This window comes from Tinamus guttatus, unplaced genomic scaffold (assembly GCF_059628265.1).
Source record: "Tinamus guttatus ecotype Peru unplaced genomic scaffold, ASM5962826v1 Tinamus_guttatus_pri_ptg000383l, whole genome shotgun sequence".
NCBI lineage: Eukaryota > Metazoa > Chordata > Aves > Tinamiformes > Tinamidae > Tinamus > Tinamus guttatus.
Genome location: NW_028288917.1, coordinates 4,135,052 through 4,207,140, shown reverse-complemented (window position 1 = coordinate 4,207,140; position 72,089 = coordinate 4,135,052). Strand labels below are relative to the sequence as shown.

The 72,089-nt window shown below is 35.7% G+C and overlaps 1 pseudogene; it reads right to left on the bottom strand.

The window, feature by feature from the left end:
• Positions 1 to 45,133: 45,133 nt before the first annotated feature.
• Positions 45,134 to 47,202, bottom strand: LOC148593550 (uncharacterized; annotated as a pseudogene).
• Positions 47,203 to 72,089: the final 24,887 nt, after the last annotated feature.

Below are 72,089 nucleotides of genomic sequence, written 5' to 3'. Positions count from 1 at the left end.
TGTCAAATTTAGTTTTGATGTGGACATTTCATAGCTTCTCTCACTATTAGCAAAATATGTTTTATGAAGGAAAAGATTTGAGGGGAAAATCATTCCTCACTGTAAACAGAACTTCAAGTATGTTTTATTAGTTTTGATAAATTTGAAGAATGCAGCTACTTACACTAGAAACTCAGTAAAAGAAGCTATGTGAAAGACTTGAACCAATATAATGCTGATCTTTAGACACATCTAATGTGCACGTATCCTTTTGAAGATAATAACTGCAGTTGTGCTAAATACTGCTGTGGATAAAGAACAGAACATCATACCATGGCAGAAAGAAAGACAAACTATTTTTCAGTCTAGAGAAAAGTCAAGTAAATCCATTAAAGACTTTAGAGGTTCAAAAGTATTTTTGAAACCTCAAAAGTGTGGTAATATAATGTTTGCCTTTCAGTCCAATCTATATTTTCCTGAAAGCATCATTAGAGACAAATAAAAAATAGAATTTAAATATTATGAAAAAATTAATCTCAGAATAAAAATATTATTTAATTTTTCTTTCTCAAACATCACCAATAATGTCATTTTTTTAATAAAAATGAGCTTGACATTTCAATGGAATATATTTGACTGATGTATTATTTCATTTGTTGAATACAGAAATCAGAGTGAGCCTGTTAAAAGTTCTCAACAAAGCAGTTTTTGGCAGCAACTCTTCTGTCATCCTAAATTATAAAAATGGCTCATTGGGATAATTACAAGTGAAGAGTTAAGAATAATTTCTTCTGTGATATTGAGACTGACGAAATTTTAGTATCGGGTCACTGAGAGGCCTCCCAAGCCTGTTAAAAGCTTACTTCCATAATCCCTCCTGGACCGTGGCAGAAGCACACCATGACTTGAAAGTTGCAGGGCTATCTTGTAAGAGGAAAATAACTTCAGTGTACTGCAAGTTCTTATTCTCTCTTCGTTTACAGCTATAAGCAAAACAATTAATGAAATAAATGAAAACAACTTCAAGAGGAACTTAGTATGTATAAAAAGAATCAGAGGATATAAAGAAAATGTGTTGATTTAGCTAGTCAATTAAAATCCATATTTCCTATGAATGCTGAAGAGAGAAAATGATCACTCTATGAAGTGAATCAAAAGTTAGCTTCCATAAAGTTCATCTCCAAGTTGAATATTTCCACTCTTCCAACAGCAAAAACAAACATGAAGATGATAAAGGAGGATAAGCAGTTCTTGTATGCTTAGCTATCGAAACAAATTTGACTGAATCTCTGTTTGGAGAAGAAAATTGTATTTCAGATAACTGTAAAGCAAAAATAGAAGTCTTCCTACTTACAAGAAGTCTTTATGCAGAGATTCGTATTTAATTAGCAATAAGCTTATTATATAGTGATCCAGTTTTAAACAGACATTATTAATTAAAATATGATACAGATTTTTATAAAGAATATTAGAAGCAGGTGATGCTAATACTAGAGAAGAAATTGTAGCGTTGCCAGGCAAACCCCTGCAGACATCCAGAACTGGAAGAGAACACAGAGGTGCATATCTAGGTGCAGCTACAGTTCGAGGAGTTAAGGAGCCTTCTGAGAAAGAATAAAAAGCAAAGGTCAAAACCAGAAAGTACTTGTACTGAACATCCAGAAAGCAAACAAATTTGTAGGAAAGAACAGGAAAACTGAATTACATTGAGGCATGTTTTAAGAGTGAAATTAGTCACTAGATACCTGAACATATAAGAATAAAGGTGGTCATTTATTCCTTGACCAAGTTACAGATACTTGGCTATTTATATTTATAGTTTATAGTTATATTAAACACAAACATTATTTCATTTGTAAAATCCAAAGAAATAGGAGTTTCACCTCAAGAAAGCCACAGATTACCAGAGTAACATGATCGGTCTGATTTGTTTTAAGGTGAAAAGCACAAAATTTTTGTCTGTTCTTATAAAGAGAGAATATGGAAACTCAAAATGTATTAGAAAATACTGATTTCAGAAGCTTTGCCAATTGACTGGATTTTGTAAACAATATTGTTAAACATGTTCTCTGTAAGGCTAGAGGAACTTGGAATAGATCCCAAAACCTCAGAAAGAATTTAGGAGAGAGATGCTGTCTGATTCATAGGTTCATGTGTACCGGGCTAAGAGCTCATGAGACTCTAGTAGTGCAGATCACTGCGCACTGATGATAAAGCAAACTGGGAAAGAAATACAACAGAAATTTATTTATTTCAGGTAGTGAGACTCTGTGTTTATTTTCAACAGATTATAATACTGATTATATTAACCAAAAAAAATGAAGAAAAACAATAAATTTATAACTCATAAACTGTCTCTGAAGGCCAACAATAATATCCATTGCTGAAAGCCAGACTAAAGGGAGTGGATTACAATCAGCCACTAGTCTTGTTAAAATTCAAAACAAACACTGTGACAGGCACATGATCTCAATCACCTAGTCAACTCATTGGAATGCTAGCAAAATATCCGCAGGGAAAATATTGTCATCAGCTACTGAAAAGACTTCTCAGCCAAAAGGGAATGCATCATCATACTCCAAGCCCTGTTCCATGACATTTAATAGAAAGTCTGCCCTCCTCCCCATCACAAGATCAGATACACTATATTTAGCAATTGATAAAATTATCATCAGTTATCATCAGCTATTTCCCTCAGAACAGTCTATCAAATAAGAGATTAACTAACTTCTTTCTTTTAAAGAAAAACAAAATAAAGCTCCTTTTAACCCTGAAAAGCAAAGATTTTCTTTTCTTTTCTTGTTTTTCAGAGTGATTGGTTGTCAAGAAGTAGAGGTGATGATGCCAACACTGTTGTTCATGTCTATCATGGATATCTGATATGATATCTGAACTAACAATTGAAACCTCATTCACCATCAATACTACGATCAAGCTTGAGCTCTAGGAAATTAATCTTCAACTACTTTTATACTCAATAGTGGTATACATCAGATTTTGTGTGGCACATAGATGAAAATGAAGTGTTTTCTTTATGACAACAAGATTTAAAGGGTATTTGTGCATTTAATTTGAAACCCTTAATAATATGTTATATCATCCTGATAGAACCTGTGACAGAGAGAACATAGTTGCACGATTTTTTCAAACGCTGTTGCAGAAAAAGGTAAAATAAATAATTTTTATCTTGGTGAAAGTTTTGTCTTGGTGAAAGTTGGAGGAAAAAATTTAAAAAAAATAAATAAAGGACTAGCTATCTGTGATGGAAATAACAAAGAAAGTACAGACAAACAGCAAGGGGATTTTTTTCTCAAGTGAGAAAACCGATAGAATCCATTTTGGCCTACCATAAACTCCAATCCAGTGTGTTTTACAGCAAAACAGAAATTGCTCCAAATGATGCCTTACTTTGGAAAAAAAAAAAAAAAAAAAAGAGAGAGACATTTATGGGTATGATTGCTGTGATATATCCTAATAATCCCCTAAATAAATTATTAAATATCTCCAGTCAAAAGCCTGAATTACAAATATTTTGCTTTGTTAAACCAAAGTAAGTAATGAGTAAAACAGATATTTGCTTATTCACAGCAAAGCAAGGAAGTAAAGGGAACAGAATAAACAAAGTCATTGACTTGATTGTTCAACTGCTGTAAATAGTGGAACCCCTACTGGTGAGCTGTGTATATGAATGCTTATGTGATGCTGAGCAACAGATGTTGAAGAACTAGTGATATGTACATATCGTTCCTGACAAATCAATGACCTGTAAAACATCACAATTTAATTCTGGCTTACATGAACCAAATATTGCAGAAATATAAGTATTGAGCATATGAAGCCTAGGCTTAGCAATCAATCAATCAGAAAGGATTCTTACAACCTTGAAATTAAACTTGAGTTTGATGTATGTGAATCAACATACCTCCAAATTAAAGTAAAAAGAAAGAAAAGGAAAACATTTTGTGAATAGCTGGAAATGGAACTAGCTAGGCTTTGTATAGCTCTAATATTAATGAACTCACAGGCTAGAATATATTTCTTGAAGTTACTTATTCAACTGAGCTTAAATCTCTAGAGACTATTTTTATCTAGCTACTATTTCCACATACTAAGAATTGTATGACACAAAGAACTGTCACTTTCAGGTCTAGTTTACACTGGATTTTGTATGGAACGTGATAAATATTGATTTTCTTCCTGAAGTATGAGAAGAACCGACTAGGGAAGGGTGAATAGTATAGTCTAATAGTAAGACAAGGACTTTGTCATCTATCATATTGGTTCTAATAGGATTTCAAGTATATTTAGAGGTTATCAGCCTGTAACATTCTATCAATTATTCTCACAGACCTTTTAAAAAATGTACAAGAGTAACACTGTTACTTTGTAAGTGACAGCAAGATTATACCATCATTACTTTCTGATGACCATTTACATTTGACTAGATAACAGAATAAATGCCTTCTTAAGAGGGGATTTTTTTCTTTTAACGTAGTATTTTTTTTTCTCCTCACAAAATACTTAGGTAGAAATATGACATGGTTGGACCAAAAACATGTTAGGTAGAGGAATCTGCTGTAAAGGACATTTGAAAATGCTGGTCAAACTGCATTTGGTTCATGAAGATAAACATCTTCACTTTTTAAATTCACATTTTATCTTCTAAAATCAATAATTTTATTAAGCATATATTTTAAGTTAGCTTCAGCTTGAGTTTTCATATAAATCTATTTTTAAATGTCAAAGGAATAAATTATAGCTCAGGTGATTTTAGAAAATTCAAAAGGGTGAGGAAGGTTAGATGTGTGTAAAGCAGTAGTGGCTGTTCATTTAAATAGTATAGTTGTCAGCTTCCCATGCTGTATGCAGCACATGCTGCCTTGGTGGGATGTCACACAGTCTGGTATGTGGCTTCAGTGCTGTTCCAGTGAGTCTTGTGAAAGAAGTGAGCCTGTTCTCATTTTAGATTGAGAATTTGGGCAGAGATGAATCTTGCAGTTTCTCCCATGCCAATGTACAAACTGGTTTCTGAGATGTCTTTGCCGCCAGTGTGTCTTCACCCAAGAAGTGCGTCATGCGATCTGCAGACGAGTAATTCTTCTAGATCCATTCTTCCACTTTTATCCTAAATACAATTTTGTTTATGGAAAAAAAAAAGTTGAAAATTGTAGCGAAATTAGAAATAACAAGGAAAATTTTAGCCATAACCTTTTTGATAGCTTACCAAAAATAACATAACATTCAAAAACATATTTAGTCTTTAATGGAATATTTCACTGTTAAAAATTAGTATGGTGTTATGGGTTCTTTTGCTTGTATATTTTTGTGTTTTGGTTTGGTTGGCTTTCAAAATAGCATTCACATAATAAAAAACTTGTGGTCAGAATCAATTTATATGATCACAATGGCGACATTTGCTCTCACGACCTTTGAAGACAGCATATATCCTAATATAACCATTTAACAAGCAGGAAGACTGAATTTGTCTGCATTCACCATTTGGGTACAAGTCTTGATTCCTTTTTGAACTGTTTGACATCTGGAACAGCTGGAGGGCTAGAGGCAGTTTAAGGATGAGTGGCTTTTCTGAGTCAAGTATGAATTCGTCACCCCTTGAGATTTATGAAGATGTGGAGGAGTTAGTGTCCTTCTAACAGTTGATTTATCTCAAAATTTGTGAAAATTCAACCTCTTCTCCCAAAATAAAGAGTAAGAATAGTCATACATAATCTTTTTTGTTATATAATTTTTAAAGTTTTTGTTTAAAAAATAAGTATTTTGCAGCTCTCATTGGACTGTACAGTTCAAGAAGCTGCAACCACATTCTCTACTTTTCTATGGGAACCACATCTGCTCTGAAGCAGCAACCACACTCTGCACCTGTAGCTTCAAGGCACAATTTCCTTGACTGTCTCTTCAACACTTCTGTCAAATTCTCACATGTTAATTCCACCATCTTAAAAGTAGACAAAATCATTTTTATTCTCTTTTTGCAGAAGTATACTAATGTGTTGTCTTCCCTCACAGGAAAGTTTCCCTGTATAACCAGTTAGATGTCATTTCCGAGATCTGATGGACCTACTTCAGTTCTGTACAACACAGATTCTTGCTAAAATGATATTCTCATGAGCAAAGAATGTTATTTTCTGATGTGACATTTCTGCACAAGGAAATATTACCTTGATATCATGAAATATTTAAATAGGAAAATGGCAACTTCCATTTTTAATCTCTTAATGCCATAGCTTCTCTTACTGACATTTAACTCTTTCATTAACAGCTCAGGTCTGAGTAAAAGATTTTTTTCATAGCCCAGTAAAGAATCCCAGCATACAAAAAGCATGTGAACACTGCTACTTTCTGAAAGCCATATTAGTCTTGAAAAAGTACAAGTTTCAGGAACTGATTTATATAAAAAGATACAGCTCACACAAAATAACTTTAAATATTAGGTACTTGTTTATTTATTTATTTTTCCTCAGCAGTTTGATAGAAGAATTAAAGAGTATTGTCATACTAGGGAGTAAGCAATTTTATGTTTCTTTTATTACTCTGTCTTGTAGTACTCAAAGTCTGTGATAATAGAAAGTCACTAGCAGGCAGAGCATAAGTTTCTTTGGTAAAAATTATTATTATGATTTTGTTTACTGAAATTCCTATGAGTTAATTGTCTGCTTTTCCTTTTCTATTGTCCTACTAAAAATGAATGATCTTCTTTACCCAAAGGTATCAAAAAAGTTTTTTTTTTTTTTTTTCTGTTTTGGGAGGTGTTTTAATAATGTGTTAGGGTATCAATCAGTTTCAAAAATAATTGCCAAATAGTGAACTTTCCCATATATTTTTGGACTAACCTGAGTTTGTGATTCAGCAGTAGGTTAAAATATATCATTAAACATCTTCAGACAATCTCACACAACATATGCATTCCCAAAAGTTGAGATCTCTTTATGGACAGGATGATAGTTTATATGTTCAAAATAAAAAGCTTCATTATAAATAATGCATCTAGCACTAAAAAAGATAAATGTAGCAGTGAGGCTACTCCAGATGGTCTTTTTCCAGTCCAAAAGTTTTGTATATTCTTATGTGCTATCTCAAGAAAGAGGCATCTATAGAGTTTAATTTCCCTAGGGTGAAGCACATGGTGTATGGTATGTCTTCTCAGTGGTCAGTACCGTGCTTTGCTGCTCAAGAACATCTTCCTTTTATATACGGCACTAGAGATTAACTGTACAAGTGCTTCTTATGTAATACAAATGCTCCTATCTGGATTATAAATAACAGGAACAGGAAGCTGCTTAAAATAAAGATGCATAACCGTTACTATTGAAAAAAGTAATTAAAATATCACATACTAGAATAAGTGTGAGTTGTCAAAATATATGCCTTGTTAGCAATAACAACAATTTAAGGAAATGCTTAATTCTTTTTAGAAAAATGTGATGAATTCTGTTTTTATGTAAATATTTCGTTGACAATTATTATAGAATGTTAATGGAAATAAGTTATCCATCAAGAAGAAAAAATAAAAACTCAATGTATCCTCTTTCTCTCTGCCTTCCTACCTCCTTTTCCCTTTCTTCTTCCTTCCTCCTCTCTCTTTTTCATCTTTCTTTCTCTCTCTCTCTCTCTTTTTTTTTTTTTTTCAAACAAAAATAATATGTGCTTCTTTATCACTTCTGGAAAATCTTATTGTTCAGTTTTTGTAATTCTCATTAAAATCATAGTGATCATTTTACATAAAGATCATATTTTGGGGGAGTGATGATACTCGTTTTTACCTTTTCACTGTAAGGAGGCTGAAGAGTAAAACCTTCCAGGATTTGAAAGAAAACTGTCTCTCTGGAGAAAATCTGTATTAAATTTGCATCTACATGACAGTAGGGAAATACTTAAATATGGTATCATCAAGGTCTTTAAAACAAAATTTGAACTTAAATCTATAATTAAAAATGCAATGAAAAATTGACGGAGAAAAATGTCAGAAAAGAGAATTATTTTATCCATGACCTGTACCATCTATCAGTTTATGAGAAACTATTCTAGTACCTTTCACTGCAACAAAATAGCTGATGTCACTGTTCCTTGTATTCAGACTGGATATTCTCTTTTGTCTGTGGATCACAAAGAAGTGCAGCAGTTTGCTGTTTCCCTTCAGATATTGGACTATCCCTCTCTCCTTTAATCATGTTTGAGATAGTCGCTATGAAAGGGAACCATGGGGCCTGTTCATCCATGTCATTGCTGATTGCAGGAATCCTGAAATATCTACACTAGTTCTACCTCATATTTTACTTCAAAATTGAAAATACACTTGGCATTTACAGTAAGTAGAGGACTACATTAGTTCCAAAAGAGGAGGGTGACACTAGGTAGAAAGAATTTGCCTCCTGGCCAAAAGTAGGCTAGCAGTGCATAATCTTTACTGAAAAGAGAACACAGAAATCTGTTCATGTATTTACATGCTGTTCACTACATATAGTGAAGCATGACTGAAAACACTGAAGGGTTCTACTTACATATTACCTTTAAGCTTTGGGGTTTCTGTCTGTAATTTTTCAACAAGAGGATTGTGGTTTTTCAGTTATTTATGGCAGTACATGATATCTTATTTAGCCTTGGTGAAATTTAGAATAATCATCCAGTGGATAAGGTATTCAGATCCAATTAAAAATCAAAATTACATCATTTGGATCATTTTCTGTTGTTGAGTCCACTAAACAGTCATATCAGGCACTATTCATTCACAGATTGTGCCAATGAAATTGGAATAATTTTGGCAAAAGATTAAACAGATGGTCTCAGCAAAGCTATCATTCCTAAGCAGTAATAATTTTAAGATAGAACGAAACTCCATATTGTGTAAAAAGAAACTATAAGCGTCTATGGTTAAATGGTTCTCTCTTTTTTTTTTTTTAATAGTAAAGAATATTTTTAAAGCAAAGCCACTTGTACTATATCAATAAAGCATTGTGTTGCTTTGGGTTTTTTCACATTGTCTGGATATGTACACAACACTTTTTTTTTTTTTTCCTTTAGAGGAATAATGAGACAATTAGATGACCACCTGGTCTTTTGGACAGTGTATGAATATAATTTCAATTACTGTTTTATGGCATATCAAATTAATGTCAAAAATTTGAATTATTGATAGAAAAGGGTAAAAATAATTTATGATGGATTCAGGATGGATTCAGACTTCTGGTTAAAATAGCAGTGGATTGCATAAAAATATTATTTCTAACTGATCTGTACTGGAAGGAATATACTTGAAAGTACAGAGAAAATAAGACTACATCTTAGATTAAGAGTATCAAACTTGAATTCTTATGGAGTTTGTCCCTCAAGAACACATACTATGATTTATTTATTTACTTATTTATTATTGACTGTTATAAGGAAGTTTATCCAGGTCACTTATGTGATGATAAATAAATAAGGAGGGTGGTTTTTGTTGTTTGACCTTGTTTGACCTTGTTGTTTTTTGACCTTTTTCATTTGAAAAAGTCTGGACCTTTCTCATCTGAAGAAGATCTACCTGTAAAGTAAGTGCTATGCCCTGAGAATTTGCTATGTTTTAAAGTACCATGCATGTACCATGCATTGTCATTCCTTTATTTGATTTCAGAGATATATGGATATATAGCTTTGTTTTAATCCTTTAAAAGACAGGTGTAGCCTTAAAAAATCAAGGACAAATATGTCTGGAAGGAATTCCATAAGGTCAGCTCGACCATCCTTCATTTTTCCAGAAGGGTTAACAATGCTGAACACAATTCTTTCCAATACTTGTCTAACGTCTTCTTAAAAGCCTCGCATACTTGCAACTGCTTATTTAATTGTCTATAACAGTAAGAAGTTCACCTTAATAACAGATTTGATGACTTTTTCTTCAGTTTTTGTCTACTTTTTCTTCTATTAGCAACTTATGTGAAATCAGGTTAGTCCCTTCCTCTTTATAGCTACCTTTCCTTTGACTATGCCTCAGTCTTCATTTCAGTAGAACAAGCAACACCAGTTCTTCAGTCTTTCCTAGTAAGACATGCTGTCTAGAGAGTAGTTATTCTCACTACTTTTCCCGGTCTCTATCCTAGTCTGAAAATGCAATGGTTAAAATAAGACACCTGATGATGTTAATTCTATCAGTTTTTTTTGTGTTACGTGTTATGGAAATGTCATTCTTGTGTATACATCCAAGATTGATCTCTCGCTCTCTTGTTTTTTATTTATTTTTTTATTTTATTTATTTATTTATTTATTTTGCGACAGCATCATATTATTGAATTTCATCTACTTTATGGATCTGGAGCCACTGTTACATTATTTTTCACAGAAAAAAAAAATAAAGATAGTAATTTCAGGTTATTATGAATGCTTCCTAAAGCCTGAAAGAATCACATCTGTTTCATCATGACTGGCCTTCCATAAGTCTTCTTAACCCCAAACTCTGTCAGTCATGAGAAAAACTATTATCTACCTGCTGGGCATCAGCTTAGAGAGACATAAAATGATATGATTGCCAAGTCTCCTCCTGCAAGGTTATGTCCGTGATAACAGATGATAGGATCAAACTGTGTGTCACTATCCAAGATGCACATACAGTTGCACTCCGATTTTGCCCAACAGTTAAAGTACAGAAAAAAGCTCTATGCTAAAAGTCAGCTTTCAAAACATATTTCAATTAGGATATGTCTGACTTTACTTTGTCTTGAGGTAATTTTCTAAGTAAGTATTGATCAACATGAACAATTAAAATAATAAAAGAAAAAAAGTCAGAGGATATGGCAAAACAGTAAAAAATCAGGTTCCCTAGGATAAGCCAACACACAATAAGAAGAAAAATATTAGGAGTAGGAGCAAACTTTCCTTAGCAAAAGAACAATCTAGATGACCTTTTTTCCAGCTGTAAGAGTTAAAAATTTACAGCTATGACCATTACAAATATCTATATTTCTTACTCGATACTTAACTGTCCCTCCAACATTTCTTTTTCTTAGCGCACAAGAACATGAAAAGCCACGTTAATCTGTGCTGAAGAAATCTAAATAATTCTCAGTGTTCTTTAGTATATAGGAGGGGTTCAAGTGCATTCATTTCTGTCTTCCTCCATCTTTACAATTACATTGGATCTTACTTTTTCATGTTTCCTTTACACATTTTTCCCAATATGCTTGTTTGACAGCTGATTCTCAAATTTAGTTAGTTGTGTACCTATGCTTTGCCAAGATCTGTTGTCTATATTTGTACTATCACCCTTCAAAGAACGGGAATATTTCACTAATAGGTATTAGAGAAATAGCGGTACAAGTTTCTCTCAGGGTAGAGGTAGTTTTGAGAATGAGAATAATCACATATTAAATCCGATTAAGCTGTTAACATCAGCTGTGCTTATTACCTATCTATCCTTCCTAACAAAAACCCATTCTAATTGTCCAGATGTCCAAGAAAGGACAAAAAAATCATAATAATCTAAGTATCTAAGTAAAACTTCAAGTATATATGCTAGGGTAGAGGTACAAGCAGCTAATCCTGACCGGTGGCATCACACACAAGACAGCAGCATGAGAAACAGCAGGACATAACAGTTAACAAAAGGAAAATATTGATTTAATAGGCTTTTTGGCAAAAGTAGGAATTTTGAAGGCAGTCATATCATAAATACAAAATGAAGATATAAATTCAGCAAAACTTGAGCCAGGAGAGACAATGCAAACAGGAGTATGACGTGTTAAACAGCCCTGTAGCTGGTCACTGCATGCAGAAGGGCAATAAATCATTTGTCTGACCATGTGTGTGTCCTACTTACTTTCATAACCAAGGGAGACTGGGGTGCTGTTTCTAGCATCAATGAAGAAGCAGCCAAGAAGCCCTCGGCTTTCTCAGGACAAAATAAAACTGCCTTAAAGCTCCATAGTTTTCCATTGCTAGAAATAAATCATATGCTTTCAATGAGAACTGAAGTAGGTAAAAGCCCTGCAATCTTTGGATCTTCATTGTCTTGTAATGAGCCAAGAAAAAACGCTAAAATAATTTTAAATAAACATATATATATAGATAGATTTCACTAGAATATAAATTGGAAAAAAAATAATAGCTTTTTTGTTAATATTGTAAGAGACAATTCAGAGGGTGCCTGGCTAAGTACTTAGAGGAGAAATCTGACTTTGGTTTGCAAAGAGCCCTATTCCGTTCTTATCAGTCTCTCAAGCTTTGCTCATATTACAGCCTCTTGCAACTGTATTGCAAATTTTGTTTTTTTCCTCCCCTTCGGCCTGACCTGCAGTCTTGCACTTTTCCTTAGTCTATTCAAATGCTTCTCAACCTGTAGGAAATGCCTCCTGGACCGGTCTACTTAAGCACATACTTAAAGTAAACTGAGGAAACATACATTCTGTTACAGTTTCATACTTGAAATACTTTTAGAATAACAGTCTTATTTCTAGTTTAACTACATGGGATTACATTCCAAACCTGTCACTAGCGTGAGACTACCTGTTATCTATCCTGAGCTTTAAACGAACCTAAGATGCAACTTTGTCTTATATGTCTTCATTGTGCAAATAACATAGATTTTGAGTTGCTTGGAGTTGCTTTAGTTGCTTTGAAGGTAGTCCTGCAGAAGCATACTGTGCAGAATAAAAGCAGTGAAAAGTTTTTTAAATATATGAAATTAACTTATATGTACTATATATTGTACTATGTATTAAGATTTCAGATATTTAGTTAAAATAATTTTCAATTATGAGTAGGTATATATAGGAATCACCAGTGGAGCTTTATGTGCTATGCCATGCAGGTCGTATAGATGATGATAATCTAAAGCAAAGCTAATCAAAATAGGCTTTTATAAAGTTTTGAAACAATATATGGAGGACATTTCTGAAACATGGGCATTTCAGAAATAAAATAAATTTGAAAGTAAATCAAAAAATTGTGGAAACTTAGAAATGTACAACCTTCAAGAGGTTTTCCTATTCATCTTCATCTTTTCAAGCTATGTTCAATAGACCTCCAACTCCCTTCACATTTACGTCTTTAAAAAATCCTCAGTGAAAAGGATCTTAAAACTTCTCTGTAGGTAAAATATTCCACTACAGAATCATAGAATCACAGAATGGTTGAGGTCGGAAGGGATCTCTAAGGATCATCTAGTCCAATCTCCTCCACTCCTCCTCATCCCCACCTCTAACCCCCACCCCACAAAAGCGGGATCACCTAGAGCACTTCACACGTGACTGCACCCAGGAGGTAGATTTTAAACATCTCCAGAGAAGAAGACTCAACAACCTGTCTGCGCGAATTGTGCCATGCTTTGTCACTCCCACAGTAAAGGAGTTTGGAACTGCCTGTGTTTCAGAGGGCTGTGCTGCCATTCAGAGGGACCTAGACACCTGGGGAGGAATAACCCCAGGCATCAGTGCATGCTGAAGGGGTTGACCTGCTGGAAAGCAGCTCTGCAGAGAGGGACTTGGGAGTCCTGGTTGACAAGTTAACCATGAGTCAGCAATGTGCCCTGGTGGCCAAGAAGGCCAGTGGCATCCGGGGGTGCATTAGGCAGAGTGTTGCCAACAGGTCAAGTGAGGGGATCCTCCCCTTCTGCTCAACCCTAGGGAAACCACATCTGCAGTGCTATGTCCAGTGCTGGGCTCCCCAGGATAAAAGGCACATGGAATTGCTGGAGAATGTCCAGGCTAACCTGTTTATCCTGGAGAAGACTGAGAGAGTATCTTAGTCTATACAAATATCTTAAGAGCGTGTGTCAAGAGGATGCAGCCACACTATTTTCAGTGGCAGCCACAGATAGGACAAGAGGGTATAAACTGAAACACAGGCAGTTCTGCTTAATTTGAAGAAAAATTTATTTGTTTTGGAAGCGACGGAGCACTGGAACAGATTGCCCTGAGAGTTTCCTTCCCTGGAGATATTTAAAATCCACCTGGACCTGATCCTGTGCAGTGATGTGCTCTGTTTGTACTGTGGACATTTTCTTTTCCATGTAGAACATATATTTTACTTTACTAAATTTTTCTGTATTGATATCAGTCACTTTTTCAAAGTCATCTGAATTCTAAAACTGTCTTCCAGCATCCTTGCAACTCTTCCTAAAGAGATGTCGTACAGAGATTACAGAAGTGCACTATGTATTCCATCATCCAAGTCATTAATGAAATTATTGAACAGTACTCAGAAAAAGTCCCAGCAGAATCTATCTTAAAATACCCCCGCAGTTTGACATTGAGTTATTGGTAAGTATTCCTTAATAAACCTGTAAATTTGTTTCTATTTCTTTCTCACAGTGACTTCCTAGTTTTCTCTTGGGAATAAAAGAATAGATTGCCTCAAAAGCTGTGTCAAGACATATCACATCTAATGTTTCCTTCTTATCCAAAAGTTAGAAACTCCGTCAAACATAGAAATTAGATTGGTATGATGTGAATTATTCTCTACATACTCATTTTGAAATTTACTTATGCAATTCTTACAAGCGCATTATTTAGGACTATGTATCATATTTTGGGGACTTACTGGAAATAATATAATAATAATTTATTCTTTCTTAGTACTCATTTTTCTCCCTAAGGGGGTTCTCCGTTGTGTGACCTTGTATATCCTCCTTGAGTTTTTGGAAACGGTCACTAATAGATACATTTGTTTCACTTAATTCCTTCAGGACATAAAGATATATTTAACCCAGTCATACAGAATTCTAAACTTTTAGATTAAGTATGTATTCTTTAAGCTATTTCTTTCCCATTGTGACCTGTGTTCCTATTATTTTATTGTTATGTCCTGTCAACTAATGATCAGAATTGCTTTAGTCTTCACTATCTCAAGAGTTATTATTTCACCTTTCTCGTAAGCAGTGGATCTATGTTTTCTCTTTGATTATTTATGTTCCTGACTTGACATGAACGATTACATAGCTCGGCTCTTACATTGCTATCTAACTAAACTCAGATAGGAACTTTCTCACCACCTTCAACTTTTTGCAATCAAGTTTGAAGTTGAGCCAGCACTTTAAAGTTTGTTTGTTCTTTTGAACAGTGATTTGCACTTAACTCACTGCTGATTCACTCCTTTTATCTTTCTTCACATTCATTCATGGATTAGAGTTGCCTATGTCTACTGTGTTATTGATATACGAGATGTTTGAGGTTACAAATTTTAATTAAAAATATGAATTTTAACTATGATGATGTAATCACTTTAATTGAAAAAAGAAAAGATGATCAAAACATTTCCAATATATTTTTATAAACCTCTAAATAACTTCAGCTCTATAACTTCAACCTCAATAAACTTATACAACTTTTTGTTTTGTAAATATGGATATTTCTTTCAACATTCTGATAAAGGGTAAATACCTGCACTATTTTAAGTGTGCAAGAATATTGGCCGTTTGATTTTTCCAGTTAGAAATTGACACTACTTTAGCAATGTCAACAGTAAAGACAACACTACACCATACTGGAGAAGCATTTGGTTTTTGAACAACAACTTGCAATAAACTCAGAAAACAGTATTGTTTGCCAAATCCTATAATGTATGGACTAGCTGACTACTTTCCATTTCAAAGCAATTCTTTTCTACACAATGCTTATTTACAGCATGCTAGTTAGTATTTTTTGACACATTGTTTCATTTTCAGTTACACCTCAGGCAGTTTATTGTTAGCTCAAAGCATAATAACTTGTTATCATTGTCTGTTTCCAATGGGTTGTAAATGATGGCATTAATTGGATGTTAAGCTGATAATGCATTATGCATGTTATCCTCTCAACTGGGAAGAATGCAATTTGCATATGTATATTCTTTTTTTAATAACTAGGAAATGTGTGCAAGTGCAAAACAGGACTGGCGACACTGTCTCTTTAAAGGAAAAAAGTGAACAAATCATACGATGTTTACACAGTTCCATTTTTGAATAGCTAATCAATGGACATTGGATAATACATATGTCTATTTAACTATTTTTATTTTATTTTAATTGTTTTATCTATTTCTGCTTAGACATGAACATGCAAGTTGCACAAATTTAAATTGTGTGCTTTCCACATTTGTATTCAGTAAAACCATGCATGCAGCTTGCATGATATAGACTTAAGTGCAAAAATATTATAAAAAAATATTTAACATTTTTCTTTCCAAAGAGAATCTGAAAGACATAAGAAGGAAAACACTAAAGGAAGCCCCTTGCTTGCTTCATCAAGATTTCTAAATATCATTTATTGTTGAGCCATTAGGCCGAGACTGATCTTTAGCCCAGGCCTCAAACCCAAGGACATAACAAGTCATAGACCTTCTTGGATAGACTATCATTAATTCAGTAATAAAAGCCTGAGCACCCAAGGAAGAACAATAAACCTGGAGCAACTCCAAAGAAGTCATGGCATGATCAGTTTCTACCACCTTGTCAGACAAAATTAATAGTCCGTCTCCGTCGTAATCTGGACTCAGACTAGGACATTTCGCTCATCTGACAAAGATCTGAGAAGCCACTAATTCAGTATACTTATATGCTAGCCTTTTCCATTTGCACGTTTGAACTTCATCAACTGCTTTTCCTTTGTACTCTGTACACAAAGTTATTTTCTGATACCGTAAGCAGAATAAAGAAAGAGGGAGAGGTGGAAACTCAAGTACTGTTGGGAAAAATCAAAAACAGTAAGAATTACTATAAATTGCTCAAAGCAACTGTTGAAGCTTTCTGCAGCCTAAGAGAATCTTCTTCATCCTTTCTGATGGAGATGCAAAATCCAACCCCAGGGAGACACAGAGAGGTGTATATTGCATCATCAAACCTGCATGCCTACAGTATGCAACAGACTAATGACAATGCAATAGAAATTATTATCTTCTCAGTCATCATAGATTCATTCTGTTTACATCTGCTAAGCAACAAGTCACTTGTGTTTCTAGAGCTCAGAACATTCATTAATCAAAATGTATTAGACAGTAAAAAGAGCTGCAGACTAAAAGATATAAGTCTGAATCAAGGACCTTTGCAGCTATTAGGAGAGAATCATTAATAACCAGGATCACTGTTACCCAAAAGAAGAGAGGATTTTCCTTTAGGCACTCAGGAGCCAACTGAAATGGAAGACAGTCACCTTGGACATTTTTTTCTAGGCAGCTATTGCCCAGGTCAAGCTTCTAAAAAGCTTATGAAAAACTAAACCAAAGTGAAAACTATATACTCATCTAATTAAAACTAGTATTCTAGCCCCAGTGTAATATAAATTAGGACATAATGTTTAAACCAACTCAGTAAAACTTTTTTTTCCCCTATCAATTTATGCTGAATAATTTTGTCTGAAAAAACAAAATGGATAACAAATCCCATCCTAAACAGAAGACCTACAAGTATGTTAGACATGTATGGGCTAAACATGATACAGGTGTTATTAGCCATGCTGCCTACAGCCAGACCAGAAGGCCTCAAATCCTATGGCATCCATTGATAAGCCAGAAAATAAATAAAAATAAAATAAATCAAAACAAAACAAAATAAAGTTAGATTCTTGTTCATTCAATCTTGTTCATCTGTTCTTTCTATGCTTCTGTCAGGGTTTCTGAAGCACCTGCAAACGGCGACCAAGAGGCAAGTATGTAACAGTGGTCCAATGAAAAAGCTGTAGTTCTTACAAGAACGTTATTGGGAGGGTATAAGGTAAATCCAGATGCCTCTTAACTGGTATATTTTTTGTGCCAAATATGTAGTTATTTCATCTAGACAATATCTCCATAGCTTGCCTAAGACATCAGAATATCAGAAAGTCTTACTGAATATTAAAGGTGTATGAAGTCTATTTTCTTTCCTATATTTACCCTGGTTCATTTGTTTGTTCAGCTGTCATGTGGAAAGCATTCCATTCTGCGTAAGAAAAATCGCAGAATGAAAAATCAAGGTATACCCTAGGTATATGCCAGGAATTTTGGCTGGGATGTTTACCTGAGAGGTCAGCTGGAGCACTTAATGAAGGAACTGCTAAATGCAAATTGAACCAAAAATGATGTAAGCAAAAGCTAAGTCTGTTATCTCATGTTAATTGAACAGAAACAATGATTTCTGTTCTTTGTCTTGGGCCAATGTGTTATTAATCATTTTCTGCTCTGGTGAACAGTATCAAAAGATGAACACTTGATTTCCTTTCCTGATCTCATTTCATTCCACTGTCTCAGTCTGCTCTTTACATCGAAGAAGCCTACATACCTGTGACCCAGGCAGTCCTCTGAGAATTGTGAATCTCAGCGCAAAAACATGTGTATGTGGGGAGAGAGGGTTGGGAAGGTAGGCTATAGGATACCGTTGCCTCTAAAAGGTGAATTGAAAAATACAAGGATTACCCTTTCCGCCATCTTTTTAAGGAAATAATTTAACCACCACTTGTCATTTTGTTTTGTTTTGAGTGAGAATCAAGATACTACTCTGTACTAGGATCTCTTTATCAAATAACTTAAGTAATCTCTACAGCTCTCTTTTGGTGTTCTTCTATTTATTTATTTTTTTTTCAAGAACCTAACTCTCTCAATACACTAGAATGGGGCCACCTAATGTGCCACTAAGCCAGATGCCCAAATCATAGCCATTAAGTATTAAACATTGCAATACTTAAATCATGTTCTGGATCTATCTTTTGATCCATGTATCTTGTAGAGTTACAAGGCTCCTGCAATCAATTAATGATATGCACAACAGTCAAAGAATGTTAATGACATAAATTGTCAGTGAAAGTTCCTGATAGAAATGCTTCATTTATATACACAGTACAAGGTTTTAAAAGTTTGACTTTTCCTCTGCAAACTTTAGATCGTTTTACAAAGTTTCTTTCTCCTTAGAGAAATCATGTGTGTCTTAAAATCAATACCAAATAGGAGTTCACTTAACTATACTGTTGAGAATCATTGGAGATGAATTAAAGATTATCTGCTTTTGCACTCTGCCTGCACAGCTAAATTATCACCCAAGTGTCTTTTGCCCTTTCTTTTTTTCCAATACATCCTTGTCAAATAAACGATTATTGCAAGTCTTTTTTTGCAGGCAAGTTGTCTTATTTGTAAAGTATTTAGCATCTCTAATTAAGCTTTTGTATTTCCTTAAAAAAAAAAAAAAAGCTTAGATTTGCTTGTCAACAAAGTATTTTTCAAACTACAGTGGTTGTTTTCTATTGAATTGTTTTCAATGCTATATAGCATCACACATGAACATACATTAAATGGCTGTGATGAAATGTTAATTTTCTTGCCAGGTACAAGCTTATTTTGATAGAGCACACTGTAGAGTAACTAATTTTTGAATGTCTCATGCTTCCTTTTCCTTCTCTATATACTACTAGTCCAGGCCATCTTCCCTACCTCATGTAATCATCTCATGTATATTTATTACATGTTTTTCTTCACTACTTATTCATGTTTTTAAATCAGTGTACTGTTTTGAACAGAATTAAAAAATCATAAAGGTTAATGTTTTGTTCTCAGCTAAATGAAAGTCAGTGTGCAGAACATGGATAAAAATTAATATGTGAAGCATTCATTTGACCACATGTAAAGGTCTCTAATCTGATTGTTTATATCTGAGGCAGTTATCTAAACTTTTTTCGTACTCTGTAGTAAAACAAAACACTTTTATGATATTTGTCTCATCTTAAAAGATATTTCTAAAATAGTCCAGAAAAACCACACTCTGGAGTGCCTAGCCTTTTCCACTGGCCATAGAGTGTTGCAGATAGATAGAGCCTAGTGTGATTGCTCAGAGTAGATCTCTGGATAGCATACGTTTACATTTGATCAGAGGGATCATATCCTAAGAATCTTGTTTTACCACCACTTACTCGGAGTTACCCAGAATACATGCTCTGGAGGTAAAATGTGTTCTCTACAGTACTTCACTCTGTTCATAATACTGTAGATCAACGCTGTATTGAAAGTAGTAGTCATTGCAGAACCATATAAATTGAATTATGCTTTCCTGAAATATAACACATATATATGTATGTATCATATAAAGAATGCCACAGCGTAAATATAGATTCAGTGTTTCTTTTCTTCTTTTTATGTAACTTTGTGTGGTAGGGCTATCACTATAATAGAAACAAGCAGCGGATGGGTTCTCTGCTTTACTGAATGTAAATATATTGTGAACGGAAAACAAAGTCATGCAGTAAATTAGGAGGGATATTAAAAATGTGATTTTTGGCAAATAACACAAAACCGACATGTGCACTGAATTGGTTTTATACTCTCTATTTATAATGTTGCATGGATCTTTTTTCATGTATTAAAACTAGATATGTTACCATGAAGTATGGACAACTGTGAATTATCTTTGGACAGGTCATCCCAGCCAGAGAGGACAAGCTGCTTTGGTCCAACCCGAAGGGTAGCTTAATACAAAGCTGACAGAAGAGCACAACCTTGGAGGAAGTACAGTTGCTTTCAGGTAGTGTATAGTACTATGAGAAAAATAATCTTTGTCAGATCTTTGTACAGACTGAACTCTTCATATACACACCACATTTCCAGAACAGTTCTGCAGGTTTCCCACAGATTCAGTTCATATCTTGTAGGCTCATAATGTCATTGTGTGAAAGCCACTGTCTTCATATCCATAAGCAGATATCATACTAATTTATCAATGCCATGAAAACTTAAACACATTCTCTGGTCTGATAAGAGGAGTATAACATGTCTCATTTTCCAGGCTGCTAAACTCTCTCTTTCCAGAACAGAAAGGTTTTGTCCATTTTGATTGCCATGAGAATGCATTTGCATGCATTTTCCAGAACGGTACTAGTCCTTGTATACAAAAGCTCATTCAAAAGAACAATACATATACTAACAACTAAATGCTAATTCACTTCACAGACAGATCAAGTCATAAATCATAATAACCTTTTCCAATACCTTTTGCAATACTGTGCTCTGCAGTCCCCTGTTCAGGGGCTCAACTGTTCAGTATTTAGCTGACACCAATAAGCTATACAGGTGAACCATGAAGTGACTATTGCAGGGAGTCACAAAATGATGCCTAGTAGGGTTTTGAATATCTCCAAGGACAGAGAATCCACAACTTCTCTGGGCAACCTGTTGAAATGTTCAATCAGCCTTACAGTGAAAAAGTGTTTTCAGAATTTTCTTGCAATCAGGTAGAATTTCCTGCATTTCACAGAATCACAGAATCACAGAATGCTTAAGGCTGGAAGGGACCTCTAGAGATCATCTAGTCCAACCCCCCTGCACATGCAGGGTCACCTAGAGCACGTGGCACAGGACTGCATCCAAGTGGGTTTTGAAGATCTCCAGAGAAAGAGACTCCACAACCTCTCTGGGCAGCCTGTTCCAGGGCTCTGTCACCCTCACCGTTAAAAAATTTTTCCTTAAGTTCCTGTGGAACTTTTGGTGCTTCAGTTTGTGGCCATTACCTCTAGTTCTGTCAGTGGCCACCGCTGAAAAGGGACCAGCACCATCCTCTTCACTCCCTCCCTTGAGGTACTTATATACACTGATTAGATCCCCTCTCAGCCTTCTCGCTTCTCCTCCTGTCACTGGGCACAACTGAGAAGAGTCTGTCTTCTTTCGCCTTCCAACTGAAAAAGAAAGCTGGACCTGAAAGGCACATTCTACTGGCTAATTCTTATAATGAAAATAAATTGGAATCAACATACAAAAGAGGAAGGGATGAAAGACTTTCATCAAAGAAGATGCAAAATAGTTCAAAGGACATAATTAAACAGTCTACTCAGGATGAATAAGATCATAGAATCACAGAATCATAGAATTCTTGAGGTTGGAAGGGACCTCTAGGGTGTTCTTTTGAGCAATACCTTAAAACTGGAGTCATAAGATGAGGTACTGAAAAGGAAAAAGGGAAAGATAGTCTTAAAGTAAATAATACGCGAGCAGCCCAACAAGAGCTATTGAAATTCTGGCAAAATTTCATTGATTAGAGGTCCAGTTCAGACTCTCACCAGATCTATTTAAATATGTTCCTTAGGACAAAGAATATGGTGAATGGTGAAAAACCCCATCCCGGTTCAGAAACATACGAACGTGTTTCACTTTTATCAGTCAGTGCAATTAACTTGTCGAGTATCAGTGGACCTGATCTGCACTTCAAACTAAGTATGTATTTAGATGCATCAGTGACACCCCATCCACCCCCATCAGTGCAGTTCCATCAGCTTTAGAGCTAAACTATTCTAGACTATGAAAACTCTAATGCATTGCTAAAATATTAATGCAAATGTTGTGAACATTTCACTAAATTTCTCTTGGCTCTTAGTTCTTCAGGAAATATTCAAGAAAAAAGAGTCATACAACATAGTAAAATATTACTGAGCAAGACAAAAAGCGAGGCCTTTTACTCCAACATGCCATTGAAAGAGGGGCTGAAGGGTGAAGTAACATTCCCTTGACTACGTAGTACAAGCAAAGCCCTGCGATATGGAAGGAGCAATGCTCCTGATGGAAGGAGCAATACTTCAAACTACTACAGAAAGATTAGGCAGGCTTGATCTCTCTTAGATCTTGTGTATCTAATTGCCTTAAATCTGATTTAAGTCATGGGATTCATTTCACTTAACTGCCCCAAAGGTATACATGTGCTTTTGAATTACTCGATTTTAGTCACTGGAGAAATCAACACTTCCAGGGCATATCTGAACTGACCTATTTAGATGATAAGTGCAGACTGAGAGGGATCATACAGTAGGAAATATCTTTTCCTCTGTAGACTGCAAAGGGAGTCCAGAGAGCTTGCTCAGATATAGCTGTCTTAATTTAGTCGGACTGTTATTTTCTTTTAAGGTACTTAGATTCAAGATGTCTCATCTCTGGTTGAAAATATTGCTATAAAGTCTAAAAAAAAAAACAGATTTTTTAAAAAGAAATCAGTTGCTTAAGTACAGTGCTTTTATCTAGAATTAGTGGTTTCTATCCAGAAACTTTCATATTCAAAGGAAGCTTAAATATCAAAATATCATTGTACTGAAAGCTGAGCAAACATATAGCAAAAGATCCCCCCAGATTTTGCTTCTTTTCTCCTTCATAGTGTGGATAAAATCCCTTCAGTGTTTTTGTTTAAAAATTTAGATAAGTGCCTAGGGAAAACAAGGATTTAATCTAACAGCTATAGGATTTATATATAGTAAGGAAATGTATAGTAAGGAAAGTATGAGAAAGAACTAAGTGATTATTTCTCCCTTGCTGCTCTCTTTTCCCTAACATTGCCCTGCATTGGTAGAACATTGATGATTATTCATAGATGCTATGTTGGTCATGAAAATCTGCACAACTGAAACATAATAAGAGTCTGACTATTCTTAGGAGTTACAGTCACTACTGATGATCAACTGAAAGGGGTGTTATTCTTGATAGCTAAGGACTTAGAATAACCTTGGATGCCTCATATCAATGAAGGACAGCAGGAGGAAAGGTGATAGCGAAGGTGATTCTTTGTCTCTGCTGTTTCCTCCTCATAACTTTGAAGTACCTGGGGTTCAAGAATAGAAGCATTAACTGTTTTCTCTTCTGTATTGCAGAGTATACTCTGGGATGATTTTTTATTCAGTTACATCCCTGATACAAATCTTGAGCTTCACTGGATTTATTTTATCTCATAAAATTTCCCTATCTTTTGGTGCATTGTGAATGAGCTTTAATTATATTAGAAAAATGAAATAGCTCATATTCAAAAGAAAGGAAAACACTTCAGTAATTAGAGAGTTTTAATGAAACACCCTAGCAAGACAGCTTGTATTTCATTCTCTAAATGGATTTTCAGCAAATCTGCTAACCACTAGAGAGGCATACTTATTCAATCTTTTACCACAGGAAGGAAATCTGAAATGAGTGCTACCATAAAACATTGATTTTATAATGGTACTAAATTGTTATTAGGCAAATATGTTTGTGCAATTCTGGCATGTTGGAAGAATTGATGTTCAATGGCCCTTAGGCTTACTCCCTAGTAGGTTACTGTCAGTGTGCTGTTAGGTTATAAAATAAAACACCTGAAACTGGCACCAACTGGCAAAAGACACAAAAGTTCTTAGATTGTGGATGTAGTTTTCCTAAATATAACACATGGAAATAAAACACGGTTTTGCTTCTAGTATTAAGAGCTATTCTTATCAGAAAAAAAAAAAAAAAAGAAAGAAAGAAAAGGAAAAAAAAAACCTTATATGCAGATAGTAAAACATGCAATTTACTCTCAAAATATAATATATGAGTAATGGTATTTGAGTTTTCTGACAAATCTTACTCACAGTTTTTTCCTCCATTATCTAAAGACACAAAAAGCAATGATGTTATGCAACACCATTCATTTTCCATGCATATCAAAGGCTCAGTGAAGCCCTCTCACTCACTGATGAACTTGTTCCATGGCACCAGCCTTCCTTGCAGTCACAGTCCTGATGAATTTTGGAATCCAAAGAGCATAGCCTGAAAGTAAGAGAGAGAAGTAGAATACGGCCTAAGTAATACTAACTGTAGTCAAGGAGGGGGAAAAAATGGATTAATCAGAAAACAATCACAAGCTTTTACATTCAACATACCATCTTGTTCTTTTTATTTATTGTGCCGTTTTATTGGTTAATGTTTCACTTAAATAAGCAGAAAATTCCAGTAGTCTGCTAGAGTATTTTCAATTATATGTCACTTTACTAATAGATAATATTCAATGCAAGCACAGTAGGAACATTTTGAATTTCAGGTACATGTTTAGTCAATAAATACTAAGAAGAGCGTATGATACAACTACATAAAAAGTCTACCCCTGAGAATAAAATCAATATGTTCAGATATGTCACTGATTAAATGGTTCCTTTGTATTAGATTAGATTTCTAGTAAGTGCTTTCTTGGAAAAAATATATATATATATGCCTATACCTTAAACCCCAAGGCCAGTATATGGACTGCAGAAGTGTTCTGCATAATTGGTAATTTTTTTTTTTTCCAAATGACCAGATCCAGAAAAGACATTATATCTTAATTGCAAATGCCTTTACGTTTCCTCACTGGCACCAGGGGCAGGATACAGTGAGGCCATCCAGTTCCCTATGTATCAGCTGAGGGCATTAGCAATCTAAGAGCGATGTTCACAACACAGGGAGCCCAAGAATGCTGAGAAGAACTGTCTGGAAATGCTGAACAGCACTTCTGATTTTTCTCTGAGGTTTGGGTGCTTAATTGGGTTAAACTGGGACTCAATATCTGAAACTCCTTTTTTGTGCTTTGCTATTTAAATGGGTGCCTTGCTCTATTCTCTGAAGACACAGCTGATGAAAGAGGTAGAGGACCAAAGATGTTCACTGCCAGGGCCCCGTGGGTCTCCCCAACACCCCTGTCGCTGCCTCCCATCCAGCACTGCAGCTATAATAGCCCACACAGTGCTGCATGGCAGAAAGTTTAGAGCAATGACCCAGAAAGGCAGCTTGATTTCTTTTTGTTGCCCCAAAAGGCTATGGAGCTCCATTTCAAGAGCAAATTTTTGCCGGGGCATGCCCCAGTCACACTATGTCAGAATCGTTTATTTCCATCTGGGCCAGTGGTAGGGCACAAATGTGAAAATACATAATCTAGAAAAAGAAAAGTCAAAGAAACTATCATTAGAGATTAGGGAACATAAGAAACTCATGATGAGATAGCACTCACGGTCAGTATTTTCAAGAAATAAAAGTATGGGTGTACAGATCTATCTCTTCTCAAGACTACCATAGTCACTTTTCCCACCAGGTAATCAAAAGTCATGATTTTTACTTTCCTCTCAGCAACTGCCTTTTCTTTCACTGTGTAAACTGCAATTTGCAGAATTCTAGGCATATACATTCGTGTTCAAAAAATCAGAGATCAGGTCTGTACATACATTTCCTGTCTGCCTCAGAAGTGGTTGCCAAATAAGGGTCACTCAGCATGATTTCCTGTTTTGATCCTTTTTAAAAAACTACTTTATGGCATTCATTAAGAAAATTAACTAGCTTTGCAGCACAGCATTAAACAATTAGCAGTTCCCTACATCTACAGAGCTTTCAACACTGTCAGCTTTTTATAAAAGCCCTCTATCTTTCAATCTGGAAACTGCTTTTGCAGGAATTTTCAGTGTGTATCAAATGGCTGACAGAAATAACAAGGAAAGAATAAAATGTGCAATATGCAAAACATGCCCAACCATTTCTGGAAAAAGCTGAATTTTAACTACTTTTACATCACATATATATATATATCGAGTTAATATGGATTAGGATAAAAAGCTGTGAGGAAACAACAACAAATAGAGGGTACCCACACATTTTTCCATAGAGGAATAGAGAGCTTTTTCCTGGGGGGGAAAAAAGGTTGTTTGTGCCTAAGCTGCTGTCATCCTATTCAGTGTTATAGCTTTAGGTGAGTGGCTAGTGCCATGTGTAGTGACATGCAGGCTGTGCTATGTATGCAGTAAAATGAATTATTGTTTTTGATAAATAACCATTAAAATATATATATATTATGTGGCTTGAACTGTGTTCTACAGCATGCTCAAAGGTACCTTCCCACTACTCTCTATTCTCTCCCCCAGAACCAATAATTAGTAATTATTCTCATACTGCATACATTACTTTCATTTTGCTAGAGGCCCTTCTTAGCTAAATAGCAGTAAGCTTTACTAAAACAGTTATCCATTACTTGAAGAAAATCTCTTCATAAAAAGTAAAAGTGTCACACAAAATTAGGATTTTTCCCATATTTTTATGAGCATTTACTTTTCAACTTTCTCATTTCTTGATCTTGTTCTGTATTTGAAAAAGAAAATATATAAACTTAGGTTTCATTATTTATTAATGTGCATATAATTCAAATCCTGATTGTAAGAATCTCTGTCAGATCATTTTTCTAGCATTACTGACATTTAAGTTAATGATTCTTAGATCAGGTTCACAAATTTCATTAAACAGGAAATCTACATGGAAAATCTACTTGGAATAACCCCATAATTCCATCACCATGATTTCTCATTCTGTACACACACTTACCAAACTCTGTTTCCCATTAATAGAAAAAAGACAGACTCTGCTTAAAGAGCAGAAATTATTACATGGATGTGCTGAAGCCTACAAAGCATCAGAGGAGTGAGGGAAGATCATTTCCTTAGTTCAAAGTGGGTGAAAGACCTTCCCTGAGAGTGACTTCAAAGGTTAACTATTTTACTCAAATAAAAGATGATGGATGTAAACGACCCAATTTGCAATTTATTATGATTTTTTTTAATAAAACAATGATTCTTTTTCCTGACTGCCATTTTGGCAAATACACCCTGGGATTTGGTTCTTTCTTCTCATACCACCTATCTGGTATATGAGATCAGAGTCTTCTCAGTGAAGTTTTCTAACAGGATAACACTATTTGATTATTTATGCTCTCTGGGTATTACACTGGGACTTGACATCCTTCAGGCTAAATGGTGACCTCATGTGCGTCTATGCAGCCTAGCTTTTGATATTACCCTCCGGTGAGACTGCCCTACTGTAATGAAGGCTCCCCTTTGGACTGAAAAATATCCACGGCTAGTATTAATCTGTGACCAGGCAAAGTCTCAAATTGTCTCTTGGAGCATAAGGGCAATTTAATTCTTGAAGCTGGCACTTGCAAGAAAAAAAAATTAGAAAAATGATCAAGTGTGACGCAGAATCAATGAAGCCACCGACAAGGAACCCCAAGATGCTGGGTTTACAGCCACTTTTCAGAGCAGAGCTCTGCCTTAAGGGAGCAATAAATAACCAAGCTGTTTTATGGGAATGAGGAAAAAACATCTTCCTTTCTCTAATTGGTTTTCTATGACTGGCCTAATGTTTCTTTTCTATAGTTTTCTTCCTACTGCAAATTCCATTTCTTAATAAAATTCTGCTCTTCCTCCTCCTCCCTCAGCCCCCTCTCCCCCAAACCTATAAGAGAAGAATAAAGAATAATATTGAATCTATAGGGTTTCCATAACATTACTGAAATTTAATTGCTGATGCTGTGATGCTTTCAGAGAACTAGATTGTGATAGTCTTCATGCAGGAGTGGTTAGGAAGAACGTGGCCTGTATGATGGGTGGAGATGTGTAGGAACTAATTTTGCATTCTCCTCTCTCTTTTGGGAGTGAGTGGGTATCAGAAGTTTCCCAAGCTGTAGTGGGTAAAGTTTTACCCCTGCAGTCCTTTAATCAAGTGAGAAGCAAATTACCATAACTTGACTCTATCTCTTCCTCAGTATATCAAAGCAGTACTGGGATACCTGAAACCTTGCTAACCAAGCAGCACTTACATTCATTAAAAAACTTCATAAACACCTGAGTGTCCACCAGCACTCAGATCAAAGGTTTATTACTACAGAATTCTTGCATATTCCCTCTATTGATCTAATCAGGGGGTCTCAACAGGAACAAGACTGTAGAGTTTGCAAATATCTTGTGGAAACTTTCAACACACTAGTGAAAAAAAAAAGTCATGATTCCATAGAAAAGAAGAAAACAACAAGGGGAGAAAAGTGACGAATCCTCTGATGGTGGATTTGGCTGCATGCAACAATACTCAGAAAATGCTGTGCCTGCTGTTTTTATAATAGGATGACCTTTTCCACTGCAAAGACACAGATATCACAACCATTAGTAAAGCACTAATGAAGAGCTTCCTATTCAAACAACAGTAGCAGAGCTGTGTCTCCTATGTCCCTTTCACTTCACTGAAGTGTGAACTCTAAAACCTCATTGAAAACAGGATACTTCAATGAAAGAAACATAAATGTCACACAGACGAACTCCTACTATAAATGTTCAGTTTCTTGGCTTTTAATAAGTTTTAATATACATATTCTTAACACATCTGAGTGCAAATTGCAGCTATTTAGGCTATTATTGTTCTTATCAGCCAAGGTCCAAGAAAAGGACTCACTCAATGCTCTGCTCCTGAATGGTCTGGTGGTGCTTATTGTCTCTGCCGAGTGCAATGAAGAGTTTAGAAAGGTAAGTATCATATTCTACTGTTCAGCTTACAGATGTAAGGTCTCATATCTAGTTCATGTAAAGTCTCATTTGCCAGAAATTGTTTTAGATTAAGCTATGTATAGAAAAAATCTTCCTTAATATGCAGATATTGAGAAAGACAGGCTACAGGAAAAAAAAAAAAAAAAGGAAGAAAAAAAAAAAAGAAAAAAAAAAGTCTCCCTTCTGAATTCTCACTGTTGGTAAAGAAGAAACTGTAGTAAGAAATCAATGCTATATAAGCTGACTATTTGTAGACCCTGAGGTTTTCTTTGAAAACATTTAATCTCTTAATGAAATCATTCTTAAATTGAAAAATTAACCACCAGGGTAAGTCTGTTTATGTAAGGATATCCTATCATTTTATAAAGAAAATCAGAGTTGAAAATGAAAAGTATATTTTCCAGTGATTAAAAATGATTTAAGAGCCTACAGATATACTTACGTTGCAGCCAGACAGACTAACTCAGAAAACCCAGTCCTTGTTGCAGCATGTTCTTCCTCTCTGCCAAAAGACTGGGCTGCTCCCGGGAGTTGGGAAAAAATTAGTTGCTTTCTCCCAAAGGATTGCAGCTGAGCACACAGGAGAACCTGTGCTTGTGCATCAAAACTGGCAATGGCATATTAGCTTTGAACAGCTTCCAGAGCATGGATTATTTAGCTGGATTTGCTGAATTAAAACAGTTTATTTCTACCTAAAAATTTTTAGACATCAAATCACTGTTGGATTGCTTTCTGAAAAGGTCTGTACACTTAATGATGCAAATAAACATCTGATTAGTCTTTTTGAAGCATCAAACCAGTTAAGATGACTGGTTTTCATTGGTGCCAGCGGAAATTTAGAGTCTTTGTGTATATTATTATTATGTGTGTCCTCAGGTCCAGATCCTCAAATATATTTTATTATTTAATCACTAATTATTTCATCTGAAGGAATCTAAACATTTGCGAAAGATTTAAGTACTTGCACTGCTTTTGAAAACAAATCTTGAGCTCTTACAGTTGTCTATATACTATTGACATTGTTACCCAACTAGATTGATATGCTAATATGCTTTAATGTGTACATGAAACACTGAAAAGATCTGTGCAGGCTTTAAAAAAAAAAGGTATTGTGTTTTTACCAGCTCATCTACATTTATTCCTTCGTTCATTTTTGAATGCTGTGCTTCTTGTTCTGTCTGTCAGCTTTTTATCTAGTACAACATAGGCAATCAAGTTATGAGCTAGCACAACTCGTATCAGTCACAGAAGTCACTGCTCTAGTCGACTGTTTTTAATTTGCCTATAAATTAAGCTGTGAAATGGATTTCTTAAATTTTGATTAAAAATACTGAAGATTGTTTCCAGGAGGAGACAAATATGCTAAGCTGCCTTCCATAAAGAAGTTTTGTAAGTAGGTCATAAACCCCAGAAAATAAGACAGAAATGCTGACAGACCCCAAAATTTAGAAGCTCTGTAAGAACCGGTCTAATCATGTTCTCCCAGAGGGAGGAAAATCTTTTAGTTGAGACTAAATTGTAGACTGTAAAAATGTTGTTTTGTCACATAGAGTTCTGGGTATACTATAAAGAAATGTTCAGCAAAAAAGAAATGTCTTGTTACTATAGCAACTAAAATTCAAAAATATATTTGAAAACAATGATTTTTTTTTCTAAATTTATCCCATTAAACTTATTCTGAGTCTCAATTGTATTATATGAAAGGAATTTCATTTTTATTAGCATGAGTCAGATGAACTCTGAAACTACACAGAAATTATTGCAGATCAACTAATATGAACTAACCAGTGATTTCCCCCCACCATAATTTATATATATTAGGATTTTAAAAAAACTGCAGAGCTAGCTACTTTTATGTAAAAGAAAGCCAGATTAGATAATCCTGTTGTGCTGGAGAAGAGTAACTGGAAAGTAGCAAGACCAGCAAAGGTCATAGAGGCTATTGATCTATTTCCACCTCTACAGCAAAAGTGAAAATTTCTCCCTGATACACTGGTTATTGCTGTAGTACAACTGCAATAATAAACCTTTATATTATGCTACAGTTGAAGAGCACTCTTGCAAAAACAAAACAAAGCAAAACGAAACAAAAACCTAAAGTATTTGAGATTTCCTGAAAGCTTATTAATTAATAAAATATAACTGCAATCTCTTGATTGTGATCAAGCTTGTATGTTTAAAGCACACAGAATTTCAAACTTGTTTACAAGCATATATGTATATTGTTCTGCTTTCCTTATGCCTTCCTATTTGGTCATTCTAAACTGCAACAAAGAGAAGCTAAAACTAATGAAAAGTCTTTGTTTGCCCACTTATTGGGCCCATGGATGTGATGTGGGGTTAATGCTGATCTCTGTGATGAGATCTTTGGTTTCACCAACCTTTGGTGAATTGTTTCTGTTGCTTGCAAATGAGCTTGTTAATGGTTTGGCCACTCTCTTGGGCTCAGCTACTTTATCAATTTCCATTCACTTGGAGGAGCTAGGAAGAAAAGCTACAGAAGCACCATTCTCCTTTTCATGGAAATGGATGCATTTAGCCCTCCACCATCTCACTCTATTTTTCCTTCTCCCACCTCCATTCATAATACATAGGTGAAAGAAGTGTTTCTGACTTAGCTAATACTTCTATTACAAGTAACAGATTATACTATTATTTAAAGTAACAGGTTCTTCACTGTATTTTTCTTATTTTTGTACTTTGCCTATTTTTATGATAAATATTTAGTTAAATTTATTTAAGTTATAAAAAAAGAAAGCATGAAAATAAACAACACTGCCAAACTTGAAGCAACGTCCTGCTAATATTAGAAAACAATTTCCATTACTTACTTACGGTCAACACAGACTCCATGCACTCCTTCCAGAATATTCAAGACAGCAAACAACGCTCACTATTGAAGAGCATGGGGAGAGGTAATGAACTAATGCGGTGCGTATTTTGGCCTCATACAATTAAAAATGTAATTTTTCTGCATGTTTGTCATCTCTGTTCATCCTGGTTATTTGTTTATTTAGGAATTTAATTCTTCTTGCATCTTCTTCTATTCATAGTGTCTATTTCATTTATTTAGGTTTCCCTTTAGTCACGTTACTTCTCCCTAACATGCCTGGCTATAAAAATATGATTACTATGCTATTAGAAAAGGTAGATGCTGAGTACATTCAGGAATTGTTTCAGATACATAGTAAATCAAACACTTTTATATTCTGATTGTGTGGTTTCTAGTAGGAAGCACCATAGATAATCCTGATTATTAGCTGTGTGTTGCAATTCCTGCAAAGGGCTGCATGCCATCCTTCCAGTAGAAGAGAAATGATAAAGTAGGGAAGCTATGCAACCAGTAAGGAATAAAGTAGCTTATTTTTTATTTCAAATAACAATAAAAACATTAAAGAATTAAAGCATGCAGTTATTTAAGATAAAAACTAGCTCAGGGAGGTAACCAGATATAATAATTAATTACAGTTTATTTCTTCAGAGCATTTCTTAAAAGGTGTATTTTCTATATAGAGCATTTTTTACACAAACCATTTTTACTAGAACCTAAATATGGTGAATTTAGTGATATCTGAAATATGGCACAACAGTCTCATTGCAAGTGCTTACAGGAGAACATTTTCTGAAAGCTGGATGTAGCAAGCTTGCCATCTACTGATCAACAGAAGAGATCTTTGATTGCAATAATTTTTTTAATCATAATATTTCACTTGAAACTCTCTTTTCTGGAGAATCAGTCTACTGAATATTTAAATAAATCTGTTCCCAATGCTCCTGCAGATCAACATAAAGTCTCAAAGCTATTGTGGTAACATATGAAAACAAAGAAGAGCTCCAGAAGTACTCTTTATCAAACAAAGAATATTTTAGTGAGAGACATATATCTTGATTCGCTATTTGGGAAACTTGCTTTGTAATGTTCTCTTTTTCTCTTATAAGGTATTTTCCTAGTTTACAGATCTTCTGATGAAACTTAAATATGATGAGATTAAAGTATTATTTTGTGAATAATAAGGCAAAAGAATATTCTTACTTTTTCCAGTTCCTTCCATCCCACAGATAGGCTCCTCTTGTCTCCTGCCATCTGCCAATTTTGCCTTCAGTCAAACCTTGTCAGTGTGTAGTGGGGAAGTGGAAGAAATCCATATGCCTGATATATTTGGTGTTCCATTCAGACTGGTTTAGACAAAGAACCTGAAAGTTATGGTTATGTGATTCACAGAAAAGAACACTCTTCACCTTCTTTGAAAATAGTACTTTTTACTGCTTGTGCTATTTATTATCATTGATATTATTTATTTTCTCTATTTACTGCCATTAATTTATTCCTTTATTGAAGAATTAACAGAAGAATAAGGATAAAAATCCACAAAATTGGATGAGCTGTGATTAAGAGCTTATTAGTAATGAATTAACAAACAAAAATATCTTCTTAGAATGATTTGGATTTTTATGGATATATGCATATACATACATATATATAGGGGTGTATGTGCATTGTATCTTCAAGATATGTTGGTGACGACCTAGCATTTCTGAAATTGATACATTAGACTGAGAGAATACAATCTCCTTTTCCCAAGCATTCAAGAAAACTTGCCCTTCTACTACAACATTGCGGCCTTTCTGTTTGTGAAGAGGTAGACTGAGCGTCAAGATATCTAACCCTTTTTCAGACACAGTTGCCATGCAGTTGGCATGGCTGGGTTTGATATCTGCTGAATCTCTTCCTTCATTTTCTGATAGATATTAGCTTTCTGCTAACTCCATTATTTCAAAAACATTTCTGATTCCATTTGCATCAGTATGATGCATCAGAATGATTTCACATCAGCTGAAGAATTAAAAATTACATGTTAATGACAAACTGAATGAATGTGTGTTCATTCTGTCTGCAGAATGTGCTCTAGTAAGATTGGAATTTGCACATTGCATGGGACTAGACTTAAAGGCAGATGATATCAACTACCAGAGACAGTATGATGTACAGGGACTAAGGTATTTCAAGAGATTTGTCTACAGAGCTCAGGAAGCTTTGTGGAATAAAATTCCCATCTGGCACTCGAAATCTCTACCACAATTGCTGTGCATGGCTTTGTACATCAAGCAGATTAGAGATCTGGCCTTGGGGAGGAAAGAGGAATCTGCAAGATCTGAGAATATTTTGCATGTTTGTTCTTGAAGGCTATATCTCTATATCTTTCAGAAGGTGATCTGAAAGTATCCTACTCTGCTGGGACTCTGTAGTGCGATCTCTTTTCTGGGAAGGCTTTCAGTCTACTAGGGCAAATAAGTCATATCCATCATGCATACAGGATCACATCACAGATATTATGAATTATTATGAAAGCTATTCCAAAATACTTTATACTTCAGACCTTTGCAAACACTCACTCTCGTCTGTCTCATGCACACACCAAATGCCATAAGGCAGTCATACATAGCACAGCTCTTCAGCCTCTGCTCTGCTTTTGCTTCCTAGTATCCTGCCTGTCCTGTTAAAGAGTGGATCCTAGGAGGCTGCCTCAACAGTATCCACTCTCCACAAAGCCTCCCCAAGAAGGTTAGATTATAGGTCAATTCAATAGTGTCTGGGACTAGCACTTCTAGGTCCAAAATCTCTATGCCTTGCTTTCCCTTCTGAAGGGATTATTTACTTATTTTCAGATATCGCTTGGAATTAACTAAAATATTAGTATTGAGCTATTGTGAAAGAGGAATAAAGCAGCAGACTTTCCCCCCAGCATCCCAAAAATCTAAGGTTATGGCTACAGCCATCAGAATTCAAAGAAAAATGCCAAAGAAACATATTTGTTGCTGCTATATTTTCAATCTCTAAGAAAAATGAAGAACTGCTAATTAGATGGAACACATCTAGAATGAAGGTCTTCGTCACCCTGAAAATACTGTACTATCAGAATAATAAGGATTTACATGTTAGGAGAAACATAGTTAAATAAATCAAGTATTCCAAATGTTTTAACATGAATTAAGATGAATTTTTTTAGTGTCAAAGTGAATTCAAGATAAACAGAATTTGCTAAAATATTATAGCCATTTGATCTTTGAAAAGAAGCTTATTAAAACGGTCTTTTTTTGTAAGAAAATATTAAAATTTTAAAGGAGGACAGTTAAAATGGGAAATAACACAGTGATCATTAAGTACTAGATTATAGCTCGTGTACTAGATTCTGTGAAGTGTAACACAGGAGATTTGGTACTTTAGCAGAATTGCTTTGAAGCAAACTTTTACATTGATTAGCATTACAGTTTGGTCAAATATTCCAAAGATGCCATTTCAGAAATGCACATCAGAGCATACTTAACTACAAAATCCATGTAGATTTACATTTTAAGCCTTTCTTATGGTAAGGCACTACATACAGTTGGGCATCTCTTATGGAAAGAAGCTAAGAAAACTGAAAATATGAACAAGATATTGCTCTTTTTCAGACCACTCATTCAACTTCAGAGGTGAAACAAAGGGATCTAACTAGCAGACTTAGTCTTTTGTCTCAGCTGAATTTCTAAACTTTTCCAAAATCAAGTTAGTTTAAATTTTTATTTTGTTTTGGACAGCAGCATTTGACTCTGATGGATTTTTTAAAGTGGTATTACACTGTGAATCTTAATGTAGGATGCATTAAAACATTAAAATTCAAATAGACACCTTTGATTTGATGCATAACTTCCCTTTTTATAATTTCTACTATAAGTTCTGTTCCTAAATCTTTCACACCTATTAAAAACAGCTGTAGCTCATCTGGAACAGTTGGATTGAAAAAGTCAATATACTTACTGTTTTAAAAGAGATTTTGGAAGCAATTTGCAATTAGCATTTCTCATATTTTTATTTTTCTACATATAACTTGAAACATTCCAGCAGCTGCTGCTATTGCTCCTGGGACATAATTTTTCCTGCTGTTCAGTAAGACAGATTAATATTTTTGTTTTGTTTTGTTTTGTTTTTTTCTTGTCTGTACAGCCATATTCCCAGTGCCAAATCTAGAAATTTACCACATAAGCACTCTGATTTCTCAAAAGTAACACATGGCCACTTCTTCAATATAGTGAGTTAAATCCACTACCCTTTCCCAACTCTACCTATTTGTAATTCATACAGGAACTACATTCAGGAAAGATATAGAGGAAACAAGCAGTAAGTCAAAACTATTTTATTTTTTAAAAGAGTAGCAGAAAGCAAGCATCTCAAGAATCACTGCAAGAGGTAGTTAAAACCAATAGGTCTTACGAAAGACATAATTTTTTTAGGACTCTCTTTTAGAATGGTGTCTAAATAAAACAAGGGTGAGTGACAGATGTTAAACCATTCCCAAAGTGTTCTGCTGCTTATATTGATACAATAGTTGAAGATTAATCATACCACACCTGAACAATGAAGTATAGAGCATGAGCTTTATATTTCGAGGTATTTTGAAATATACCTTGTCTCCTCTGTCTTATATCCGCAGCTTCTTATCTAAAGGTATATACTAAGTCACTTTTAAAATTCTCTTCCATTTGATTGAAAAGCTTCCATCACCAAGTTATTTCTATTTGAATTATAAAATGCTTTTTAACTGCTGGTTCCTTAATAGAAATGTTTCAAAATTTACATTATAGTACTTACTTACTGTAGTATATCAAACCAAACTGAGACTAAAGAATCTGGAAAAAAACAGTCTGTACTAAGCAAACATTTGAGGAATGTGAAGCAAAAAGTTTAGCTGTCATTCACCTACCTTGCTAGTTTGTTGTCAATCCAAATTTTTATTAAATTAAGTCTTGTAGAATTTAGTACAAAATTTTTGTCTGCATTTTTGAGACTAAACAGTTTTCTGATTTTGGTCAGCTCTGAAATGTTGATGTTTTGTTACCATTGAATTAAGAATTCACCATGAGGAGGAAGAATGCAAAGGCAAATCTGAACACTGAGTGTCCAGTTTTCAGTGTGTTCACTCTTTCAAATCAGGAGTGCATTTTTGTTCGTTTTATTTGTTAAAAATCATGAATAATCTGTTTTCAAATCTACATTTTTTTTTTCCTTTAAGATTGCAGTATCATACTGGAGCACAGCAATTCATGACTTATGAAGTCTGCATGATCCATTGGGATTTAAAATCAATTATTCAGTCTTTGACTGAGGCCAGAGCATTTAGGCTATGGCCCTTAACATACCACTTAACGGTGTACTTGTTGCACTATCACTTAGCTGTGAGCAGTGTCAGTAAAAACACAGGTTACAGCTGCAATTTTATTAAACACCAGTATACTTTAACCTTACTATGAAGACAAGCAGTTGTTATATAGCTGTTATATATAGTGGTAGGCTTTTGTTCACTATTCATTAGTATGGAAATTTCATTCTGAGTTTCTCATTTCATGTTATGAATTTATATATATATATGTTTTGAAAAAAAAAAAGGTGGACTTTTTTGTGCATTTTGGATATGGAATAAAAATGCTGTCCTATGCACAATACAGTATAAAATTCCTCTACCTCACTGAAATTCAGGACATTTCTACCTAGAAATAGGTAACAGTGCTGCCTGCTCTTTTTTCCCCTGGAAAAATATTTGATTTTATCATTATGAATGGAAGAGAAAGAAAATAAGGGTAGCAGACAGAGGGTAGCTGTGTTTCTAAGAAAAAAAATTTAGTGAACCTTCAGTTTATGGAAGATAGGGAGGGATTGAAGGTTCCACATAGCAAATCATTTATACTGCAAATGAGTTAAGCAATTAAATCCTGCAGGCCTTAAATATTGCTCTTATTCCACCTCCTTTAAATCATTGCTAGGCTATTTGTCCTGTACCCAACCATCTGCCTCCGAGACCACATGGTTCAAGCAACGCATGTATGCTCTTGCATTCTCCCTGTGAGAATGATGCCTGCAGTTTTCCTTCCCTCCCTTTTTTAAGTGATTTGAAGTTACTTTTCTCATAAAATCTTCCCTATATGACATTGTGTGCGTATACACCTGTGCACCTACATATATGTATGTGTATAGAAGCATATTTGCACATATATTTATCAAGCTCAAATTTGAAGGAGGATCGCTCATTCATACAGACTAAATTTCTCTTACAAAGAAACAAAATTAATTTGCAGATATTTGCCATTTTCAACTTTGTTCCAGCTGAGCTTTCATTGTCTGCCTGGTGCAGATTCTTCCAGTTTCTCTGCAAATTTTCTTAAACCTTCTGAGTTGATTAACTGATCTGTAGAAATGCAAGTGTGAACATAATTGCAGTCATCCCATTTCTGACCTAATTTTTCTGATCTATTTTTTTTTTTCAGTGCAATCTGTTTCTTTCAGCAGTTATTTTCTAGTTAGGCATGATGCAGCTGTAGTACTTCATGGAAAGAGACCCATGAGAGTGAAATACTTACAAAGCCAGCATAAATAAAAAAATAAATAAATAAAGTGGGACTGGAATCAAACTTTGCTGAGATGTTCCATGACACGTTGATGCATTTGCTTTTTCAATTTCAACATCTGAAATTGTGCTAGCTTTTGTCTTGTACTACAAAAAGAATGTCAAGGATAAGGATGTTACCTGAAACATAGTAGAATCTGAGATTTTATGTAAAGCCAATTAGTTTATTTGTTTTATTTTTAGTTGTTTTATTCTTTTTCAATATAAACTGTGTGTATGTGTGTTTTCCACCCTTTTCTGCTGACCTTGTCTACTAGAAGTCCAAGGGAGCTAGTGAACTCTTGAACAATACAGTCATAATTTATATAAAAACTCTTGAATGTTTGAAATCACTAAAGGGACTAGGAATGCCTTTCTGTCACTTTGGGTATTAATATTTTACAAACCATAATTATAATTTAGGATAAAAGATATGTTGACCCCTGGATAACATTAATATTTTCACTGCAAGATGCATTGAAATGCAGTGAGAATGATATTGAAGAGCTTAGCTACGGTTTTAAAAAGAAAAGATGTTGATTATTTTGCGTCGTGCTGAAATTTATAGTGCCTAGGATTCTGTTAAGAACATTTGCCATCAGGGGACTGACAAAACCCATGAAAGTTTTTAAAATTGTTGCAGCCACCTCACTGAAAAACTTTATTGAGATTGGCCAAACTAATTTGAGACTCTAGTGATGTCTGGAGGGAATGAATTCTTGATTATTTTAAGTCTCTTATTAATAATTTAAATGGTGTCTTATGTAGAATCTTTAAATGATTTTTTTTTTACTATAAAATTGTAGCTATTGGTTTGATTACATAGCTGAGGTATATCCCTAATTGGTTTACAGTCAATATTATCATATATTCAGAATCATTATTATTCAGAGTCATTGATATTCGTATATTTAGATAGAGGTTCTACATTACTGTGAGAGCATACACTGAGGAGGAAGAAGAAAGAGAAAGGAATATGATGCAGTCTTCTCTTGCAGGAACACTTGAGTTGACACACACATAGCATTTCACATGGCATTTCATCCATTGCTAATCAGAAGCATTTCTGAGGTAAGTTTGGGGGTTTCTTAAGTACCTTAATATTTCTTTTTAAAAGTTCTTTTTGCTTGCTTTTTGACCTCAGACTTCCACAACTCAGCTTTCCTCTGTAAGAATGGATACGTGTTACAAGCAGAAAGACAGTACGAAGCATGTGTAGAGGTATTTTATTATACGGGTAAGGAACAAGGTGTTGATGTAGAAATGTCTGTACAAATGAGATACAATGTCAACGTATTGACAATGTCAAACCTAGCTGATTATAATATTGGTATAATCCTTTGAACACAGTCAGATCTGGGAACTTTCGGGCACTTGAACAATTTTAGGTGTTGAATACTCATGTAGTTGATGAAGATATTTATCATACTGAGAAGCTGTTTCCCTTTCAGTCTCTCTACCTAGCTTGTACCTATCTTTTTTTTTTTTTTTTTTTGACCATCCATATTCAAGTTCTTAGCCACAAAAATCAGGATAAAACTGTTGAAATTCAGTATTCTAAATTCATGTCCCTCAACTCAGCAGCATTTTGAGGGCAATTATGCTGGATACAAAGGCTTATCAGGCTGCTCTCCACAGGCGATGAAGTTTTAATTCACTAGAAGAAATGTGGGCAATGTGCAGAAGCAGAGCCCAAAGAGCACTGATTAAGCTTTGCCAGCTAATTCTCCATTTTTTTTTTTTTTACCAAACAGCAAAAAACAGTTTGACTTACTAAAATGGCAACTCTCCTTTAACAAAAGGAAAATTTAATTCAATGTTTTCTTTCTTGTAGTTTTTATATTTCCATTTTTAAAGTATATGCTTTACTAGGTATCTATTTTTGTCATGATGGACACTTCTGAAAACTACAAACTGCCATTGTCATTTTGAAGCTCTGAAGAAAATTGTTTCTTGGAAGTTCCACATTTTAGTTCTGTGTTTAGAAGCTCAGAACATGACATATCTGGGTCACTGGAGAAATGATGACAGCTTAAAAACTGTGACTCTAATCCTGACAGTTTTCATCCATTGTAAAGTTTCCCTATTACTTGGATATTTGATTTCAAGTAAAAGAAAATAAAATTGTTTTACTCAAATTCACATTCATGTATGTAGAATTTTATGTTAAACTGATTATATTCTTGTGAATTAGCTCACTGTTTTTTTGTTTGTTTATTTAAATTATGATTCCTTTTATGGAATTCTCTAGCTAAATGAGAAGTCGAGTCTTCAATACATTTCAACAAGATTATGCAGTAATGCATGTTGTAAACCATAATACTTAATGCATGTACACAAAAAAGTTATGCAGGTATACGAAAATGCATGCTGCGGTTGCAATGATTCCTTTTCTTAAGCACAGATGTTTCTCAGATTTGTTTTACAGGAGATGCCATTTTGAATTTTCCAAACTGACATTTTGTTGATATGTTGTTATTCAGGCAACTGACTGCAGGTTGATATGTCATCTGAGGAGTCGAAATAAATATTTTGGAAAACAAGTGAAAAGCCTAGTTTTATCAACTTCTTTTGCAAGTTATTTTGATGATCCATCAAAAGGATGGATCCTTAATGCAGCTTCATGATAATAGAAGTATCTAGGGAATGGTTTTATCAGTGGGTCAGTCTTTCAGGTATGGAGTAGGTATGATAGATATTTAATTGAAGGGCAGTATCAATACGGAAAACAAATCAAACTTTTTTGTTGATGTTAAAATGTCAATGAAAAAGATTATCAATTTCTTTAAAGTAAAATCATCCTAAGGAATTAGCATTTTTGTGAGAAAAAATGAATCTTCTTTACATAAGGAGACCATGCTTCTTCCCAGGCAATAAAGAAGACCTTTCTCACTGGAAAGACTAAGAAAATTCTTATTTGGATCCATCCTCGCAGAGAAAAAATAGTTCAGTAAGCGCCAAAGGAAAACCACGTAGCCCTCTTTCTGCAAGAAACAGTTTACTTGAAATCATTCATTCTTCATATTCAACTTATTTCTTTTTCTATTAACATATGTTTTTTCTCAAATGCTCTGAGTCAAGATCTTTGTTGTTTATTTATTAAGAATGAAGTTTTTACACTGTATTCATATTCACTGCTTTTATTTTTATTTTACCTTCCAACTTAAAAAAAACAGGCAATGAGATCTGCATCTGAAACTCAAACAGTGCACCCCAAAATACTAGAACTCACAGGTACTTGCTAGCCTGTCTTTAAACGATCAGCAGGTGGAAATATTGCAACCTACTTCTGGTGCTAAATTGTATTAATTTCTTTTTGAAGAGAAAAAAAAAAAACTATTATTCTCCTTGTGCTATCAAGTACAGTCCAACAAAGTTGCTTACACATCAACGTATAGAAAGTAATCTAAGGAGTTCTCTAAAATAAACTTAGTGCCAACTAAGGAATTAATAGCAGCTGATATGCATGGCACCATATAAACTGGTAACAGGATAAACAAGTGACTGTTCATTTAATTTATATACTAGTATCTTCAATAGATTACTTTAAAATTAAAACTGAAAATAAACTGCAATTTGGGGCTTCGAAGGCTGATCATAATAAAATATGTTGATCAACTCACTAATGTAGTGATTCAAAGATATGTGCCTTTTTAATAAAAAAATGCAATATTTAGATAAATTTAGGCAATACATATTAAGTTTACATGTGTTATTTCAGAGTGAGGGCACTCATTTCCACTGGAAGGCTGGTGGAAATTGCTGCACTTTAAAAGGGGGAGGGAGGCAAATTTGGTAAGAGGTGAATCCCCTTGCATTCCAGATGGTCATCAGAGGTTAGAGGGACTAGAGGCAGCTGGACTCACCTCTTAATACTGTGGTAACTATAGTCCCGACTCTGGCATTATCGGGCTCACAAACTGTTGGCTGTAGGTCCGCTCGCCTTCCAAAGAGTGAATTTTGTTCATGAATAGCATGATTTATTCAAATGCAAGATTTACAAAGCAGGTTTTGGGTTTTGGTACAGGAAATTCTCTACTACAGAGTGGGATTTTTAGCTAGCTCTGATGTGCAAATGCACAATCATCACTCACCCCAGAAGAAGCCTCAAGTCTCCTCCTCCCAACCCAAGGGGAGGAAAGGGGGATCAGACGGTCAACGGATCCCAGAAGTTATGATGGAATCTTCCCTCTCTCCTCTTCTTTCTTCCTTAGTGCCTCTTCCTCTGTTCTTACCGACCCATTCTTCCTTCCTAGTTCTTATCCCATTTTTCCTTCCCACCAGATCCCTCCTTAGTTCGCCTTTTATATATTTTGTTTTACATTTAGGTGGAGCTTGAGTGACTCTAGTCATACTTACTTTTGTTATTCATTGTTTTTCAAAAAGTCTCACAAGTTAATTGAAAATCTAGAGAGCATGCTTAGTAAGGAGTGGTCATTCCTTGGAAGCAGTTAACTTCTCGGATGGGGTTATGTTTTGATATTATAATGAGATTAGAAGGAGGAGAAGTTTGAGCAAAGTCTATTGGAAGAGAGTTTGGCCGGGTGTCTGCACCCTGCTCCACCCTCCATTCACTCATCGTCTGCACGGCCTCGTCACACTATCCCCTCTGCAGGGAAGCCGACAAAGTTTGGCCATGGTGTCTCCATTCTGCTCCACTCTCATTTACTCTTATTAATGTGTGATAGGAGGGCAGATTGTGTGTTGCCAAGGGAATCATGGAGAACTAGATTCCACACATACCAAACATCTTGGAGGTGGTAACTGTCTCTCTCCTCAAGCAAACCTCTGTAATGCCATACCTTCTGTTAGGCTCTACTTTTCACTAAGTTCCCCTTTCTAGAGCAATTCTCTCACACTCGCCTCCTTAGTTCACTTTTAATATATTTTTTTTTACATCTAGGTAGAGCTTGAGTGACTGTAGTCACACTTACTTTTGCTATTGATTGGCAAAAAAAAACCTGTCTTGCTTTCATTTAAAGGTATAGTCAATAGGAAATCTAGAGAGCGTGTTCAGTGAGGAGTGGTTGTATCTTGGAGGTGGATAACTTTTGGGATGGAGGTGTGGGTTGGCATTATAATAAGATTACAATGAGCAAAGTTCAAGTAAAGTTCGTCCAAAAGGAGTGATTTGCCACCTTTGCTGGCTCAGCACTGGATGTCTTATCATACATCTCCCATTGGTAGCCAGTGTGCGGCTTACCAGCAGCCCAGCACAGGGAGCTGGGCCGCGGCGTCTTCACTCCGCTCCACCCTCCGTTACTCCCCTTTGCAGCTGCGAGGAGGGCAGATTGTGCTGCCTAGGGAACTGTGGAGGAGCTGAGTCCATGAGTATCAACCATCCTGGAAGTGGCAACTGTGTCTCACCCCAAGCAAGCTTCTGTAATGCCTAAACTTCTGTTAGGCCCTAGATTTTTCTGCCAGTTCCCCCTTTTCAACCAATTCTTCCACAGCTTTTAAAGACTGGGGCAATGATGCTGCATTATGCCAGTTAACCTTCTTTTTCTTTCAATAAACTTGTTTGGAAAAACTATTTTCTCTTCAGCTGTTTTACAAATGAAGAAAACAAGAATGAACAACATTGTAGAGTTCAGTCAAGGACTAGAGAAATGACAGAAAGCCTCCTTCACTGTCTCATAAAATGCAGAATTAGGATATTATTACTATTATTAGGATATTATTATTATTATTATTATATATATTTATATATAATTATTATATATAAATTATATATATATATAAATATTTATATTTAATATTATATATTTATATTTTTATATATAAGAATTATATATAATTATTATTATATTAGGATATTATTATTATTAGGATAAGGCTCCCAAGGCCTTATCACACAAGGACGTGAACCAAACCTCCACTACTGGGTCCATGGTAAACATGTTAGTGTGTGGGAGTTAAAAAAAAAAAAAAAAAAAAAGTAGAGAAAAGGAAATGAAGAAAATGGTGAATAACAGGCCTGTGACTGGAGTATATATAGACACCCAGGTCAATCAATCAATCAATTAATAAAATCTTTAAAGTTGTAGCATGTAACTGGTAACAGTACTAGGTGGAAAGGACAGTTCATCAGTTTAAGATCTTTAATGGTTAACTGGCAGGGCAGTGAGAATGCAGTGAAGACCTAAGTGCAAAACAGCAGCTGAGCAAGAAAAGATGACTGAATTTGAATATAGTGTTGAAAGGATTAGAAAGTCTAGTCCTATAGTATCAGATTCTAAAAAATTAGAGTCCTACTAAGATGCACCCAGAATCTGTTATTCTCATATTTATGAACTTCCAATTCTCAGCCCATTTTTATTAATGTATATTTTAATATAATTTCTTCCTTCTTATCTATCATTTTGTTAGTGACAGTAAGACAAACTCTTCTTTTCATCTCTTCTAAGAAAATCTCCCTACCTCCCGATGAACCTCTGTCATGGAACAAGTGGTGGTGGGGATGAGTGACACAATGCACTTCACTCATGGGAAAGAAATAGGAATAGGTTTTATTGGTAATGACAATTGGTTTTATTGGTAATGACTCCACTCCGTGACTATAGTCAATTCAACTTATCATCACAGAGTGCTGGTATGGTCACCTCTTGCCTCTGTGCCATAAATAGTGTATTGATAATTTTTGCATTTACAGGTCCATGGCAAGTGAACATAGTTAGCAAAAAGTAGTGCTATTATGTACTAATTTATACATTTTGGCTGGTTGAATTTTGGTTATATTTGTTTTGTCATGTACCAGACCTTTATATACAATATGATTATAAATAATAGACCTAATAACACTAAAGCTAGTAAATTCACAATTGGATGAAGCATGAGATTAAAAAATCCCATTGCTGTTGGTGACCATCCAAGAAGGGTTTCCCACCAGTGGTGTTCTCCATCCCTTTTCACTCTTTCCAGAACACGGTGTATTTCTTCTGTATCATGATAAACAGTGATTAGAGTCCTTTGTCTGTTGTCCTGGATGCGTTTCAGCAGTTGATGCAAATCGTCATGTTGTAGCATGTTGCTACGTAGTTACGTAGCAACGTAAGGTTCATTCCAATGGGGGCAGGCAATAAATCTTGATTCAATGTATAATTAGATTGTAACAATTGAGGAGAAGTTACAGGAGCTGAGTAATTAAAGTCACATCCCATAATTTCAGTAAAGTTACAAACACAAATATTTGAGCGATTGCTTGTATTCACATTAGTGTTATCTACAAGTACAAAATCACAAAGAGTTCTCATACAAATACACCGATTTCCTACATATATAAGTACAGTTTCAGGAGCTTCATCAGGGTGTATTTCGAAATGACAAATCTTTTGCTGTGTATCAAGACAAATGTCTTGGGCTTTCACAGTATTACTTTCACAAATAAAGCCTTGTTGTTCCAGTACAGTACATGCATCAATATCAACAGTTTGCCATTTGTTTCCATTTCGCAGGGCCCATACTCTATGGTCTAATGGGTAGAGTACAGTTCCATTGTGATTTAACCCCAGTGCAATGATTGGATATAGGGTGAATACTGAAGCATTGCGTATTAAGACAAAAGCTGTAGCTTTATTGCTGATGGCATCATAAGTAAAGTTGACTAAATACCACCAAGACTGAAATTCCCTTTCAAATTCATTTGCATTATCCCAAATTACCTTTCTAATTTCAGTCGGTAAGATGCCCTCTTCACCTTCTCTTATGATTGTGGCTACTATAGATTGCATCTAGAGTTGAGCTTGGATGCAACTAAGAGCTAGAGAAATATTATTTTGGGCTACACCAAGTGCATTTACAATTAGCTGGTGATCTCTTTCATTAATTCTCTCCCATTGAGGCAATATATCAGATGAGAGCCATTGGTTAGTTCCCAGTGCCGGAAGAGAAGACTGCAATGGATGTTCTAATTTGTGCAAATGACTTGTTGTTGTGATTAGTTTATTTACAAGTACCTCAGCATCTATGCTATTTAAGACTCCCAATCCTGTCCCTACGATACCAGTTACATTTCTCCTTTTCTGTACTGAAGGGCTGAGGGTTTGTCTATGCAGCCGTGCTGACCATCCTGCATAGGATGTTCTTAGGAATGGTGAACATGTTGGTTTGACTGCAGATATATTGATTTGCATCAATAGTTCTACTCGTTTAAGGGACCATGATGGATTAAATAACATTCGTTGTTGACTAGTATTTTTGATTACATATGGTCCAATTTCAGAAATTTGTGGGGATAGAGTTCCTTTATTCCTTATAGCTGTAGAGCTACTTATGCTGGGGAAATGTGTTACAGTTGGGGTGGATGTTGTTGTGTTAGGCTGAGTAATGTCTATTTTAAATTTAAATGTTATTCCCGCACTATCGCGAGCCCAGAGACAAACTACAAAAACAGGTTGGGCTAAGGTAAAACTGTACCAACAGTCCAATCTTTCAGTGGCACAGGTTTTTCCTCCTTTTCCTTTTGATTCGATTTCGGTCACTGAGATTTGAGTTGCCTTTTCATGGGCGGAGCCATTGATCATTTGACATCCTATCTTTATCTCTTCTCCTCTCCTTCCCGAGAGTTGGAGGAGTCGGTTAGTACTGTCCCAGCTCCATTCATTTTGCAAGTATACTTTGTTTCCGTGCATGACAACAGTTGAAAGATTTAAGTTTTTATTAGAATTAATTCCCATACTTCCAGTATACTTAACACAAGCTTGTGACCATGGCCACTCTAGGATTCCTTGAGCACAGGCCGAGAGGAGTAGAATTGCCAGCGTTTGGAATAGTAACATGAATACAGCATTTCCATCTGCCATTCTGCGTGCTGCTGTAAGAGAAAATAGAAACTTGTTTTCGTGGGGTGAGGCTGAACAGGTTACCCCATTTTAAAAAGAAGGAAAAATCCATTGTGCACTAATTCTATGTTTTGCACCACTGTTATCAGTAGCTTCCCAGGCAAGTGGGCCATGAGGTTTAGTTAGTCATAGGCACAGTACCAATGGATGGTAAATTGACCATCACAGGCTGTCCTGGCTGTAATGCTGTTGGACATTCTCTTTTACCTCTAGGTTGAGCACTAAGCTCAGTTTTCACAAAGAATGCTCTGCTGACAGGGCTTCCAGTAGGCCCATAACGATTATTTAATTGTTGGAGCACTTTGGGAAGTCGAATATCCCATTGGGCCTTGTGTGGGTTGAAGCTCTTTTTCAACAAGCCATTAGCTCTTTCTATCATCACATTTAACTTGGGATAGTAAGGGGTGTGAAATACCCACTGAATTCCTTCTTGCTTTGCCCAATCTTGCACTTTTTTACATGAGAAATGTGAGCCATTATCATTTTGGATAATATCAGGAGTAGGTAGGTGTGAGAATGAAGACAATAGTCCTTGCACAGTACAACACCCACTGGCTTTCCTATGCTGAGTTGCCAGAAGCAACCTGGAGACCACTTCCACTCAAGGATGTATTGATATCCTGCAGAGGATTTGAACGGTCTGATATAATCAATCTGCCATGAAGACCACAAAGTTTTCCCTCATTGATATGCAGAGGTGGAGCTTTAGCAGGATGATCTGCTTGCAGCCTTAATCTACACTGAGGACATTCTGTGAGAATAGTTTCACAAGTTTTTCTGTTTATGGGCCAACCTCTACTCTGTGCAGCAAAGTGTTTTCTTACCCGTGTGACCTAGGTTTTGATGTAACCATTCTTCCAACTGATACCACTCAGGATCTAAGGTGATTTTCATAATTTTAGTCAACTCATCTACTTATTGATTCCACTTTGTGGCTGATTGATTATCCTTAGCATGAGCTTTCACCCATCCCATTTTAAATGGTGTTTTTCTCGCTATATCCAGCAATAGCTGCCAATCCTGTTTTCTCCAGACCGGGATTCTATTTACTTCCCAGTTAAAAGTTTCCCATTGACAAAGCCATTGTGTGGCACCAGGTCGTACAGTATAAGAGTCTACATATATAACCTTTGCTCCATTTTGTGCAGCTAAAACTACTGCTCTTAACTCTCCCACTTGTGCACTGCCTTTATCTTCTTCCACTACTTCTTCGTCAGTGGTAATATTTAATGCAACAGCCCTATACAGCCATTTATCATTTACCCTTTTTGCTGAAGCATCTGTAAACCAAATGTTTTCTGTTGGTGCACCATCAATGAGTGGTGGTGCGTTCAGAACTGGTGAAAGTTTAAAAGGTTGTTGTAATACTAATGGATCTGTGTTTACAGACATCTGCAGTTTGGAAACCTTAATATGCCATTCAGTTAGCTGCATATTTTCTGCAACTCTTGTTAGGTAGGCATACCATTTCTGATAGTGGGGTTTTGTGCAATTCCTTCTGGGGGAGCATTCCCCTTTAGGATTGTTTCTAGTAATTAAATGGTCCTCTAGTTTGCACAGATTGTCCTTAATGTATCTTCTCATTAACTACTCTGTAACTACTCTGATTAAGGATAAAAGTCCTTTTTCCCAATTCAGAATATCTTAGTCCTGTTTCTTTAAATGCAGTTGAACTAAACAATAAGGGCCTTTTTGGTCCATCAGGGCCAGTTTGAAACAGATTACAGTAAGTAACATGTTCAGCAAAACCCCATTCAGCTATAATAGGGTCATGGGGGTGTACTGGACCCAGTGACTGAAATGTTTTTAATTCTTCAGTCAGAGTTTTGACTACCTCTTTATGTTCTAATTCCCACTTCCAAGGTTTGCCTTTCCTTAAGAGTGAATACAATGGATGACCAATAATAGAAAATCCAGGTACATGTGTTCTCCAAAATTCCCATCAATTGCTGTAATTCTTTCTTTGATTGGGGCATTTGCAGCTCTTCAATTTTTCTTAAGGTATCTGGAGGAATCACTGCACTGCCAGCTATCCACCAAGTACCTAAGAATTTTACTTCTTTTCTTGGTCCCTGAAGTTTTTCAGGTGGTACCTCTATGTCAGCTTCAAGTAAGATTTGCCATACTGCTGTGGCTACTTTCCCAACCTTCTCGGGAGAATCACCCCCAATTCAGATGTCATCTGTGTATTGGTACAATTTCACATCCCGAGGAAGTGAGACTGTCTGCAAAAGCTCTGCCAGTGCAGCATGTGCAATAGTAGGTGAATGTTTATACCCTTGTGGGAGTCGATTGAATGTGTATTGCATACCATCCCATGTAAAAGCAAATTTATCCCTATCCTTCTCTTGTAAGGGAACCATGAAAAACATATCCTTTACATCTAGTGTTGCCATCCATGGGTGTGCAGCTGCTTGTAAGGTAGCCGTTAAGTTTGCAATATTTGGAACAGCAGCTGTTAAAGGGGCAGTATTAGCATTCAGGCACCTATAATCAATTGTCAGTCACCACCTCCCATTTGGTTTCCGAACCGGCCAGACAGGTGAGTTATATGGGGAGTGGGTTCTAGAGATAATGTGGCGCTTCCCCAAGTCAGCTATGACTTCAGAGATGCCATTCCGTGCTGCAGCAGAGATTGGGTATTGTGGTACATTAGTAATTTTTGAATCAGGGAGTGCAGGGCCTGTCCAAAGTACATGCACTGTAGCCTCCCAATTTCTACCTGGGTTGGGGTAGATGTTTGATTCAAATGACCATACACTGTAATCTGGCAAATGCCAGGTTCGTCCATTTAAAACATCGAAGCCTAAAATATTTTCATAATGATCTTTAACTGCAAAGCGAGTAGGCAACGCACGCCTCTCGCCTGGGAGCCATAGATTAATCTTGGCAGTTTGACACACAACACTTGCTCCATTCACAACAGTAATGGTGTGTCCAGGTTGAACACCCAGTTTTTTTGGCATTGTGTTGTTAGTATTGAGATCTGTGCTTCTGTATCTATTAAAAATTTCACTAATTGTCACTGAGGGCCAACAGGAATTAGGATTTATGGGCCATTATCACTTATCCACTGATAAGCCTCCACTCGCCAGACAGGCAGGCCCAATCGTCACCCCTGCACTACCCATTTTTTGAACTCATTTCTTGCAGTTCTTCTCTAAGGTGAGAGAAGGGATTGTTTCTTTTTCCAGGGTCTGGCACTGGAGGAGTCGATGTACGCTCCTTCCTTTTGCCATTACCTCATTTCTGGAATGCTTCAATGAGACTGAGAATTATGCCTGTAGGTTTACCTTGTATAGCAGCTCTTGGGATGCCTAGAGCCAGAGCTTTTCTCCATACTTCATTCCTACATTTCTTAAATTCAGTCTGTGAGAGCTGCTGCTCTTTCCCTTTGAGCTTCATTTCAGTTCCCTGCCTTGCTGGTCTCACTCTGTGATCTTCATTTCAGGGTTTAGAGTTTGCATTGCTGTTAGGATCACACCAATCCATCTCATGGCCATAATTAGCTATGCTGTGCATTAGTTCAGCCCAGGTGGGGAGGTGTCGATGGAGGTTGTTAATACCTAATTGCTCATTGTGTTCAGTGTCCCACCTTATCTCATCCCATTTGGCCACCAGATAGTGCTTAAGGATGGCTGGGGCACCTCTTACCAGTGGTTTTAGCATTGCAAGATTCACCATAGCAGATATGGGGGCATTGTCAGGCCTTTGTTCATGCATGGCCTGGATACAGGCAGCTTTTGTGACAGCAATAGATAAGTCACTTAGTGATTTGATAGGAATTATGGAGGGTTCTCCCCTGTCCATTGCATCTATTCCTCCAGCCCAGTAGGCCACTCGGATGGTGATGGAGTACAGAGTATCTGGTGGGTCAGGTCGTAGGTTCAGGAAAACAGCAGGGCCCCAATAGCTGTTTGCTTCATCTCCACTCAACATTATCCAATCTCCACCACTCAAGCAGATTCGCCACAGATACTCAGTTTCAGTTTCACCTGGTTTCCTGCTATATTTCTCTTGTGTGTTAGTTGTAAAGGGTCCCAGGGAATAGTCCTGGTAGTGTATCATGGAGCACCACCTCAGGGTCCATCAGTTCTTTGTTTTCACTATAGTTTGAGCCTCATATACAGGAGGTTCAGAGGGATATAAAGGGTCGTTGTCATTGTCTGAGCTACTATCCTCAGAATTGAGGGAACTTCCCCACATGTCCCCATCCCAATCCTCAGGGGATACTATCAGTTTCTTTATTTGTACCACATCAGGAGGGCAAGGAGCCCATAAAAGCATCATTTCTACCCTTTCCTCCAATTTTTGCCTCTTTTCTTGTTCTTCCTGCAATTGTTTTTGTAATTGCTGGATCTTTAAGGATAACAGTAATTCAGTGGGTTTTTTTTTCCCTTCTATCTCTAGTCTAAGATCCTGTTCTGTTTTAGTCCTCTCTTTACGTTCTTGTTTTGCAGCTTTCCAGACAAGTTCCCAGCATCTCACAAATAATACCCTTTCCTTTACCATCCTTTAAGGAACCTCTAGCCAACTTTAAATGTTCCTCCACAGCTTCCCAATCATGCCAGTTATCACGAGCCCACTCCTCTGAGAAGTTGGGACTCGCGTTCACTCCATGTCTCCGTAAATAATTAGTGATGCAACTTGCCATCCTGCCAACTACGCCAATTTTGTCATGGAACGAGTGGTGGTGGGGATGAGTGACACAATGCACTTCACTCATGGGAAAGAAATAGGAATAGTTTTTATTGGTAATGACAATGGTTCCATGAGATTCTATGGCAAGATCACTTATTATTTACTGCGTGGAGGTTCAAGACACACACAGAACTATCAAGGACACCCTCCCGTTGGGTCACGAGGTTCAGATTAAACCCCCTTGCATTCCAAACTCCTTCTGAGAGGAGTCTGGGTGCAACTGGATCCAGTCCTAGTCCCAGACCTGTTCAACGGTTTGTGTCTAAGTTTATGTGCACAGTTACAAAGTAAAGTTTACAAATTAAAAAAGAGAAAGGTGTGCTATAGTCACTTACCACGAATCTGTAGTGGGAAGGATCTCTTAACCACGAGGATCATCCTTGAGAGGCATTCCTGCTCAAGGGGAGATCCTGGCGTGCAGCCCGCTGCCATGCTCAATGGGCTCTCGGGCTGTCCCTGTATTTATAGGATAAGATGATTGATAGTCATGATGATAAGATAGTCATGCTTTCAATTCAGAAATGACTGTTGGCTGGTGTACTCACAGTTAGCCTTATCTCCCCATCAAGATAGGGCCATCAGGACTGTTATCGATGGTTAATGTCTGGGTGGGGGAAAAAATCAGGATCAGGTAATGTGGTAGTTAACACCTGAACAGGGCTACATGTGAGAAATCAGGATGAGCTGGGGAAGGAGCATATCCGTCACAATCTCTTTTTAAAAACTTCAGGTTTAACTCAGCCCTGTTGACAGTGTGTGTCCAGCGTGTCCTGCCAAGTTATTGGCAGGATCTCACTGCCAGCTCGGACAATAACACTGTGCCTTGTCAACGAGAGGGAAAAAGGAATTTCAAAATATTTAGTTGATTTTGTGACTGTGTTTCAACACAGAATATTTGTGTATGAAAATCAGAAGTATTTCCAAGTATTTCCAAGTACATGGCAAGTATTTCCAAAACATGGCAGATATCTGATAACTACTGCCAGATACCAATATCTGCTACCAGATATGTCATCTGATTTTCAGCAATTCTCAGGTTACATGAAGTTGTGTGTAGAGACATTTCTCCACAAATATAAACAGTAGTACATTAACCTTGACTCACAAGAGGATAGTTCATATGTCCGTTGTTTGGAGAACTGTAGCTTTTGTTCTTAACACGATTGCAGAAGTGGCCTTTAAACAATTCAGTCATTTTTCTGGAGAAGGAAAGTATGCCTTGGACTGAACACTTGAAATAGATGCAAAGTATGCTAATAGCTTTGGTTGACTAATACATATGAATTTGTATTATCCATAACATTATCACATACAATATAGCTCTAAATAAAGTTTGTGACAGTGAATGGGGGCAAGCATAAGTTAACCAGAATGGATTTTTGATCCAAATGAAAAGATATTCATGCTTTGCTGAGTGAAAGTATTAATGAGTATAAAAGAAGGTTTAAGGAGTATAAAAGTGACCGTGATCTGTTTCTTAATTTATTATTCTACATCTTTGAATACTCCTTTGGGAAAACAAACAAACAAACAAAAACTCCTTTGGCATCTCAATGTCTACTTACACCAGAGTTTATGTATATTATTTAATAAGCATTTAGCACAGTGTACAGCATTTAGTACATAGTAAAGTTTTTTTTATTATTATTATTATCTGTTAGAAGTGGTACTATATAGATTTTTAGCAAGGAAAGAGTAACTTTAGCTGTCTGCATGTTTCCATCTTTCTATATCCAGTAACACATAAAATAAGGTTTAGATTTAAGGGATTAGTGCCACATTTTGTTTAAGTAGCACCAGAGATTTTCAGGTTTAAAAAAGTGATGCTTTTAACTATGAGCAATTTATTATTTTAACTATTTAAGTATATGTGAAGATATTGTTTGATTATTCAACAGCACTGTGTTAATCAAAGGCTAATCACAGCAGAATTATGAATTCTAATTGTAGTTGAGGGGAAATAAAAAATATGGTTGATTATGGTACACCTTTAAAGAAAGAACTGATCACTGTAGAAAGTATATATTTTGAGATGTAATGATATTTAAATATAAAAAGTAGCCTTTTTAATATAATTGCAAATGACAAAGAAAAAATTAAACACCTCTGAAAGTAAGGCTTATTTATAATTTTACATGCTTACTTAAACAATTTTCCTGAGCAGAAATGGATATATTTCATAGATTATCATCATGCATAAACTTTTTTGTTCCATTGGGAATTTGTATTTTCATAAATAAAAATATCTATAAAAACAAAAAAAACAAATAAGCAAATATACTTATAGAAATTTAAAAAATTATATATGTTTGTAATTTAGAAATAATTTAGAAAATCAACAATTCTGTATTATTCAGAGAATTCAAATCCAACCTTTTCAGTAAAAAAATACTGTCTTCTCTTAGTTTATCACTGTCTTATTACTACTAAGGCTCTCATCATACAAGGGAGAATTTAGCAACTTTATTTCCTTAATTTAACAGAACAACAAATTCTGAATACACTTTTTTTTTATTCTATTTTAGAATTTTTTTCCCATAAATAACAGCAGTTCTTTCTGCAAAAACTTGCTTATTTTTTACACCAAGTGTTGAACACCTGAAGTAGTTCTCTGTCATGTATGTGGTTCAGAAGAAGATATTGTCTCAAGAGCGTCCATCGTGAGAAACAGAGGCTTGGCCATGTAATACTAAATCCAAAAAGCAAGCCAGTGATTTGCACAAGTTCTTGAACTCAGAATGCCTTAGACAGTGCCCTGCAGCTATGTGTTGTATTTGACTCTGTTAATGATATCTGCACTGCTGTGATAGAACTGCTGCTATATCCTGGCCTGTTTCCAAATCATTACAAAAAAAAAAAAAAAAGATGCTTATTTCATGTCTCTAAGAATGAGATATGTGTTTCAACCTTGTCAGGTCTCCTGCATCGTGACAAAGATGCTAAAACCCTTAAAAAAAAACCCTTAAAAACCTGAACCACAAAATGTTGAAGAGTCAAAAAGACTTCCTGGGAAGAAATATGCCATTGTCTTGTACTGATCTTCCCTTTCAGGTATCTGTCACTAACCACATCACAGAGAGAATTCTGGGCTAAAGGAAGCCCAAGCATGGTCCCATGCTAGATTAAAAATGGTATTTTGTGAACAAAACAAACAAACAGACAAACAAACAAAGTTAGATGCTTAACCCTAAAGGTAATCCAGGGGTCTATAACTTAAATAGAAACAAGCATCTTGCAGCTCCACATAAATCACCTTCTATCCCCAAGAAAGAGTTGATTTGACAAGGAAGCTTTTACTTTATCATTTCTATTACTTAACAATGAGTATTTCTGGTTGTAACTATCCACAAGAATTAAATAAGTATCTAACTCAGACCTTTGACATATCACCTATATTCTTCTTTAAATGTAACTCAAGAGAGAGAATAATTCAAATAAAAGTCTTTATTAGGGCTCAGTTGAACCCAGTTCCTGTCAACCCCCATTTGGTCAAATGACCATCTCCCTCTTCTTCATAATGCTTTTGCTTTCATAGCATATGGCTAGTCACTAGGCAATGCATTTGATGATTAAATCTAAACAGTGGATTACTAATAATTATGCAGAATTTCTTCAAGGTGCCAGATAGTTTCACTTCCTTTTAAACACACTTTAAAAAAATTATATTAAAATTAGAAATTTAAACAGATGGTGCAAGGAACCTAAGTTTTTTTCCTGTGATTATACAATCTAGCAGATAGTTATCCGCTAGATATTTTTTAGAAATTAATTTAATATATCTGTGCATATTTTCATAACTTTCAATTTAAAAATAGTTACTGCAAGGCAGGAGGAGCACCTTTGTCTGACCAAGGGAAATATACTATTTTTCAGTTTCAAAAGTCCTATATTTGAAGTAGCATTTACAGTATCTCTGTTTTCCAAGCAGCTCTGGCCTTAAGCCCTTGCAAGCTTTCTGAAGTATTTTTTTTTTCAGTGGTATTAGGCCTCCTTCTGTTGTTCCAATCATCTGCTCCCAAAGTAAGCAGAAAGCAAAATAATAAAGTGGAAGAGTGGTGTCCCCTAGGAGCAAATACGAGTGTCAATAATATTCAACAACTTCATTAATGACCTAGAAAATGGGACTGAATGCATCCTCATGAAGTTTGCAGATGGCTCAAATCCCAGAAGAAATGCTGATAGACAAGGGGGTTTTGCTGCCATTCAGATCTGGGAGTCCTGGTTGGAGAAGGTGAACATGAAACAGCAAGGTGCTCTTGTGAAAAGTAGACTATCAGTGCCCCGAGCTGCACTGGGAAGAGTGCTTCCAGCAGGTCAAGTGGTCTTTTCCCTCTACTGAGCCCTAGTGAGGCCATATCTAGAGCACTGTGTTCAGTTCTGGGCTCCCCATTACACATGGAATTACTGGAGCAAGTCCCCTGGATTGTGAAGATGATGAAGGAACTGGAGCCTCCTTCATATGAGGAAAGGCTGAGAGTTGGGTCCGCTCAGCCTAGAGAAGGCTGCAGCGGAGATCTTGTATTCAGACAACTATTTAGACAAAACAAATTCTGTAGTATGAGTGTTTGTGCATATGAGGCATAAGCTGAGGAAAGGTATCATTTCAGTCGATAGAACTGATTAAAACACTGACCAAAGACATGTCTACTTTGCTAGCTTTATTAGCTGGTCTAATAATTTGTATTACTTTTTCAAAAATCTTGCTATAACTATAATGCAGTTTTCTTTAAAATGGTCTGTGTTACAAATCTTGAAACCATAAACCAAACACTTTTTCAAAAATGCAGATTATTAAGGGGGCAAGGAAAGCCTTTTGCTCATTTCACTACAAGAACAATTCCTTCTACTGTCTAAAGCACAATCATATCTAACAGCCTAGTCTCCTTTGGGGAGATTAATTTCACTTACCTTTACATATCTGCATTCATCTAATACTGTATAAAGGCTTGCTTTATACTCATTTGGGAGAAATAGACACTTCCAGGCATGGCTGATTTTCCTGCACTTTAGAAGTTCCTTGAAGACAAAAAGTCTCAGGACTTGGGTCTCAGGGTCTTGGAATTCATTTATATATCTGTGGGAGGATGTCTAAGTAACAGAGGCTTCCCGATAAAAGACAGATACGATGAGCCGGACTAAGACCAAGGCGAAAAGATCGTGGGAAAGTCACCAGCTACAAGAACACGGAAGCAGGAGAGGAAGAACCTGTAAACAAGCTTATTAGTGAAGGATAGAGGACTGTGTGTGGGCTAATCATGTAAACGTGTGCCCCGATATCTACAGCCAACCTAGTATGGTAGAAGATGCGTGGACAGTAGTATGCAACCAATCGCAATGTAAGCATACGCGTGGCTAGATGACTTAAAAGAAATGTAGCAGATAAACAGAGTGCTGTAATACGAATAAAGCGATTTCTGTTAGACTCATATTGAAACCTTCAGGAGTCGTGTCTGGCCTCCCGCATGTATCTCCTTTGCTTTTCTCTAGGCAGTCTAGATGACCAGTAGGGATGCTTATATTGTAAACATTTCAAGTCAGATGGGGTGGAAACCCAGGTTATAGACTAAAGCTCAAGTTCTCAGCAAGTATGCTCAATAATTGTATGAAAAAGAGAACCCCAGAACTTAGTAGTCATCTGAGTAACTATATATGTTTGGTTTCTTATTAATAACATATTTTGGTTAATTAGGTGCACATGTAGAGATACGAATCTACTCACCACCTACTGTAAGCATTCTTCTGATGCAAAGATCTTGCTATTTCACATGCATTCATATTCAGATTTGTTCACTTATTTATGTTCAATCAAATAAGCAAACAAAATCAGAACACATCTGATCTATCATCAGATGATAGACATCTGATGATCGCCATCTGATAATATGCTGACATCTATCACTGGTCACTTTGGCCATGTCTATGCTGGTAGGTTTATGAGCACATTGCTGGCTGCCAAATTTCAGTTGATTATACGAAAATACTTTTAACAGTGTTTGACATGCTTTTGATGCCTACTGATTAGAAATTTCCTAAGCAGTTCTAGGGAAGAGTCTTAGAGACAGGATGAGCAATGGGCAATTCCCAGTATTTAGATTCTGAATGACCACTTTTTTTAGAAGGTTAAGAATTGTCATGTCAGTTAGCCTTAGTATTAAGGACATTTGCTGGTACAAGTAGCAAGCCAGTAGAAGTAATCTGAATGCATATGGTAAAGCAGTGAATAGTCCACCTTCTTTTTGATAAGGGATCTATTAGAATGATGGCCCATTAAAATTCATCATGTTGAGTCAGATTTCCATAGCTCTATACCATGCACTTCATACATATCATGTCATGTTATCATATCTTGTCTGTTTTTGTGGTAAGCCTAGCAGCTGCCAATCAGCTCACAGTGCTGATTTTTCAATAACATTTTAAATTCAAAGACTACAATTGTTTTCCCACATTTATTCTGTGCCAAACTGCATATATTACATTTTACAATAAACAGATGCTGCATAGCATAAAAATCATTGAGTGATAAACCCTAAAAAGGAATAATCAGAAGGTGATTAAAATAAGTTCTCACTTTTATTGACTAATAAATGGTTTTGAAGCTGGGTTGCCTTTCCATCAATGGCAAAAGAAAAGAATTTAAAAATGTAACTTTAAGAGAGGAATATTTTCAGCTGTTCATATCTTTATAGCTTCCTGGAGAACATGAGATGTATGATGCAGTTGATGAATTATACCCTTTTGCATGTAGTATATTGGGGATGATCTGTCATTCTGCAAGAAAAGCACTAAAATGTGTTTATTATTAGATAGTTTAAACTATCTAACTGGCCACAGAATTAGGAGCTAGAAACTCTAACTTTGTGATCTTCTACAAAATCCTTAATAACACTCTGCCAACGTCAATAGAATTTAGTCTTTGGTGTTCACTGCCTCATCTGTAAGAAAAGGATAATATTTATCAACCTCACAGGGATGGTGTAGGATTATTTATTAATATTTACACAGTACTGTATAAAGACAGCATTACCATTGCCTTCTCACTTACCAAAACTTGTACTGTGAATCTCTTGTTGCATCTAGTTGAATGTGGAGAGTGTCTACTATGTGTCAACAGTAACTTACATGAAAAATTAAGTGTTTTTGTTTGCTGAAGAAAAAAAAAAAAGGTTTTCACTGCAGTAGTTAAGCTCCATTTCTGACCAAATGCCGTATTCCTTATGCAGTTTGAATAATCATATAATGGGATGAAGACTCCAAAGGAAGTTAAATGATAGGCAGGGAGTGTAGTGGGGCTCATATACTAATGAAAGTGGATAAATAAATCTGGGAGACTCACAGATTCATTAATGTTCTTCGAGAGAGATTTCTGTGGAAGACATACAATAAGCACACTTTCACTGGTAATTGTCTATTTTTTCTAATTGGATCTGACTATTGTAGTTAAAAGATCTTCATTTACTTGTCAAATCCTTTCAGGTTGAAATCTAGAGACTATTATGTGCAAAACATATTTAAGTTCAGGAATTTATTGGGATTTTTTAAAGGTACATGAGAAAGAGATAATAACTATGCTTGTATAAATGATTTATCAATAAAAAGTTCCATGCTATAAGAAACTACAGTCCTTTAAATAGGCACCATTGTACATTAGAAATATTGAAAACCATCAATTTTCAAAGCACGTTGTCTTAGGTATCTGTTTTTTAGTTCAGTCATTTTACCAAAGTCTGGAATGGAATCCAGAATGGAATCTTACATGATAATACGTACTGATTTTGAACATCAACAAGGGTCACATTTTCAGACCCTAAATTAGTTTATGAAATAATAATAATTCATCCTGTACTCACAAAATCTGTGGAACAGTGTCAGAGTCCATTACTCTCTGACCAGATCATAGAGTCACAGAATGCTTAAGGTTGGAAGGGACCTCTCTAGAGGTCATCTAGTCCACGTGGGGTCACCTAGAGCATGTGGCACAGGACTGCGTCCAAGCGGGTTTTGAAGTTCTCCAGAGAAGAAGACTGCACAACCTTTCTGGGCAGCCTGTTCCAGCTTCCAGATACTTTTAGATATTCCATGCATGGGAGAGTGCAAATTTTAACACAAAAGTTTACTTCAAAGATATTTGCTGTTACCTGGAATATTTGATTTAGCAGAGGGATACAGCAATATACTGAAAACACAATAGTGGCACTTAACAAAATACAGCAATATATAGTTCAATGACAAGTGATCACCACTACTGGTCACAGAATCATAGAATCATTATGCTTGGAAAAGACCTTCAAGATCATCAAATCCAACAGTAAGTCCTTCAACACCCTACCTGTTAAATCATGTCCCTAAGTAAGTGCCTCATCCACACATTTCTTGAACACTGCAGGGACAAGGACTCCACCACTTCCCTGGGCAGCCTGTTCCTGTGCTTCACCAGTCTTTCTGTGCAGATTTTTTTCCTAATATCTAACCTGAGCCTCCCCTGGCACAAATTGAAGCCATTTCCTCTTGTCATGTTTTTGGTAGTTATTCTGGAGATCAACCCTTGCCTCATTGCAACCTCCTTTCAGGTAGCTGTAGAGAGAAAAAAAGGTCTCCCCTGAGTCTCCTCTTCTCCACACTAAGTAATTGCAGCTCCCTCAGCCACTCCTCATAAGATCTGTGCTCCAGCCCCTCCACCAGCTTCCCTGCCCTCCTCTGGACACACTCCAGCACCTCAATGTCTTTCTTGTAGTGAGGGGCCCAAAATCGAGCACAGTATTTGAGGTGCGGCCTCACCAGCACTGAGTATAGCGGGACTATCACTTCCCTAATCCTGCTAGCAATGCTATTCCTGATACAATCCCAGATGCCGCTGGCCTTTTTGGCTACCTGGGCACTCTGCTGGTTCATGTTCAGCCAGCTGTTGACCAAACAGTCCCTATAGTATGCTCATTTCCATGACACTGGGTGTCCCCAGTCACTGGGAAGGAATACATGGGTTGCAGCCACCTCAATCCCTTGCTCTCCTCCAAGTTCCTTTGGTAGCTGCTCAGGTTTTATACTGTTATACACTATGTTGGGCAAAGCATATATACACTTGCAAGCCAATCTGGAAAATACAAATTTAATTCCTTTGCCTTTTCCTTAGAATCTCTTTTCAGACAAGAAACCAATGAGAATGGAACAATATGACAATATGAGTCAACATTGAGTTTAACATTTAACATTGCGTTAAAATGTAAGGAGATTTACTAGCACTTATCACATCTAAAACACTTCATTCAGTAGGAAAAAACAAACAAACAGCAAAATTACTTCATTCATCTTTGTGTACAGTCATCTGAATGGCTCAGAGTCATACCTCAGGGACGGCCTGGCTCCCTGGACTAAGGCATTGAATAGTATAGGGTGGATGGGTTAGTTTGTCGCTTGCTTGCTTGTTTGAACCTGACCACAACTATACAAAGTTATCAAGATTCAGCAATGAACAGAAAATAGAACATGTGTCCCTAGATTCATTTCCATCCTTCTTTCTTTGTTTAAACTACTTATTCTGTGCTCTACTAAGTTACTATTTCTATTTCATTGCTACTAGGGAAAGCATTTCATCATTTCTCCTTAACTGGCTAGGGTAATATTCACTGCATTTTGAAAAATAGCTAGAGCAGAAGCTGGAAATTTCTAGGACATTTTATTGTCAAAGATATTCTCCTGGACAACTGGAATAATGTGATGAAAAGAATAACAGCGAAGGTGTTAGACATGGGAAGCAAGCAGTGCTTTTTAGCATAAAAATGCTTTCTGGAATGATAGGAATGATGGAGTTTTGTCAAACACTAAAGAAGCAAATAAAATAAAAGGATTAAGAATGAAGAGTAGTCTGCCTACAGTTAACAAGCAATGTACATCACATCACTCTAAATGACTTCACAGACATCCATTGACTTCTGCGGATGACCTGCAGTGAGTGACTGCATTCTAACTATATCATTTTTGCTTTACATTGAAAATAAGAAGTGTTTCTATTTAATGTCTAATAACAAGACGCTTAAAGTAAAATCAACAAGGAGTCATGTTTATGGCACTGAATCTTCTAATATACGTGAGCAAATTTACATATGTGAATAGTTGCATCAGCTTCATTATGACTATTCACATGAGTAATGCAAAAGAAAAGCAGAGCTGCTTGCCTGTCAGGCCTAAGGCAGCATTATCTGCATTATGCATTTTACTTCACCGTGACTGAGGGCACAGTGTAAGTCAATAGTCCCGCAGTTGCATGCAAAATGAAAAACTGCATTATTACTCACATTTTTTTACTCTCATTTGAAAAAAATGTGCACCTATGAGCAAAGTGCTCACTGGCAGAATGTTATTGAATGGCATTATATATATTGGCATTACGTTTCAAATATTATCTTTTGCGGTTTTACCTACGTCTTCAGTTCCAGACCCATTATCATTGCACTTCAACTATTTCATAAATAACAAATTACTCTTATAAGATTTTCACTGAACTACCTAAATAGTTAAAAAGTACAAAAAAATACAGCAGAACTAATTTGAGTCACATCACAGCCGTAATGTGCTACCACACTGCTTTACAAGGCAATAATGTAGCTCCCGTCTTGGAATAAAGCATGCATCCTTCATAGTTTGGGAAGGTGATTAAGACCTCATAAAATAGCACAAAACTGCTATTATTACCTAACTACAAAACTGGACATTGTAGTGTTGTTATTTATTATTACTAGACTATTTATGTAGCCACCGCTATTCTAGTATCAACAAAGCATCTACACTTTCTCAGTGCTTCTAAAACTTGCTGTTTTAAATTTGTTTCATACCACTGAGAAATCAGAGTTTAAACACATAAAAATGCCCACTGACAACACAGCTGGGACATGTATGGGAAGCAGTATGAGTCTAGCCTTGTGTAATTATACTGCCCATAATGATTTCTCCTACATTTTGTAGTGTTGTGTGGTATTTAAGCCACATGACTCCAACTGGCTGTAATGGAAGTCAGATGGCTAAAACCATTTGAAACTGAGTCTGTCTGAGAAAAATGTTTAAATTATAGGACATGATGACAATCCCATTCCAAGCTACTTCATTTTTTCTACCCTCATCGTAAAGATGATGGTCATGATTATTCACAGTGCTGCCTCTTCAGTAGGACTTTATTCCTGCACAAAACAGTCCTCTAACCAGAACCTAATAAAATTACATCCACTCTGCAGTCATATTCCACAGGTATAAATGGCTACTCAAAGTCCCAAGCAATACAGAATCAGAGTAATTGCTCTTAAAGGCATGTGAAGACAGCAGAAGCTATTATCAGTGTGAACAAAATTCAGGGGAATTAAAGTTAATGTGGTGACTATAAATTATTTATCCTGACTTGCTTTCATACATCAATGCTGGAAAAAAAAAAAAAAAAAAAAAAAAAAAGGATGCGAAGGAAAGGTCATTAAAAAGAGGTCTCTGAGAGTAACTGTACAATCTTTAGGAAGGCTTTTACATAAACTTGATGTCCAGGTCTGAAAGCCCACTGTAGAGTCAACACAGGTGGGTATAAACTGACCACAAATCCTTAAAGATATGTACAGATTTGGTTAATATTTTACTAAAGATTTGCTTTTTATATTCCAAACAAATGGAAAGCTGTTAGATGGCAGCAAAGATTTTTATATTTCCACCTGGAAAAAAATATCCTAAGTACTCTTGTTCATGAAAACTGTCAGTAACTCAAAAGGGTCAGGCTCATTAGTCGTATTAATACATGGAGAAAAATGGCATGAACATTTCTTAGTGGTACCCCTAACTTTAAGTTGCTCAAAAAGGAATATATTTCAAACTATATAAAAAGACTGATATTCTTAGCTTCAGAACAGAAATGAAGTTTTTCTTTTAATGCTTCTAAAATCACCAGTTTCACCACTGAGCTGAATCTAACTGATCACCATAACAATTAGTCCCAAAGGAATAACTCAATAAAAATAATTCAGTAAGAGAATCAAAATGGTTCCAAATATTTAACTTAGTATGGAATGAGGGAGCATTCATTAATTTATACTCATAACCTTACTCTTTAAACCACTGCTATTTAGAGAGTCAAGAGAAAACCTCACAGAGCTGGCTAAGATGTGTTTAAACGATGTCCAACTTTTTTTTTGCTAGTTCTTTATAGCTGAATTTCACATTCTAAATCCATTACACTTGCTTATGTTAATGCAAAAAAAAAAAGGTGTTTATTTTGTCTAATTTTCAAGTGTGGGATCAACACATTGGATTTCCTTCAACACTGCATGTCATCATAAGCTTTCTGAACACATTCTAACTCTATGGTCATTCGTGATTTTTTTTTTCATCCACACAAGCCAGTGAGTGCAGATTAAAGTTTTACGAACTCTGACTAATGCAATATTCTGGGGAATATTGAGCTGCAGATAACTATGTGAATAGTAGATAATATTAATTTGTAAAGTATAAGGTATTGTAAACTATAAACAAATTTACAAATTTAAATTATTTACAAATGATTTTATACTGCATTTCTGTTGCATCTGGACTTCTTTTTCTTAACAGCGCCAGAGTGTTTGGAAAAAAAAGGCTTGATAAATATGTAACTTTTCTCATGGGAGAAATAGCATGACAAACTGATGACGACTGAAAGATGGAAAATTTGATGTGTGAATTCCTTTTAACAATAAAAGCCTCTGTATAAATCTACTAAAAATAAGTTTAGCATGTTTACTTGCACATCCTCAGTAGAAATTTGCAAAAGCTTGACAAAAAAAAAAAAAAAAAGAAAAAGAAAAAAAACACAGAACTTATCCATGTGGACTGAATATAACCAAAACTAGGAATGCAGGAGCTGGGAACCTGTCCTTTGTAAATATCAGTCAAGAATTAAAGTATCAGACATCAGAATGCAGACTGCTCAGTCTAGAGGATTCCTCAAATGTCCCTTTTCAGTCTTATTTCATAGGCAGAGGCAGCTGCCTAATGAACTAAGAAGCTAGAATTGTCTGTTATTTTCTGACAGTTTCAGGAAAATCCTTTATGTAAATGTACCATGATCATGAAACCTTATGTCTACATAAAATCATCTTATATATATATAATATTTGAATTTATATAAAATAGATCTTTCATTGACAAGGCAAAAAAAAAAAAAAAAAGGAAGATTTTGAAATTATGAAATAGCTTTTTTTGGCAGGTTGATGCTACGCCTTGAATATGGTACTTCTGGTTAATTTCTTACATTTTTCTAAGCTTAAGGAATCTAGTAGTCTCAGTTGTTCACAATTTACAACTAATTTCATTGTTTCAATTTCAGAGAATATGGAATATGACAATGTATCACAAACTGGCTTCACCAAAAACTGGCTTCAGCCTATGCTTCTTACAGGGATTTTCTATGAGAATATAAGTGTTTCAGTTTGTATATGGTCATGATATAGCCAATCATTGGGAAATGGTGAAGTAAGGATCTGAAGAAACTAACAGTTACACCAAACCAAGGTTACAGAGGAGACGAACAACATAAGCCTGGGTTAAAAGAAAAGAAAATACAGAGAAGAAAATATTAGTGCAAGTTTTTTTTTTTTTGAGATTCCCTGCGGCGTAGGCCCATGACATCTTAAAGACTGACTATATTTCCAGAGGGAAGCTGAAAGTTAGCATCATTGCTTCCCTAGTGTCGTGCCACTCTCCTGTCCAGGAAGCCCCACCTCAGAGTAGCTATTGACAGAAGACTGTAAAATTAAGCCTACACAAAAAAATGTACATTGCTTTCTGTTACTTTTCATGCAAGGTACGTATCTTTAAACTTTCATTTCCAATATAAATATATACAAATGTGTGTGTATGTATATTGTATTAAATAATATCACCACGTATTATATTTCACACTTTTTTTTTTTAGGTAGAGAATGAGAAAATAGTTGCGTAACTACTGTTTCATTTGTTATTTAATGCATCATTGAAAAGCACATTTGCATTTGGTAATTCAGATCAATTAAGCAAAAAGGGGAAAATGGCTCAGTGATATGAAAAGGAAACAAATTAATGTTTTGCATAAAACAATCCATTTTGTAACAAATTACTTTAAGCTGGCCAGAAGTTAATGTTTTTAGTTTTCCTGTTTCACTGAAAAAAAAAAAAAAAGAAAGAAAGAAAGAAAGAAAGCTGAGTTTAACCTGAGGGTAATCCTGCTTTTCTCTTTTCTATCACTTGTTTCCTGCTTAGGTTTGATAAAAAATAATTATCGGTTTTTTTTTTTTGAATCGTTCTAGTCTTTGCTATTATGTTACATGGTATCCAGGTCCCCATAGCCCTGGCAGAGACATAGGCCCCGACCAGCCCCCAGGCCTGTCCCATGGAGCATCATGCCTGGAGGCGTCACCATGAGGCGACAGGACCGTCTCTGCGGGCACCTCACATGCCGCGCGGGGCTGCTTGGGTCACTGCGTGTGTTGTGGGATGCGGGGGACGAGCAGCTGGGCATTGTGCAGGAATTGCCATGGAGGTTTAAGGCATGATCCCAAGGCAGGGAAAGGCTGCAACTGGAAGGGCGCGGGGAGGGACCTCTGTGCCTGGGGTGCCAGTGATGGGAGGGAGCACAGCGGGTGTGCCTGGTGCGGGGGCATCGCTGCTGGCAACGGCATCGCTGCGGGCAATGGCTAGCGAGCGCCCTGGTGAGTCTGATCATGCCCGCTTCCACTACGAGGTGTATGGGACAATTCCTCCACTTTCTTTTCTACTACTCATCACTTAGCTTGATTGCAGCTGCAATTTAGAGTGTAGCTCTTTATTTGATTTCTTTCTGCCCTAGCTACAGGTCCTGGTCCTTGTTCATTATCTACTTAGCACACACTTTTCCATCCCTGTCTTCCCCTTTCTGTCCTTGTACATGTTTGCTAACTGTTGCCATAGTTTCCTATGTTGCCCCCATCTTGTCCTTGAGGATAGTTTATCCCTTTCCTCTTCAGTCTGTGTCTGAATGTGACTCTCCTCCCTGTGTTACTTTGGTGTGCGACACCTTCATTTTCTAGAGCTCCTTACATCAGCCTCTCTTAACTATGGCTTTTCTGCCCTCACACCTGTTTCTGGGTCACCAGGATTGTCTGAAGAATAGCAATCCTTACTGTCCTGTCTAAACCTGTGTGTATCACATGCTTATTTCATTTGCCTCAAACACTCTGCCCTTTTTTTTCCCTTACCATCTCTTTATCCCTCTTGATAGCACTGCATTTAAAACCTTCATTTTTAAGTTTCTGCTTGTTAGTCTCATGCTATCCATAAAAATTGATAGAATACAGCCTTGAAATAGGGTATATTTGTTTGTAATTTGATTTTATTTTTTTATTTGATTATTTTTCACTGGTTACTAAATTTTCCTTAACTAATAACCTGGTAACTCTTACTGATGACATCAAACTTTAGGCCTTTATGTGCAATGAAAAATAGACAGAGGATATTAGGTGGATGTATATATCTGAACTTCTGTGTTTCTGATTAAACCTTGTACTTTTGTTATGTTTACTTTTAGGATAATCTGCAGTGGGTTTTTGGCATTTTGAGATTATTTTAACCAGTACTGCAGCACATCCCATAACTTTTGTTTGGCATCATTTAAGTATTGATTTCACATTTTATATGTTTATATTCATATTTTATACAGATACAGATATATTTCCTAATTATTGCCAGTATTCCAGTATTGCCAGTATTGCCTAAATATATTACCTCAAGATTAGTTTACATGAGGGATTATTTTATTTTTTTCAATGAGGATTTTACATTTGCTTGTGCATCACACGTAATTTGTTTTTCCCTTCAGTTGTGCATTTGGGGAAAAAAAGATTGAAAGAAAAGGAAAACAATTGGGGACATTCCTCCTTGACCACATTCATCCTTTTGCTTTTTTAAAGCTAACTTTTGACTCACAAATGCATGATTGGTTTGCTTTCTGCCTTATCAAGGACGGAATACATTTTATATATACTTGTATACTTATACTTGCATACTTATACTGCACATAACCTATGCTGTGACCCAAAATATCAATACCATGCATAAAAAGTAAATAAAATATTTTGCATATAATCCTCAAAGAATTTTGATCTGGACTTTTCTGATCTTTTCTTTTTCTTTCGTGTGCCATTTGACATTGATTTTCTCACCAAGTTATAAATCCGCATGGGATACCGAACTGTAGAATTGTTAACATTTATTTTTCTAAGACTTTATTTTTATCAAATTTACTTTCCTCTTCTCTTACCATTTTAGTTACTTTATATATCTCCAGTAACCAATTTCAAGGGGGGACAGAGGAGTTACAGAACAGCACCTAAAAGCTAATGAATTCTGCCCTGTCACCTGAGATTTGCAGACATCCTTGTCACTTGCCTCTCCATATATCTTCTCCTTGGGTTTTACTGTTTGGTGGTCAAGTTGCATTTTAGCAATAAATGAAATTCAGTGACCCAGAAGATGAGGCCACTTTCTACTTTCACGTTCATCCATTTTGGTCAGACAGGCAACCCTGGGAAGGAAACAATGGTTTGTTCTTAATACCTAAGATTTTTCAGCCACAGGTCTGATTTATTTTTAATCTTTATTTTTTTAAGTGCTTTTAAGGGGGTTGCCAAATGATACTCCACAAGTCTAGTATGAAGGGAAGGAGATCTTTAAATACCATGGAAATAATAATCTCCAGAATGAGACTACTGACATTTACCAAGGGATGTGAGAAGGAGTAGAGGGGAATAGAGTGATATCTGTGCGTATGATGTAGAGCTCCCTCCTCTGGTAAAATAGGCAGAAAAATATAGACATGTTGATTGCATTACATAACTTTTTTGCTAATTAGATATACTCTCTTATGTGAAAATTTGTTAAATAAAGAAGATAGTATGTTCACTACTAGGAAAGTAAAGCAATGCACTTTCCCTCAAACCTCTTAAAATAGGAAAATAAATACTGTGAGGTTCAGACAGGTAAGGAATTAACCAGAACTAAGAAAAACAGTGTGCTTTACAGAATATGGAACCTTTATAAAAGGAGAAAGTACTAAGATTGTTTTTCTTACTTTTTTTTTTCTTTTACCCTTTTTTTTTTTTTTTTGGTTATGTAATGATAGCAGGTATTTATTTGGGAAAAGTGCAGCAGTAATTATATTACCAAGCTCAGACAATGAAATGTAAACAGGAGAGAAATGTTCTTATTAAGGACAGATTGAAAGAAAGACGGGTAAAAATACAGCAGGAGAAGAAAGGGACTGAAATATCTCAGAAAAACATATATAATACAAAGCAAAAGTGTGACTACAAGTAATTAGGGGAGTATTAGCACAGCTGTACAATAGTAAGATCTTTAAAGGGTTAGCAGTCACATTCACAAAAACTGTATATGTGTGTTTGATATATCTGCAAAAATAATGCAAGAACCATCAGTAAGAAAACAGGTCTGCTGGTTTGTTCAGGAAGAATTTCACCCTGTATTGAGGAAATATCTAAATGCAATATTTGTCTCAGATACATAATTTAAGTAATTGATGAATAAAGTACCTAAGAAAGGCAGATGTATTATGTATCTTTAGAAAAGTGGTGAAGAACACAGTGGCAGGCAATTATAGACTAGACAATAAATGATATTAGAAGATCTCTAGTGAAAATTGTAAGATGAATGATTTAAACATTTTTGAAAAAGGCGAGTATGTTTCAATATGCATATCTCAAAATGGATTTTATTAAAACAATTTGTTTGACAAACAAAATATAGATCTTATGTTTATGGAATAAGAACTCCACAGAGAGGTCTTATATATGCTGTGCCTGTTATATCTTAACATTGATAATGGTGTTGACACTGTGTTATGTGGTAGTCTTAAAGACAAGATGCCCTCTAAATAATGTTATAGGCTCAATGTGAACCTGAGCTATGAAAGAAGAAAAATATATAAATAAGAAACTTCTATTTGTTTTACATCAATAAGCAAATAATTGGGACTGTAAATAGTACTATTTGGTTTTGGTCTTTCTGTTAGAGATATCATTGATTTATAAATGTTACATTTAAAAATGCATGAATTGTTCCTCCTTAATAAAATGTAAGAGAAGGACTGAAAGCAACAAACGAAACCAGTCTATGCAAAATGTTCATGCAAAACAGTAATTCCTTGTTTTATGCAATGCTAAAGTAGACTCTGAGAGTATAGCATTAAATAAAAAATCATTTGGCTAACATCCAATTTTAAAATTGTCTTTTTACAGCATTTAGCAGTATTATTTAAAAATAGATTTAGTTTTAGTTGAAATAAATCCAATGAGTGCATAAATTGGTTATATAAATTCAAAAAGAATATTGTCTGTAACCTGGTAAAGATGTGCATTACTGAATACCATATTTATTAGTCACTTTATTTTACACTTAACAGCTCTACTCCAGTATTTCCCAGTTATTTAGAAAAAAAAAATGAATGTTATTTGTTTTATTCTTGGTCTTGTAATTGGTGGTCAATCTTTCCCAAGAGGAGAGGAATAAGATAGAGGAGCTTGTTTTTTTATAAGGGGTCTTCTTGTTGCAGTTTTTAATATACATATTGTTCTGAATTTATGTCTGAATCAAGAAAAGGTTAAGCAAATGTGACTTGGTTAAAGCAGAAGGTGGGGTGCTTTTCAGAGCTCTTTGCTTCTGCATGATTTTTTCCCCTGAGATATGATTCAGCTTCTGAAAAACATCTGCTCAGAGAATATTTAGTTTTTGTTTTACAAAGTAGCATGTTCAAATACTGTTTTCATTTCAGAACTACAGCAATCTTTTATCTGTTCTGAAGTCTGACTACTGAAGTCCGTGAAATTGAAATTGAAACCTTGGGCATCAAAATAACTCACATACTTTCAGCAAAGTAGTAAATGTACCTGTTTCAGTCTGATGTTTTTACTTTACAGGATAGCAAAATGATTTAAACTTTTCAACCAGCATACTAAATTTAGTGCCGACAGATATTTGTCATGCGTCAAGATCTAGTCATATATGGAAAATACACTCAAGTTTGGACAAGCATGATGTCTTTGTTTTTTTCTTCCAGACACCACAAAAAACAATATAAAATTGCTGTACTATACAGATATATTATAAGAGTATTGAAGCTCTGGGAACAATAAAATATATATATATTTCATATTCTTATTTCAGCAAAGACTATCAATCCCAGAATGTAGTGTGTTAACTATCAATCAAGCAAAATACTTGAATTTTGAACTTTTTCATAGAATGAACTTCAATCTATGAATTTCAACCTTTTTTTTTTCTTAAGTTTTAAATATTATAGCTATAAAACCAAAGGGCATTTGGGCATTTAATGGATAAATGAATTTCAAGCACCCAAAATTTAAACTGTGGACATTCTATCCAAATCAATAAATGCATACACATGAAAAAGAGACTCAGATTCATAAAGATATATGAAGTATCACATAGATAAATGAAAAATAGGGAGAACAGTATTTTAATAGGGATATGAAGTAGTAGGAGAGAAATTAAGCTATTAAAATTACACATCTTGCAAATGTTCACTTTCATATTAGTCAAATTAGGCTCCCTTATAATTAATAGAAACTATTAGGCACTTTTAGGTGGTGTTATACATCTCATCCTAGCAGAGACATCATGCCCAAAGGATTATGACTTAGAAAGGTCGATTTTCCTCCTCTGCCTCTATACGGAACACAGGATGACTAACTGAGATCTACACATCTACAATATAGATGTATGAAATTACATGAAATTAAACCTACTTTTAGGGTCTTTAGTGTCTACAATATATTCAGCATGCTTTAATTTGGGAATTTTTATACTGCATTAATAAACATTATTTTACTACATAAATAAACATTATAATGTATTAAAACAATCAATAGATTTTGAGTTTGTTGCTTTTATTAAGAATTATTTTTCTACTAACCTAAAAAGATATTTTATATAGGTTCACTTATTAGATATTTATTTAATAAATATGTTAAGTTTTAATGTTCTGTGATGTTATAAACTCCTTAAGGCTCTGGGTCCAGGTCTCGAGTTTTTGGAGACAATTGCCTGCATTTCATTAGGTCTCTAATATTGAGAAAAAAAGGCTATTTAAATTAGATTGTGAC